The following is a 72,089-nucleotide window of genomic DNA, read 5'->3' as shown; positions in this document are numbered from 1 at the left end:
ACTCCAAACTCATGTCTATTTCCATGAGTATACACCCTATGTCTTGTTCAAAGGTTAAGTCCTGGGAGAATTGTTCAGTTCTGATCCAGTTTTGACCTCGTCCATAGCATCTCATACATGATAGCTGCTCATAGCTGATTCACTTTGTTATAAAGCAGAAGCTAGCACACCATTGTAAAGCAATTATACTCCAATAAAGATGTTAAAAAAAATTTGTTTAAAGAATGGAGAAAGGAGTAAACAATGCAAGCATATCTCAAAACGGGAGGCAGCAATATTGTGTTCATTTTACTCACTTGTTAGAAAATCTTCACAAAGTTCCATTTTGTTATCTCTATCAAATTCAAGCAGCTTTGCTTGATATTAAAAATGCACAGAAGCTAACTCCAACTTCCCAGCCGTGCCCTTCCCCCTCCTTTCTCTCAAGTTTTCTCCAGTCCAGCTGTTCCTCTTTCTCAGCATCCCCTCCGTGCTTTCACTGGAAACTCATCCCTCCCTTCCCCTTTCCTCCACTTCTATCCATCTTCCAAGCCTGGTTTCTTTTCTATCTCTCCCATTAAATTTCCTAGGAATAGCTCTTATATTTCCACGCCCTTACAATGTCTTTTTACCCACATTATCAAGCCCCTATGGTCAGAGACTATAGTATAAGCTGCTTTGTTCACTCATAGGACCTTTTTCAATACTTTGCCTTTAGTATAAATTTAATAATGTCTGTCCATGATTCAAGTTTTTGTTCTAAGTAAACAGGAATATTTGCCACTTGTCAATGTCAGCCTTCACTTGGCTTGTTTTGAAAGTGTCTGAAGCCCAGATGTCCTGAATGGAATTAATTATAGTCCCTCCATGAGCCTATATCTCTTTCTATGTTTTCTGTCCCAGTTACTAATACCATCATTAATTCAACTGTCCAAACCAAAAACCTCCCATATTTGATCCCTTATTATTTGTACCTCTCACATTTAATTGGTTGCTAAGTTTAGTTGATCTCTCCCCTGGCACACTGCCTCTTCATGTATTCCTTTCTTTCCACTGACACTGGCAATGCCATGGTTCACGTCCTTGTGCTCCCAGTTCCTATTGTACCAGCTTCTTGATACCTCTGGTTCTCACTCTCCAAACTGTCCTTCAGAGGGTCACTGGAGTTAATCTTTGCAAGTGCCATTTCACTTCTTAAAAAACCATTAAGAATAAAGAATAAGCATCAGTGTATGGCATTTAAATCCTCTTCCATTGGTTCCCCTCCTAACTCTTCTGTCTTCCCTCCCCATCCCATCCACACACACAGTATTATGAGTTTGCACATCTTCCCACCTTTCTTCCTGCTTCTCCCCCAATCTGAAATACTTTCCTCGGGAATTCCCTGGTGGTCCAATGGTTAGGACTTGGCGCTTTTACTGCGGGGCATGGTTTCAGTCCCTGGTCAGAGAACTAAGACCCCACAAGCTGTGTAGCACGGCCCAAAAAAAAAAAAAAAAAAAAAAAAAAAAAAAAAAAAAACCTTCCTCTCTTCTCTACTAACCTAAACTCTGTCTGTAACCCCTGTTAAAGAGGAAATATTATTATAACATATTAGATAGTTTTGTTATTGTTAAAGGCTGAATTCAAATGATTATTTTCTCTGTGACATTTGTCTTGATGTTACCAATGAATATCCATGGGTCTTCCCTCTGTACTCTATACTCATGAATAAGTCTCCATATAGCTTTCATTTTTTTATTATGATTAGCTATTTGCATATCTTTCTCTTCATACTTGATTGTGAGGTCTTTGAGAAGAGAGACTGTGACAAACTCACCTGCATATTCCCACAGCGTCTGGTCCATGAGTGATACATAGTAATGGCTCCTTGATTGTTTGATGAATGTATGAAAGAATGAACGGTTTCTCTCATCTAGTTGTGCTGGGGAATTGCTTATACTGAATGCTTTGCAGTGTCCCATCTACTTCCTTCAGCTGGCAATAGTAAGCACGTGTTTGTTTTCAATTCATAATTTAATTTTTTAATTTATATTTGTATCAGAGCAATATTTGGACACAGATAAAAACATTTTTTAAACGTTTAATGAAGAAAATACCAGTTCCTCACTCCTTAGTCATTTTCCTATTTTCAACTCTTTTGACTTTTCCTTCTGCTTTTTAGGTAGACATTCTTAAAAATATGCATGTACTGAAATGTGTTAGTGTATTGATTGTAGACGTTATCTATTGACTTGCAATTATACTTGGTAGATTAATAGTTAGCTCTGTCCAGTAGAGAAGACCATAATCTGAGGCCAAGCAACAGAGTTTTGCCTACACAGAACCAGGGGATTCTCAAAGGGATCAAGCCTGTGACTTTCCCTGTGTTAGCCCCTGACTCTCTATAACTCAACAAACTGATTTCTTAGCTTAACTGATATGACCATTGGCTTAAGTCTTGGGGCTGTCTGTAGAGTCCACTGTAATGCTTACTTCTCTTCAGTTGATGCCTATGTTTAAATATTAGTTTAAGATTAATATCTTATATTTGCATTTATTAGATGCAATAATCTTGCATTAAAATCTTGGCAAACACTATATGTAGTCATCATCCACGTACCTCTTATGCATTCACTCCTATGAACTTTTGGAAAATGCCAGTGCTATTTCCCGTTTGGAAATACATGGGAATACAAATTATGCAGAAATAACATCTGTAAAGCATAGTTTTTCCTTTGAAACTTCTCAAGAAAATATTGTAGCCATATCAATATTAAACAAAATTAAACATAACTTTCAGAACAATTCGGTACATTTCCAAGAGAAGACTCGTGAAGGTTAGTTTTTATCTTTTGTCATTCAGGTACAACTTCATACCTCAAGGGGAAATGGTGTCAAATGTAAGCCGTGTTTGTCCTAGACATGTTCATTTAGTCAGAAGAGGTCAAAGGCTATGAAATGTCCAACAGGTTTCCTTCTTATATCTTGGCCAAGAATGTACAACAAAGATAGAGATAAGGTTAAGAAAGCAAAAGCAGGTGTGGTCTAATCCTAGATGGTCTGTGCTTAGGAAGAATGTTTTAATTGTTAAAATGCAGAGCCTGGTAATGCTTCCTATCACTGTGTGGTCAGATTATTAACAGTGGTGCTGTCATCAGCAACATCATTATTGTGTCTGACCATGTGGGTGCATGCCTCTTAGTGACTCAGAGTGATATCATCAGTGTAGGCCAGGGGGGTACTGGCAAAGAGAAAGACTGAATCCAGTAGAGCAAGAGACAAAGAAAGTTGACTTTTGAGTCAACATTCATGTCTACAGGAGCTAAACTGGAGAAAGCCCAGAATGTCTCCATGGCCAAAGCCAAACAAATAGAATTTTTATGAAAGTAAAATCTTTATTAAATTAATGGACTTCTATGTAAATTTTAAATGGAGAAAAACAAGTTTAATGAAATGAAATATATTGCATTGCCCAACATATTGTCATAAGTCAATGTTTGGATGAAGTGATTTCTGGGTTTCTTCAGGTATGGTTTTGGAGTATGATGTTTTTCACCTGGCATGTCTTTGTCTATTACTTTCTTGGTAGGCTTTTGAATGGAATAGGGACAGACATTACTCAGAATTAGGAGAGAGATTGTCTTCCAGTAACAAATCTTTATTTTACATCTACTTTGCTCCAAATCTTTTTTTTTTTAAGAGTTTTATTAATTAATTTATTTATTTTTGCTGTGTTGGATCTTCGTTTCTGTGCGAGGGCTATCTCTTGTTGTGGCAAGCGGGGGCCACTCTTCATCGCGGTGCGCGGGCCTCTCACCACCACGGCCTCTCCCGTTGCGGAGCACAGGCTCCAGACGCACGGGCTCAGTAGTTGTGGCTCACGGGCCCAGTCGCTCCGCGGCATGCGGAATCCTCCCAGACCAGGGCCCAAACCCTTGTCCCCTGCATTAGCAGGCAGATTCCCAACCACTGCGCCACCAGGGAAGCCCTGCTCCAAATCTTGTTGTTGTTTTGTTTGTGTGTATGTGTGTGTGCATGTAACAATACAATAAAAAAAATCTTAGGATATTTATCAGCAGACTATATGGACTTACAGATCTAGAGAGAAATTCAGATTTCTTAGAGCTTGAAGGTGCCTTACAAAAAGATGGGTTGTAAACAATGGACTTGCTTTTCTGATGCGTGAAACAGCCATGGAAAGTGCATTCCTTTCAGAGTTGGAGCATTTAAACAACTTCAAATCATTGTTTTTCAGTCAAAGAAATCACATTTTATAAACAAGAGTACATTTGTTACATGTGTGTAAGTTGATTACATTCATAAAAGAGCTCATGACTCGCTATTTTATCATTATTATTTTATTTGTTTTTTTATAATACATATTTATATAACATGACCACCTTTCATTTATCCAGAACAAATTAATTGAGTAAATTTTGAATATAACTTACCATATGTTTAAATGGAAAAGAATGAAAATGCTGTACTGCAAAATAAGAGACAATTCTTCTTACACCTGGAATCTGATATGAATAAAAGAAAAAAATGTTAATTTGACTTATATGTAAGCATTTCCTCTGTATTAAATGACTTATCTCTATATCTTTTCAGTCCTATCACCATTTCAAGTATTATAGTTACTTTTCCTATATTTTTTTAAATCTAAGTGAAGTTTTAAAAATTTATTCTGATGCCCAGCATGATGTAACACTGAGTGCTGAATTATAAACTAAAAGACCAGCAGCCACTATGGAGAGCAGTATGGAGGTTCCTTAAAAAACTACAAATAGAATTACCTTATGATCCTGCAATCCCACTCCTGGGCATATATCCATAAAAGACAAAAATTCTAATTAGAAAGATACATACACCCTAATGTTCATAGCAGGACTATTTATAATAGCCAAGACATAGAAGTAACCTTAGTGTCCCTTAACAGATGAATGGATAAAGAAGATGTAGTATATATATACAATGGAATATTACTCATCCATAAAAATGAATGAAATCATGCCGTTTGCATCAACATGGATGGAACTAGAAATTATCATATTAAGTGAAGTAAATCAGAGAGAGAAAGACAAATATCATATGATATCACTTGTATGTGAAATCTAAAAAAATGATACAAATGAACTTATTTACAAAACTGAAATATACTCACAGACATGGAAAATAATTTTATGGTTACCAAAGGGGAAGGGTAGGGAGGGATAAATTAATAGGATTAATAGATAACACTACTAAATATAAAATAGATAAACAAGGACCTACTGTATGGCACAGTGAACTATATTCAATATCTTATAATAACCTATAATGGAAAAGAATCTGAAAATGAGTATATATATATACGTGTATAACTGAATCACTTTGTTGTACACCTGAAACTAACACAACACTGTAAATCAACTGTACTTCAGTTAAAAAACAAATCAAGAGACCAGCACTGGGACTCTAACTTGGCCACAGATTTGCTGTGTAGTTTTAAGTCTAATCAGGTGATCTCTTTAGGTGTCAGTACCTGCACCTGAAGGAATCTACGGGGGATTGAATATAACAGTGCCTAAGGCTCCCCTTGGTTTCTACATTAAGTAAAGGCCTTTGGTCAGACTTGGTATGCATTTTACCTTGGCCATCAGAAGTTTGCCCTGGTCTTACCTCAGAACAGTACTATGCAAGGAAAGACGCTACACTATGTTCTCCTTCCCCAGAATCAAACTGTTTTCAAATTCACTTGGAGCTGGGAATGAAGAGCTCACTCCACAGGCGCATATGTTTTCTATTTGGAAAACAGATCTGGGGAGGCCATTCTAATCAGGCTTGTGCACCTTCCTTTGAACTTGACAGCTCAGTAAACAAAACAATACCTCCAAACTATTCCAAACACCAGCATGAGCTGCCATCCTTGATAAGTTAGTGTGTGAATCTCTCTTTCCTTTTTGCTTTTATTGGAAGTGACATATAGTATTTCTGCATCAAATTAAATCTGGCCCACATGGAGCTCTTTTATACAGAAAATGCGAGAACATGGGTTTTTGGCAGATGTAAGGTAAATATAGAACCTCTGATGGTGTTTGGGTGCTATGAAGCTTATTCCCTGCCACAGACCAGCAATGACTACATCGTTCACAAGTGGTGAGGCTGTGACAAAGTTGTGCAATTCCTCCAAAAGTTGTGGTATTAAAATTTATACTAATCACCCCACTGCCAATTTTATTCATGTCTACATGTCTATCTAATTGTGTTAACTTTTATGGACTTTTTTTACTCCTTTCCATTTTCCATTCCCCCTTTTTTTTTTTCGTTGCTATGGAAAAGATTGGCTCATTAGTTTGGGTGGAGGAAGAAACGATGACAGTCAGCCTTGAGTCTGAAATGTGTTCTGGGGTCTGGGAAAGTGGGGTTTGAAAGAATTCTGAGCTAAATTAAGTATTCAGCGGTTTAAGTGAAACTATACTAACCTGAATCTCATGAAGTGACAGAACATGAATTGAAGACAAGTTAGTTCTTTATGGGGCAACAGACTTATTACCCCTGGCAGTGAAAATATGACTAGTTGTATTTTGTTCACAACTTGGTAAAAATGTTATGATATTATAAGTTGAAGCATAAAACTACTTAGCTTACATTCCCCATTCACTGGTATGTGATATTCAATCAACGGGAAATTAATGAGGGCCTACTATGTGCCAGGCACTTTGCAGATGTCAGGGAAATAAATATAGCTCAAAATTGACTGGAATTCTGGGAGTTATATAGAGTTTAGATGTTACTAAATTTCTGGTGGTTTCCAGATAACAATTAACCTCTGAGGTTATCTGTGAAGGCCATTCTGATGACTTCACTATTATATGCAGAGAGAGAACTCAATTCTTGGCATACATAGGTCCATCCCACATTTTGAAAATTAAGCGAGGTCCCCTGGAATGTTCTAGGAACCCAGTATTGATATTTGCTAATGAATCTAGCATTCAAATCTTTTCATGAGTCTTAAGAGTCATGGTTTCAAAGGCTTTTCACCTATGATTAAAGAAGAGGCAATTTTGAGGAAAACAAAAACAACAGCAAATTAGATCTAGGTGGAATCACTCAGAGTTTGCAGTTCATGGAAGGTTCTTGGATCCTGTTTGTAGGCGATCAGGAGATCAGGAACACCACACTTTAAGGAAAGCTAGGTCAAATTCTTATAAACCTAAATAATTCATTTACAAACATATTTTCTATTTTTCCTTTTGTTCATTTTAATAAGTTGTATACCTCTGGATATATATTCACTTCCCATCAATTTTAAAATTTACTAGCATGAGGGACTTCCCTGGTGGTGCAGTCGTTAATAATCTGTCTGTCAGTGCAGGGGACACGGGTTCGATCCCTGGTCTGGAAAGATCCCACATGCCACGGAGCAACTAAGCCCATGCACCACAACTACTGAGCCTGCACTCTAGAGGCCGCGAGCCACAACTACTGAAGCCCACATGCCTAGAGCCCTTACTCCACAACAACAGAAGCCACTGCAATGAGATGCCCGCACACTGCAAAAAAGAGTAGCCCCCGCTCGCCGCGACCAGAGAAAGCCACACAGCAACAAAGATCCAACGCAGCCAAAAAAAAAAAAAATTGGCTATATTAAGAATTAAAAAAAAAAATTTACTAGCATGACATTATTATACCCTTATTATTTTATTAATGTCTTAGGATCTTTAGTGAAGTTCTCTTTTCATTACTGACATTAATTGTTATTAAAATTTAATTTTAATTAAATTATTTGCCTTTTCTCGCCTTCCTTTCCTCTGTCCCTTTCTGGTTCTCTCTCTCTTGCTCTCTCTCTCTCCATCAGTCTCTTCAGGAGGATATTTTATTACTCTTTTTAAAGAGTCACCACTTAGCTTTGTATTTCCATTGTTTTAATTAATTTATATATTTATGCTTATTATTTCCTTTTTCTATTTTCTTTGTGTTCACTATGTTGTTTTTTCTTCCAACTTCTTGACATGGACACTTAGATTATTGACTTCTAGCCATTCTTCTTTTCTAATATATACATTTAAGGCTATGAATTTCCCTTTAAGCACAATTTTAGTTACAGCTTATAAGTTTTTATATACAATATTTTCATTTTAATTCAGCTCAAAATATTTTCTTTTTCTTTTCCTTTTTTTAATAGATATTTATTGGAGTATAATTGCTTCACAATACTGTGCTAGTTTCTGTTGCACAGCAAAGCAAATCAGCCATATGCATGCACATGTTCCCATATCCCTTCCCTCTTGAGCCTCCCTTCAAAATATTTTCTAATTTTCATTGTTTCTTTTTGACCTATGGGTTACTTAGAGGTGTACTGCTTACTTTCAAAATAGAGACTTTCTACTTATCTTTTTATGATCTCTAGCTTAATTCCACCGTGATTAGAGTATATCCTCTATATTATTTCAATTCTTTGAAATTTGATGAGATTTCTTATATATCCCAACATATATCATTTTGGAAATGCCTGTAAATATTTGAGAAAGATGTGATTTATGCAGTTTGGGAGTGCAGTGTTCTAAAAGTGAGGTCAGTCTTGCTAATCATGTTGTATATGTGTGCTCTCTACACTCTAATTTTTTGGTCCGCTTGTCAACTAAGTTTTTATTATAAACTTCTGCCATTTACATCAAATACTATTTGTACATCTATTGAAATGTTATATTACTTTCTCGTCTTTTCCATTAATGTGGTAAATTATATATATTGATTTTTAAATGTCAAATTAACTTTACATTTTAGTATTGATGATTTGTCTTTCTTTAAAAACTGTGTCTCTGAATTTATTTACTCGTATTTTGTGCCTCTTGAATTTATGGCTTGAGGTCTTTTGTCACTTTGGAAAACTCCTAGCTATTATCTTTCAAATACTGTTCTGTCACATTCTCTCCTTTTCTTTTGGGATTCCAAATACTTGTATGTTAGAACCTTTTAATAACTCATATGATTTTTACTTTCTTTACTCTACATTTCATTAATTTTTCAAGTGTCATTATGTGTGTTTCTTCCTGATCTATGTTCAATTTCATTAATTCTCTCTTCAACTTTTAACAATATTACTAAAAGCATTATGTTCTTAATATCTGTTATTGTATATTTTAAGTTCTATAGTTTATTTGTAGTGAGGTGGATGGACCTAGAGATTGTCATATAGAGTGAAGTAAGTCAGAAAGAGAAAAACAAATACCATATGCTAACACATATATATGGAATCTAAAAAAAAAAAAAAAAAAGTTCTGAAGAGCCTAAGGGCAGGACAGGTATAAAGACGCAGATGTAGAGAATGGATTTGAGGACACGGGGAAGGGGAAGGGGAAGCTGGGACAAAGTGAGAGAGTGGTGTGGACATATATACACTACCAAATGTAAAATAGATAGCTAGTGGGAAGCAGCCACATAGCACAGGGAGATCAGCTCGGTGCTTTGTGACCACCTAGAGGAGTGGGATAGGGAGGGTGGGAGGGAGATGCAAGAGGGTGGAGATATGTGTATATACGTACATGTATAGCTGATTCACTTTGTTACAAAGCAGAAAGTAACACACAATTGTAAAGCAGTTATACTCCAATAAAGATGTTAAAAAATAAATTAATTAATTAAAAAAAATCCTGTTCTATTCCAAAATTTTTCTTCCTGTCTTTTAAAAAAATTTCTTGAGTATTTCACTAATAATTAATTTCATGTCCGACATCTTCAGATTCAAGATATCCTGTGGGTCTGTTTCTGTTATCTATTTCCTCGCATTTTTTGGTCATCTTTTTTTTTTTTTTTTGGTCATCTTATCTTTGGTATCCTTGCTTAGCTTTTGTTTTTGTTTCTGAATGCAAGATATTGTGTTTGATAATTTTTAGAGCTGTTTTGGCGTCCTGGCTGATTTTTGTCTTTCTCTAGAGAGGATTTCTCTTTGTTTCTGGTACACAGCTAAATTAGTCACAAACAATTCCTATATCACTTTTTTTTTTTTTAACATCTTTACTGGAGTATAATTGCTTTACAATGGTGTGTTAGTTTCTGCTTTATAACAAAGTTAATTAGTTATACATATACATATGTCTCCATATCTCTTCCCTCTTGCATCTCCCTCCCTCCCACCCTCCCTACCCCACCCCTCTAGCTGGTCACAAAGCACCAAGCTGATCTCCCTGTGCTATGCGGCTGCTTCCCACTAGCTATCTATTTTACGTTTGGTAGTGTATATATGTCCATGCCACTTTCTCACTTTGTCCCAGCTTACCTTTCCCCCTCCCCGTGTCCTCAAGTCCATCCTCTAGTAGGTCTGTGTCTTTATTCCCATCTTGCCCCTAGGTTCTTCATGACAATTTTTTTTTTTTTTTAGATTCCATATATATGTGTTAGCATATGGTATTTGTTTTCCCTTTCTGATTTACTTCGCTTTGTATGACAGAATCTAGGTCCATCCACCTCACTACAAATAATTAAATTTCGTTTCTTTTTATGGCTGAGTAATATTCCATTGTATATATGTGCCACATCTTCTTTATGCATTCATCTGTTGATGGACACTTAGGTTGCTTCCATGTCCTGGCTATTGTAAATAGTGCTGCAATGAACATTGTGGTACATGTTTCTTTTTGAATTATGGTTTTCTCAGGATATATGCCCAGTAGTGGGATTGCTGGGTCATATGGTCATTCTATTTGTAGTTTTTTAAGGAATCTCCATACTGTTCTCCATAGTGGCTGTATCAATTTACATTCCCACCAACAGGGCAAAAGAGTCCCCTTTTCTCCACACCCTCTCCAGCATTTATTGTTTCTAGATTTTTTGATGATGGCCATTCTGACCAGTGTGAGATAATATCTCATTGTAGTTTTGATTTGCATTTCTCTAATGATTATTGATGTTGAGCATTCTTTCATGTGTTTGTTGGCAATCTGTATATCTTCTTTGGAGAAATATCTATTTAGGTCTTCTGCCCATTTTTTGGATTGGATTGTTTGTTTTTTTGACATTGAGCTGTAGGAGGTGCTTGTAAATTTTGGAGATTAATCCTTTGTCAGTTGCTTCATTTGCAAATATTTTCTCCCATTCTGAGGGTTGTCTTTTTGTCTTGTTTATGGTTTCCTTTTCTGTGCAAAAGCTTTTAAGTTTCATTAGGTTCCATTTGTTTATTCTTGTTTTTATTTCCATTTCTCTAGGAGGTGAGTCAAAAAGGATCTTGCTGTGATTTATGTCATAGCGTGTTCTGCCTATTTTTTCCTCTAAGAGTTTGAAAGTGTCTGGACTTACATTTAGGTCTTTAATCCATTTTGAGTTTATTTTTGTGTATGGTGTTAGGGAGTGTTCTAATTTCATTCTTTTACATGTAGCTTTCCAGTTTTCCCAGCACCACTTATTGAAGAGGCTATCTTTTCTCCAGTGTATATTCTTGCCTCCTGTATCAAAGATAAGGTGACCATATGTGTTTGGGTTTATCTCTGGGCTTTCTATCCTGTTACATTGATCTATATTTCTGTTTTTGTGCCAGTACCCTACTGTCTTGATGACCATAGCTTTGTAGTATAGTCTGAAGTCAGGGAGCCTGATTCCTCCAGCTCCGTTTTTCTTTCTCAAGATTGCTTTTGCTCTTCGGGGTCTTTTGTGTTTCCATACACATTTTTAATTTTTTGTTCTTGTTCTGTGAAAAATGCCAGTGGTAGTTTGATAGGGACAATCCTATATCACTTTAATCTAATTAGGAATTGAGATGGTTTGAATCTGGATTCAGTCTCTGTGAGGTTTGGGCTACTTCCACTTCATCTTCTCCCTTAGGTGTGGTCTTTGAGGTACCAACCAGAAGACAGGGTGTTTACCAAGGATCTTCTTCCTTGGTGTGCAAGGTACTCCCGTTTTTGTCCTCCTAACAATATAAATCTAGCAAAATCTCTGAAAGCTGTAGCTTTTCAGCTCCTCTTCTTCCACTTTCAAAATGAACAAAAGCCTTGAGGGGAAAAGTGGAAACCACATGCCTGGATCATGTCTCTGGACTGTCCTCTGTTTTATGGATTATGAACCCTCTAAATAACTCTCCAATGCCTTTAAATAGATTTGAAACTAGCTTGTTCAGCTCTTCCTGTTGTTTTCAAGGATGTAGAAATGGGTCAAAAGTACTTAATCCATTTTTGCCTGGAGCTAAATCCGAATCTGATATCTTAATTCAATGTACCTATTCTTTCTCTCACAGTCTTCTCTATTTTAGGAAGTGTACTGAATTCCTCAAGCATGAAATGTAGGAATCATCCTTAATTTGTCACTTTCTCCTAAGTCTCATGTCCAATTCATGAGTGTACCCGGCCAATTCTCCTTCCACTGTGTTCTCTGCCTCCATGGCTACCATCAAGTCCAACTCACCTTTCTCTCTCTTGTCTACTTTATTGAAATAACTTTTATACCAGTCTCCTTACTACTAGTCTTTTTTCACAAAGAAGCACAAGTTATCTTCCAGTAAATGACCTCCTCCTCTTTAATGTAAATGACCTTAGAGCATCTTGAATTTAGAACAAAATCCACTCTGTAGCATAGCTGCCAAGATCTTCCACAATCTGGCCTCTGACTATTGTCCAATCTCTTCTCACACACCCATTTCCTCCTTTAAGCTACATGTCAGCTACAATGGCCTTTTACATTTCTTAAACAAAATTTCTTAACATGTAATTTCTTTCTTTACAATTTCTCAAACACACAAAACTGTTCCTCCCCCTTTCCCCATGCACAAACCATCACAGGGTCTTGGTACAAGCTGTTTCCCCTTCACTGTCTGTGAGCTGAGTTCTTTTCATCCTTTGGGTAGTCACTTAAAGATCACATTAGTGAGGTTGCTCACATTATGTGATATAGATATCATGCCATAAAAATGTAGAGGAAAGGTAAATAAAAGTGAGGAAATAAGTAGTCAGGGAAAGATTTGGGGGAATGTAAACTGGAACATAAAATGAACATAAGCATAGCACTGATGCCAAGCTTTGAGAAGGAGCCAATACGAGCAATAATAGTAAACATGCTTGGAGAGGTAGGGTATATCATGTTATGAAGAAACTTGGGAGGAATGCAGAAGAATTTAAATTTGACATATAGGACAAATAAAAGAGGAGAAGGGGAAGGGTGATAGGATGAAGGCATAGGTTAAAGAAGATTAGGCTGCCAGTAGTGTGTAGGTGGCCTAGAGGTTAGGAGAAATCAGTAAGGTCAACATAGAGGCTGCTCTTGTAATCCAGGTGTGAGGTGATGAAGGGCTGGATGAGGGTGATAGCAATCAAGATGGAGAGGGTATGGATTTCAAAGACAATTTGGCAGGACTTGTTGACAGATGTTGGATATGAGGAATTAAGAGGACAAAGTTGTCAAAGATGTCCCCAAGACTTAGTGCCTGGAAGACTAGTAAGTGGGGAAGTGAGAGGGAGAGATAGTAAATTCATTATATTTATATGTTGATTTAACGATGAAAACAAATTATTTAAGAGAAGAATTGCCCTAGAAGAAGTGTACAATGAAGTTGTTGTGTCTTCAAAGGAGAGGATAAACCTAAAGGTGTGGTCATAGATACCAGTGTCACAGAAGCAAATAAACACCTCTCAAGGGCCCCTCTTCCACTCAAAGAATCAGCAGCCAGACAGTGTGAAACCACAGTGTCTGGCCTTAGAGAGCAGGCTGTAAGGCCAAAAAATCTCACAGTGCTCATCTGTTTCTTAACTTCCTTTTTCTGTGAGAAGATAGCACAGACTTTGCTGACCATGACAGAGATAAGGGGATGTCATATTTGGAATCCTCTTGCCATGGTTTTGTAACATATTAGGCTTATAAAGCCCTATATGTGTTTTTGCCCCAAGTCCTTTTCTTATTTTTTAAACCCATATGTATTTTGGAGTCAATTTAATCCATATGTTTCTGATTAATTTATGCTGAGCTCATCAAATTGTTGTTTTAAGAAGAAAAACTTATAAAAAAACAAAGTCATGCTTCACCAGCCACTGATGAAATCAACTCCAGAAGACTGTAGCTTAGTCAGAAAATCAGACAGGCTAGGGGTCCAAAGGGTTCCAAAATTTGGAAACTCATTGTTATGACCCCAGTGAAACCGAGCATGTTCAACACTTGGGGGAAAAAAAATCCTAGTTTCTTGTTTTCTTACATGTGCTTATTTTTGATTTCTGGATGTATTGATTTGTTCTTTGGATTAACTATGATTTTTTTACTTAGTTGTTCAGCCAGCTTCCAGTTGCTATTCATACAGCCAAGTGGGGTGGAAGCTGGGGAGATGTTATAAAATGATGTCTATTTTCACGGCGGGCATATGTGATTGTGTTTTTGTCAGTTGAAAGACATCTTTGCAGTATAGGCCATAGAAGTTTAATAGAAAAATCTATATATTTTGTCTACTTGGGTAATATTGGTGGAATTATGAGTACGTCTCTGTCATTGTATTTAAGGTTTACAAAGAAATGGTTTTAAAATTAATTCATTGTTTGAGATTACTTGTATCTCAGCAAAATCCTAAAAAAAATAATAAAAACTGAGTGCATTCCAGAGTTAGAGTTTACATAATTTTTCTGATACCAGAACATTTGCATGGAAATCATAAATAAACTTCAACAAAATACAATCTTATCTACTTTATTTGAACATCTGTGTACCATCACTAATAATTTACGATTAACTTCGCTTCTTTACATTTCCTTCTCTGTCCTCTTTGCAAATGTAATTTCATCTGCTTCCTCCCTCAGTGTTGGTTTTAGCCTTATCTTTCTTCTTATTTCATTCCTCGCACACCTTTTGGGTGATCACAGCCACTCCAAGGTTTGATGGTCATCCATGAACTAAAGACATCCAAATTTATATTGAGACTTCAACTCACTCCCTCATGTTCTAGACTGATGTATCCAAAAATTTCATTTAAATGTCCAATGGAGTAAAAGGATAGACACACCCCAAAGACAACTCAACTTTATTTCTCAATTTCCTCTTTCTTCATCTCCTCCTTGTTCTATAATCTCTATTCTGGTTTATGCAGCCAACATCTACCTTATGACCCACACTGAGAACATAGGTGTCAACCAAGATTCTTCCCTCCTGCTCACTACCAGCACCTAATCAGGCACAAACCTTCCGACTCTACCTTTTAAATGACTTACATTTTTCTCTTTTCTCCATTTCTGCTGCCACTGCTAGGAGGCAAGAGTCTCCCAGTTACTACAATTTTTTCTCATCTTGCTCCTCCCCTATAAAATCTTACTGCTGTCACTGCTGTCATTTCAAAATTAAAAATATGATCTTTTTGCTCAAGTGCTTCAAGTTTTTAATATTCCCTATTTTCTACATGATGAAATCCAGACCATCAAGCATTGTCTCTAAGATACAACATGATCTTACCCCATTAACCCCTTAAAGCTCATTTGCTTTCACTTTCACCCCCTCAAATCAAATTCAGCCATACTGGATTTCAAGTTCAAGTTCATTTTCTTATTTAGCTGCATGCTTTTACCCCATAAGGACACTTTTGCTTGAAATATTCATTCTACACTCTTTGCATGTATCACTCCTATTTGTCCTTTAGGTCTAGGTTTAAATATAACTTCTTCCAAAAAGCACTCTCTTACTTCCCTTATGCCCATATTCTGTAGGACCCTCTCCTTTTGTGTCATAATATTCAGAATACTTGATTTCATTTTAATTGCTTGTTTAATCATAAGCCCCACAAGAATATAAGCTCTTTGAAAGCAAGTTTCTTGTCATTTTTACTTACCACAGAACCTCCAACTTCTGGCATAGTCAACACCTGGCACATAATATGTTTTCAATAAATATTTGTTGAACAGATGAATGAAAAGATTTTCATATCTCTGTATTTTCACATGCATGATTTCTTCTGTCTTGAATGCCTTTCTTTGTCTTGTTTGATCAGTCAGTTCCTACCTTTGCTTTGACAATTTATTAACATCCCACAGAACTAGTTTCTACAATACACACTCTGGGAAATCCTGATGTAGTACATCTCTCTCCTTTGACAAAAAGGACACTGAAACCTAGGGAAGTAAAGTGACTTAGTGAAGGTCAGACAGCTGTCTGTAAAGAGGAACCAGGATGCAAGTGTATTCCCTAACATGACATGTTTTTCTAGCCAATGATAACTCACTTTCATTTTTAAAATAAGAGTCCTGTCATTTTTCTTGATGACATCAACTCACTTCTTCATTTGCTAATTGCCAACAAGGACACATTTTGTTAGTCCACTTCTGGTTCATTCAATAACAAAAGAAAGCTCAGATCAGAAGGGATGAGTACTTGTATACCATTGACAATGGGAGAATGAAAACATTAACAAAAGAATCAAGTGGGCTTCACTCTCTGAGTAAATTTTTCCACAGTAATAAAATGATAAGTGCTACACATCATCAGAATCTGGAGTCTCTCCTTGGGAATTTGGTGTTTATTTTAACCAACACTTTTTAAAAAATATGTTGCTCCTCCCTAAAGATGTAAAATTTCACCATTTATTAAGTCTTCTTGGCTCAGTTGAGGATTGTAGCATTCACATTCTCACATGCAAAATATTTCCTAATCACAGCAAACGTTTCACATCTGCTCTGGGTAACTGGCCAAAAACCAAGAAATACAGGCATTCTTAGAGGAGCTTTGTTGATCCCCAGCCAGTCTCCTTGACATTGGAGAAGAACTACAGCGAAAGAGACTCCTCCTCCCTCCACCCTCTTTCTTCTCCCCAAGTATTTCTTCTTTTGGTTACTTGATGACACCGTCTGCATGGAAAGCACAGTCCTCTATGCTAATATCCAGGAACTGGGCCAGAGTTCCAGTTGTGTTTTTAGTTCTGTCTACTCTTTCTACACCCATTGGAAAGCCAAGAACAGATCTGTGTCACTTCCAACTCCTTTTTGGCTACCCTGGTCTCACTTTTACCACATGGAAATTCTCTACCCATTCTAATCACGTTTAACTCAAACGCTTAATAAACACTCAAAGTGGTGATTTACAAAGCTCCAGCTAATAGCATATTCATTTTCTTGCTCTGCTCTTATTTCTTGGTAGTATATTCTATAGCAGTGTCAACTTCCTAGTCCCATTCTATTATGTTTTTGGCTAACCTATCAGAGCAAATGAGAAGAGATTCTTGTCTGTCTCCAGAGGGAAGAGGAATGGAGTTGTCCCCAAAATTATTCACATTGGAAATGATTCTGTGTGCTTTCATTTTGATCCAACTTCTCTTTATTGGAAACTGAAGTTCATAGTGGATGTCATAGTTTGTGGGCCATTTTCATTACTATCACCTGGTTTCCAAGCATAACTGTAAGCAGCAAAATGAGAACATTGCTCAGAAAGTCTTAGATGGAGGTGAAGCACTGAAGCAGAAGGGAAGAGTTTAATACAGAACATATTTGGTAGCAAGTGACAGAAAACCTAACACAGATTGGCTGAAAACCTAACTCAGAATGAAGCCAAAAAGAAGATGCACTGATTTAGAACTGAAAAGATAGAGGCAGGTTGGCTTCAGGCATGACTGGTCTAAGGACCGACAAGGCCATCAGTATTAGGTCTCCCACGATTACTTCTGTTTTCTTCTGCCTTGGCTCCATTCTCCAACAGACTGTCCCTCCAAGGCAAGTTGGCTTCCAGCACCTCCATGTGTACATTTCATCACTTCAGTTACCTCAGTAGAAAAGAAAGTTCTTCTTACAGGATTTTTTTCAGCAAAAGTGGTGAAAGGAACTTTGATTGCACTGATTTGAGTCACATGGTTTGCCTGAACCAATAATAGTGGCTGCGTGTGGAAGATGCTGATTGGCCGGACCTAGGTCATATGCCTTCTCCAAGTCACATGGAATAAGAGTAAGGTTGAGATGGTTTCACACAGGATTATCAGATTCTTGTTACCATAATAAAGGGGGAAATATGTACTTGGCAGAATAAGATAACTCATTTCCACTAAGGTATCATTACAAGGCTCTACTGAGACATATGCCCAAGATTTTGAAAAATATGAACAAACCCTAGAGGAAAAAAAAATGAATAAAATTATCTTGAGAGAAAGACTTAAAATCCTTTCGTGTAACTGTTGTCATTGAAGACAAATCTGATCACTTAATGATGATACAACTGCAAACCCAGAGACCCTTGGAAGAGACACCAGAAGTTGATCACTGCTTGGCAGTGAGATGACTGTATTCACAGGTGGGTTTTAGGGGAGTGGAGTCATGTCTGTGGACAGAGATATAGTCTGGCATCACCTGTGAGAACAAAGCAGAATAATGACTGGCCTATTTCAAAGGAAAACCACCTTTATTTCCTCTATTTATTTTTAGTTGTGCAAAAGGCACACCTGGGGATTTCCAAGGGGATATGGTGAGAGCCAAGTGACTATTAATGTGTTTCCTGAGACTATGTGACTGCCTCTGCCTAGGTCATCAGGAAATCGCATCCTCTTTCCCCCCATTAGGGAGGACAGGGTTGGGGGAAGGGCAGGGTCTAGTAGTGGGATACCTTCGGAGTGTGTTTCACCTCTCCTCCACCCTCTAGTCTTTTTTTTTTTTTTTTTTTTTTTTTTGGGGTACGCGGGCCTCTCACTGTTGTGACCTCTCCCGTTGCGGAGCACAGGCTCCGGACGCGCAGGCTCAGCGGCCATGGCTCATGGGCCCAGCTGCTCCACGGCACGTGCGATCTTCCCAGCCCGGGGCACGAACCCGTGTCCCCTGCATTGGCAGGCGGACTCTCAACCACTGCGCCACCAGGGAAGCCCCACCTTCTAGTCTTTGCGTAAGAGGGCAATGTGGATAAAATGGATTGAAAGTAAAACAGTGAGAGGCCCTGGGAAGGCACTATCCGGCATAAATGTGGGAGTGTCTTTGGAGGTCATGCTGGTTGGGTCTACAGTGGCTGCTGCCCAACTCTGGGTTCATGTGAGGAACTAACACCATGTCTGTGAATCTTGGGAACTTTAGCTACAGCTGGAAATGCAGCCTTTTCTCCACTCCCTTGTTCCCTCCCAGACTCCCCGCTCCTGGAACTTTGGGCATTTTTTTTGCCGTCTTTGGACTGAAGGGCAAACTCACTCCCAAGTAGCTAGAAAACATTTTTTTTCCTTGAGTAGTAACTGTGTTTGACATGACTAAATTTTTTCAAATCTGTAATGGAAGAAACGTCCCCAAATGCCCTCGAGGCTGTGAAGGGATGGAGGGAAGCATGAGCCCACATGTGCTAAAATGGCATCTGTTGTTATCATGGGAGACTTTCGTTGTAGGGAGGAACCCTGCACATAGACAGCACTTCACCCCAGAGGCTGCGTGACAAGGTGGCTCACTGTGTCTTTGGATGGAATGAGGAACCACTGGGTCTCTGCCAACATACCTTCCCCTTTTTCTCTGTTCCTTCCTTTGGCTGAGCCCAGGCTTGTCCCTAACTGCTTCCTTTGTTCCATTTCTTCTCTCTCATCTTCCCTCGGGCCTCTGTGTCTGGAACAAGCTCTCCCTTGCAGTCTGCCAATCCAGCAGGCTCCTTTGCAGAACTGCTCTCAATGCTTTATCTTTGAAGACATTGAGCTGCATCATTCCACTAAGGTCAGGGATGAGGGAAAAAAAGGAGGTTCAGAGCAAGCTTCAAATTAGGAGACAATACAAATAATTATTTCTTAAGCTTTGGAGCCACTCGCTTCCATACTATTTTACTCTGTTATTTAAGTGAGTTGTTTCTTTAAACTAATAACAAAAATTGTTGTTGTAGATTGGAATCTAGAAAGGTTACATAAAATCATCTTTTTTTATGTTTTAAAAAGACACCAGAGTCTGAGTCCCCAAACTCCTGGCCTGCCATTTCACATTCTATATTCCCTATCTGGAGTATAAATGACAACTCTCATATGCTCCCCAGAACAGAATATGCCTGCTACCTGTCCATCCTGCTTTCAGTGGCTCCTGGTTCTACTTAGGATCCTTTTATTCATGGGCCAACCACCCAACCTGTCCTTGCTTATTTGAGGTGAACAAACTGATTCCTAACTGATCCAGCAAATAGCTAAAATTGCTTACATATATGCTTTCTGTAAGGGCATCAGTATTGCCTTTCAGTGTTTGCTCAATTTGTCATTAATTTCCTGGACTGGCAATTAAGGATTTTATTCTTATTTTCATTCTACTTGGTCCTCATGGCAGGAAATGGTACTCAATAACACTGTGAGGGCTTTTTAAACTTTCATTTAGAAATTTGTTTCTTTTTTCTTATGTAGTGGACGAGTAATTTATGCTCAGCTTTAAGTAAACATAGTATTTTGTATAACCCTCTAACTTGCTCTATCTAGAGATATAGGGAGAAATGTGAGTCATGACATGTGAAAGAAACACTTTACATGTGTTATTTAAAATTCACAGGCTGGTGGAAAAATCGCTGAAACTTTGCAAAATTCACTGTGTTTTCCCCTAGGTCAAAACACAATTACGTGCTTCCTGAGGTTTCAAATTTGAAAGTATATGGAGCTTCATAGTTTATCCAACACTTGGAAACAAGCAAATGATTATAAAGCAAGATTGAAATTTTAGTTTTACAGGTAAACACATGGAAATGAATCTCATGCTCTTAGCAATATTTATGCACTTACATGGAATCCATGGGGCAATCCCACCAGAACTGAAATAATTAAATCCTTTGCTTGTGTTATTTCACAGCTTTTTCTAGGCTTTGCCAAGAATAAAAATTGAGAAAATCATTAATAGATCAAGATAGTGATTTGAGGAGACCTGGGGGTAGATGTGTTTTAAACATAGAGACAAATTATGTAATGTGGATTGACTGGATGTAAAAGAAAGGGTGTCTACACCTCAACATGAAATGGCAATTATCAGAAATAGTTCATTCTTTGCTTTACTGATGGTGGACAAAATTTAAGAGTTACTTGTGAAATGGAGCAAATGAAAACCTAAGATACATAGCAAGCGGTAAATAAATATTCCATAGGGCAGAGATTATTCATAATGAAATATATAGTAGAAACACTATGTTTTGACTCATTTAAAACTTGTCTGGAGAAAGAAGGATGAGGAATAACATAAGGAACACTATTTCTTTGGTGATGAGTAAAGAGCTATGTGGTTTTATGTTGTCCATAATTAAGTATTTGGGAAACAAGACTAAAAAAAAAAAAGGTTCACTAATTCAAACACTTGGAGAATGGATTAACTCTTGGGAGGTTGATGTAATGGAAACCGATACACCCATCAGCCCTTGTGTGGAAGTGGAACAATGCCAAGAATGACTTGAGCATCATGGGAGTTGTCCCTGCTCCCCTAAATAAGGTTGTCCTTTCAGCTATCCCACTTCTAGAGGTATATCCAAAGAAAATGAAACTGTTATCTCAAAGCGATATCTATGCTCCCATGTTCGTTGCAGCATTACTCACAATAGTCAAGGTATGGAAATGACATGATGTTTAGCTATAGAAGATGTGAGGTACACACACACACACACACACACACATACACACACATAAACACACAATGGACTACTATTCAGCCTTAAAAAAGAAGGAAATCCTGTTATTTGTGACAAAATGGATGAACCTGAAGGACATTATGCTAAGTTACATAAGTCAGGCACAGAAAGGCAAATACTGTATGATCTCACTTATATGTGGAATCTATAAAGCAGAACTCAGAGAAACAGAGTAGAGTGGTGGTTACCAGGGGCTGGGGGAGTAAGGGAAACAGGGCGAGGTTGATAAAGGGTATAAATTTTCAACTCTAAGATGAATAAGGTCTGAGGATCTAATGGAAAACATTGTGTCTATAGTTGATAACACTGTATTATATAATTGAAATCTGCTAAGAGAATAGAATTGGAATGTTCTCACCAAAGGGGGAAAGAAAGGGTAACTATGTGAAATGAGGTTAATTAACTAGATGGGGGAATCCTTTTACAATGTATACATATATTAAATCATCATGCTGTGCCACCATGGATATATCTGTTAACCTTTCTGTTCCTTAAGTTTCTATCTTTATTTTACCTTCCTGGCAAAGTTGCTGGGATGCTTCATGGTGCAGCTTTAACTACCTTACAATTTCATTTGTCAATTACACTTCAGTGAAGTTGGGGAAAAAATTCTATTTATCTTCACATAAGGCAGTTGGGTCTGGGAGGAAAGAAAGCAGGCATTAACTTGTGTGTCAGAAAAGCATTTTGATTCAAAGAAGAAGAAGGAGAAGGAGAAGGAGAAGGAGAAGAATAAGAAGAAGGAGAAGGAGAAGGAGAAGGAGAGGAAGGGGGAGGGGGAGGGGAGGGGGAGGGGGAGGGGGAGGGAGAAGGAGAAGAGGGAGAAGGAGAAGAAGAAGAAGAGGAAAGAAGAAGAAGAAGAAGCAGAAGAAGAAGAAGAAGGAGGAGGAGGAGGAGGAAGGGGAGGAGGAGAAGAAGGGAGAGGGGAAGGGGAAGAGGAAGAGGAAGAAGGAGAAAGAAATGAAAGAAAGAAAGAGAGGGAAAGAAAAAAAGAGCAACTGGTTATTATTATTTTATCTTTTAATGCTCATGCTTTCATCTTCAGAACTCTTATTTTGATTTTGATCTGAATTGTTCCTTCTCATCAGGACTGCAGCTCTAGAAACAGTAACAGGTATGGGGAACAAGAGTATTAGAAAAATATCCCTTCAGGCGTCTCTGAAAATTATGGTACTTTGTTTATGTAAGTAAATAAATGAGTGAATGAATAAATGTCAAATTTCCAAGGGAAAGGTACACTACATTCATTCCTGCTTTCTCTGACAATACTCAGTTTTCCCAGAGGAAAATTAGAGACTCTCATTACAGAAACCCTACATCCGGGCTCCAGCTCCCATATTGTCAGAGTTAAGTTTATTCTCTTAGCAACAATGTGTCAGCCTAGAGCTGGCAACCTTATCTTTGTCCTTCTGTTGCCATGAAAACCACATTGGAGTTGACTTTAGCAGTCCTCGCCCAGTGAGCAGCAGTTCCAGTGAGGGTCTAGGGTGGAAAAATTACCTCTCTCCACAACTGATGCAAGTGAGATCTGAACTAAGGGCTAGAAAAACATTCTTAAGACATTTTAGTAACTATAATTTAGTCCAAATGTACAGGTAGACATGTTTCTTGGATTGCTGGGGTATACCAAGGTGCTTCCAAACACATCATTTTAAAGATATGTAAAGCACCGTCAAGGTATTTCTCTTCTTCCTGAAACAGGGTTCTCACTAATGCTCTTAAAAACAACCTCATATTCCTCTTTGCCTACTGATTGCATTGTCTGCTCAATTTGACCTGGATGTATCCCTGTAATCCTAAAGGCATCTTCTTGTTATAGGTGATAATGCATGGCTCTCCTCTAGTGTACAAAGGTTGTGTTTCAGTGAGGAGGTAGTCCATCCCCTGGCTTCCCCTTTAAGTTGTGCCCAGCATCTTGGGAAGTGATAAAGAGTAGGGACCATGAAGTTGGACTGGCTAGTTCAAATTCCAGTCCTACCACTTCACTGCTGTGCCACCATGGATATATCTGTTAATCTTCCTGTGCCTTAACTTTGTATCTGTAAAATAAAGAAAATAGCTTTATTTTACCTTCTTGGCAATGAAAGTTTCTAATTTTCCTCTGGGAAATTTGAGTATTGCCATAGAAAGCTGGAATGAATGTAGTGTACCTTTCCCTTGGAAATTTGACATTCAATCATTCATTCATTAATTCATGTATTTATATAAACAAAGTTTCTGGGAGGCTTCATGGTATAGCCCAACTATGTCTATGAACTCTAGTTGTGGAAGCCCAGTATGCATGGAGTGTGTCTAGGATATTCCAAGAACAAAGCCAGGGAAACACTCCTTAGCCATTTCTCTGAATACATCTTTTATTGTCCCGGTCATTCCTGTAGCCTGTTCCATACTGGCCTCCTAGATAAAGCCAAGTGGTTCTGCTGACTGTTCATGGATATTAGTCATCCAGTTGACCTACAGAGCTCACAAGTGCTGGTGAAGACTCACTGTTGTCATAGGTATTATCCTTATTGATGGACAAAAGGTTCCAGCAGTTTCAAATAGTCCAATCCTTTTCTAACACTTATTTAAAATTAGGTCCAGAATGAGGAAGCAAAGGAGCAACAGATGCTTCAATTGCACATAATTATTTTTATTTAAAAAGCATGGAATATAGATGTCCTAATAACAAAGCATTCATCTGTTTCTAGAATATACCAGGGCACGTCTTGTAAGTATAATCTACCTGCACCAGTAATTATAAACAGGGGGAGCTTTTGAGCAAGTATCTACCAAAATGACTATTATCTTTGCAACAATGCCTCCGCTAACTTTAAGTGGCTTTGAAAAATTTATTCACTGGTCTTTCTTTCCATTAACTTATTAACTAGGACCCTTTAGCTCATGAATCATATCACTTATATTTGGAACTAGAAGGAAGTCATGCTATTTAAAATATAATTTATATCAAACAATGTAAAATAATTACTGTTCAAAAAATAACATAAATAGCATTTTCCAATACTCTAGGCTCAGAAGGCTATCAAGCTTCTTAGCAAGTGTTTATAACCTCATAATAATCTACTGCCATCTATCAGGTACGTTTTCTAGATAACATATCCTAAAATCCTAAAATATCATTGGAAGCAAACTTGGAAATCATTTAGTCTTACCTCCCTTTGATGATTAAATTTCAAACCAGATACTTTTTTAGTTGACTGATTGACATGCTTTCTGCTCTTCTTTAAAAATAAACAGTTTTTTTTTCAAGTTCCTTTAAATCATCTTCTTCCCATATTTACTAAAAGCAGGCATGAAGTCAAAGGTCACTGTTCTGGGCAGATGCCTGTGGATATCAGGTTCCTAGGAACACCAAGCTACAGCTTTGGGGCTCAGATTCCTTGAGAGAGACCACATTTATTTCCGATTTCTTCAGCTCCTTGAGCTCAAACAAAAATCTTGTACTGAAGGCCTTTCTCTTCTGCGCGTAGTCTTCTTGAGTAATCCTTGTTATAGCAGGCCATTTCCATGCTTTCTTTTCTTCCAACCTTACTTACCCTGTCTTGTGGTTTAGAAATATTCTACATGACATAGTGATTCTTGTCATATTCTTTGGAGGGCTAGTAGATCTCTACAGAATTTGGGGAATTGGGCAGAGCAGATATTTCAAAGGCAAATAACCATTGCAAATATCACTTCTTCCAGTTGCAAAGGTGTCCCTTTAATCAGATGGTGGTGGGTACCTGAGAAGTCACTGCCCCTCCTTCTGTTAAAGCAGACTTTGGACTCAGAAATCCTTCCAACCTGACTTTGAAGGTGAGTTTCTTCATTTCCTAGATGCCTGATCTTAGACAGATGGTTTTACCCTTTTGACTCTGTTTCCCTCTCTGGGAAATGGGGACCAGGTTGACAGGTTCAATGGTTTTTGTGAGATTCCCCTGAGGTGATATAAAATATTCCGGGCTGTTGCTGAGTCTGGCACATAGGAGGCATTCTGCATCCTCAATGCCTTGGGACTGGGCTCATTTTAGAAGTCTTAAGAAATTTCTAAATGAATCCTATGATATTTGGCCTTACTTGGGACACCAAATGAAAAACAGACCAGCCTCCTTCTCACCCTATGGGTGGGCTATCACTCCTCTGTCTTCTGATTCTTTGTCATAGGAAAAGGGCATCTTGAATGTGGTGGGAAAGGCAAGCCCACACAGCAGAAAGGCAGAGACCACAAGATCCTCTTTATTACGTGGCATGTTTCTGTACCGCAGATGTACACACAGATGTGGTCATCAACAGAGATAACTAGTTTACAAGCCCTCCCTGGAAACTCCTCACACTTCTTAGCAGAAAAGTGATTCTCAGCCAAGCTCTGCACTGAAGCTCAGCCTGTGATGAAAGCATTCCCAACTGTTCCACATTGCAAAGAATCAGAGAGGAGAAATGCCCCGCAGTGCCTTTCCAGCCAAGAAGCAAAACCAGGGATCACCTAAGACGCTAAAAGCCTATTAAAACAAGTACGTACCGTAGCCTCTTCTTTCTGTGTTTGCCTGTCTGCCTGTCTTTCCCTCTTCCCTCTCTTCTTCTCTCCCTTCTCTCCTCCTTTCCTCTCCCCTGTGATTTTCATTCTTTCACTCCTTTCTTTTTATTTCATTTCTTTTCCTTCTCCCTTCTTCATCTCCTTTTTTCCTAATGGAAAAGTATCACTTTATGTCAGGGAAACGCTGGGCAACATCTGTTCACTGTTGGACATGTTAATGTGGGGAGGGCACATTCATTCAAATTGTGAACCCTATAACTACTTTATTAATTTTATTGGTGATCTGTGATGAAGTTGTTACCACAAACGTCTAAGGCAGGCATTTAGCATACAAAATATAGACTATGTTTAGAAAACAGAAAAAAAAAACCCTGGGCTCAGCCCTGGTCTCTAGTCATCTCAATGATGACTTCCCTATTTGGCTTTCCAAATAGGGTAGTCCTGAGAAGTCAATGAAATAAATATGTGAAAACCATGTATCTGTAATAGATCAAGAACTATAGCTTGATTTAGGTCCTCTTCTTTAGGAGCAGAGACTGAGAAAGAGATTCAGATGCATGTGACTTGTTGGAGCAGGGCTCTCAGGAGAAGGGGTTGGAGTGAAGGAAGCAGGTACGGTCAGGGAGGGAGCCATGCTGGGATGTAGTCTCTGCTGGACTCTGGCTTTAGCCTGATCTAATAGAGGCTCTGGAGTGTGAATGACACCGTGCATCTGTTCCTCCCTTGAGGTGACGGGCTGGCATTTTGCATTCTTCATGTCAGCCAGTCATTGGCAGTGGGTATGGGAGGTGACCTCCTGGGCAAGTGGCTGCCGTTTTGCCAAGGGAAATTCTCTGGAAAAGGGGGCAATTGAGACATTAGTTATGATAGAAGAATAATTAGAATGAAATCCATTTCAGTTTCTCCAAACAATGGGTCTACACAGAAGTTTATTTTTTAAATATTTTGGCTAAAACTTTTGAGGGCACTTAACAGACATTTTTAAACATCCCACCTTAGTGGGATCATACATGGGCAGGATGAGGACTCACAGAAGACATTGTTCTGGTTTAGTTTTTAATGTGTAAGTCTTGGCCATGTCAATGTGTAAAAGGAGAAGCCAAACAACAATGACAACAGCAATCAAATCCTTAATTCAAACTACGCCCATGGCTATTTCATGAGCTCTACTGGTTTTTGCAGACCCAGGAGTTAATTCTTCTCATCAGCGCTCTTCCCTTGGGTTGTCTTGACAGCATTTCTATCTGTATGTTGTTACCTTTGCTCACATAAAATCCTAGTTTTCTTTAACTGGAAGCACATTAAAGTTTGAGAAGCATTTATATGAGCACCCTCATTCTCTTTCCCATTAAATGCTAGTTTCTTCTGTTCCTCAAAATGACGAATCAACCTTTCTCCACTTTCTAATAGAATGTATAAGATTGTATGTATTCTCCTCTTAACAAAACAGGTACCTATAGTGTAGCTTTTCTATTTATCACTCTTCCCTTCAAATTCTATTAAACAGGAAAAATATAAATTAACCTTCTTATACACAAAAAATAATATCACATATTGTTTATTTTTCATATTTTACAATCTGTACATCTCTAAGGGAGAGGTAGGAGATTAGCCTTATAAAAACTGAAATTGATCCTATGGTTAATTAATATCCAATGTTAGCATAAGTGTATCATCCCAATAATTTCAGATGTGCCTCCTTCCTATATAAAATAATTCATTTCCTTTGTCTTATTAAAATGTTGTCCAAAAGACTGTTCTGATTTGGCTTGCTGCATAGTACAGTTTACAGAATAAATAAATTACATTGTCCTGTGATTCAGAATTCTACCATGGCAAAATAGCCATTGTCTTCTGTACATTAGGCAATAGCAATGCTGTAATTGTTTGGTTTTTTTTTTCCTTTGGTTCCAGAACAATCAGAGGCACTCCTTAACTATCTCTGGCTTATTCTCCCTACATAAGTTAAATGAGTTAATGACAAAGTAATGTTTAAAAAATTAAAATGATGACAAAAGCAAGAGCCAAGAGTATGCAATGGCTAAGGCTTTGTTTCTGTGGCTTGAGTGGGTGGGAGGCACCACCCTCTGAGGTGTCCCATGTGGGTCACCCAACGGACTTGCCAAGGACTAGGAGGGAAAAATAAGTTGGACAACTCTCCTCTTGGGACAAGACCCAGAGTTCCATTATTTGTAGTGATAAAAATATGGGTGGGGATTAGGCTATGAGATTGAAAGGAAAAGGAAGAAAAAAGAATGGATCGGTGTGGAACAGAAGTAGAGTAGAGGGTGTTTTAAGTGTGATGACTCTTTGGCTTCCACTCCAGTTCATATTTCTTATCTTTATAAAGATCCAAGATCCACTTTTCTATTGGATAGTCCTACAAAATGCCTGCATACTAATAGAAAACTGAAATGTTTGAATAATACCTACACTTTTCTTCTTTGGCACAAAATATATTCGTATAAACAAAATTGTCACAAGTCATCTCAATGTCTGATGTGGCCTTAAAAACCTGAACTATTTTCTTTTTCTTTCTTCAGTGTTATGCTGAGATATAGAAGGAAAATATAAGTTCCTATGTCAGATCACAGGTCAATCTAGTTTTGGTTCTTTCCTCCAGCATTATAAACTATGTCATGCTAAAAATGTAGCCATTATATAACTATGAAAACTGACCCCAGAGCAGTGAAGTTCATACTACTGGCACTCAGTGGGATAGAGCTTTGATCCTGGGCAATGCTAATAGAGAAACTACACTCATGGACATTGCTGTAAGCATTATAATAGGCCCCTAGCTCCCACCAGGCCTATCTTGCCCCCTCCAATCTTTTCTTCACCCTAAAGCGATCATGATCTATCCACAATGTGGATCTAGTTGTTTATCAACCCTGCTGCTGAAAATTCTTAGATACTGTCATAACTGTATGCTACAGATGTTAAAGTCCTAACCCCCAGTACCTGAAAATGTGATCTTGTTTGGAAATAAGATCATTGCAGATGTAATTTGTTAAGATGAGGTCATGAAGGTGGATCCTACTCCAATATGACTGGTATTTTTATAAAAAAGGGAAATTTGGACACAGATACACATATATAGTAAGAACACCATGTGAATACGAAGATAGCCTCTATAAGCCAAGGAGAGAGGCCTAGAACAGATCCTTCTCTTACAGCCCTTAGAAGGAACAGAACTTGCTGACACCTTGATTTCAGACTTCTAGCCTCCAGAACTGTGAGACAACAAATTTCTGTTGTTTAAGCCACCCCGTTTGTATACTTTGTTTTAGCAGCCCCAGCAAACTAATACATATGTGTTTCTATTATTCTTAGGATGATGTTCAATATCCTATAAATGGAAGAAGAGGAGTAGCATATAAAACCAAAGAGCAAATGTAACTCAAGCTTGGCACAGTTAAACTTTTTGAATTGTCAACAGGCTTAGTAAAATTTCATTGAGTAATTAGCATTGTTCAAGGTGCGGGATATTTGGCTGTAAATTAAACTGACATAGTACCTATTCTTCGGGAGCTTACACTGAGGCAGGCAATTAATTCCACAAATAATTAATTATAATTATAATGAGTCAAGGGTTTCATTGGAATGTCCTAAAGAATGGAATAATGAGGGAACCGACCCTTTTCCTAGAGGAATCAGGAAAAACAGGAAAGGCTTCTTTGAGGCAGTCATGGTTAAGCTTATATCTGAAGGATGTGTAGGCATTAGTTAATGGAAAGAGATGCTGGGAGAAATGGCTTCAAGGTCAAGGGGGGTAGCAGTTATGAAGATCCCCAGGCCAGAGGCAGTATGGCACTTTCTAAATCAAAAAGAGGTAAGCACTGGTGGAACAGGAAAGCCTAGGTAGAAAGTAGTGCTGGATGGCACAGGAGCAGCAGACAAGAGTCAGATCCAAGGGCAGTAAAACAGAGCTGTATTGTTAAACACTCCCTCAGGCTGCAGTGTGAAGAAAAGATCTGAGAAAGCCATGTGCTAGGCTATGGTAAGAGGTAAGGATGGATTAGGAAATGAACAGGATTGGAAGGATTTTAGAAATAATCCATTGATATAAAGAAGATATGGAACATATATACAATGGGATATTACTCAGCCATAAAAAAGAATGAGATAATGCCATTTGCAGCAACATGGATGCAACTAGAGATTATCCTACTAAGTGAACTAAGTCAGAAAGAGAAAGACAAATATCATATGATATCACTTATATATGGAATCTAAAATATGACACAAATGAATTTATCTACTGAACAGAGACAGATTCACAAACATAGAGAGACTTGTGGTTGCCAAAGGTGAGGGGGATAGAGGGATGGGATTGGGAGTTTGGGATTGACAGATGCAAACTAGTATACATAGGATGGATAAACAACAAGGTCCTACTGTATAGCACAGGGAACTACATTCAATATCCTGTGATAAACCATAATGGAAAAGAATATGAAAAAGAATGTATATATGTATAACTGAATCATTTTGCTGTACAGCAGAAATTAACACATTGTAAATCAACTATACTTTAATAAAATAAATTTAAAAAGAGAAATAATCCATTGATGGAACCCAGTAGATGAGATCCAATAATGAAATGCATGTTGTGGAGGCAGGAAACAGGGAAACATGTGTCGTGGCTGCTGGTTTTCCAGTTTGTCCAACTGAGTGGAAGGTGGTATTATTCACTGAGTTAAGAAATATTAGATGAGGGCCATTTTTTTTCTTCCAGGGGAAGCAAGAGACAGAAGATAGCTTTTGTGCCTAATCGTTGCATTTGAAGCGATTGTGGGATGTCTGATGTTGCATGGGCCATCAGCCTCATTGGTCAGGAGGTCTGAGCCACCAGAGATATAAATTTGTAAGTCATTTTTTTAGGTGGTAACTGAAACCATAGGAGGAGATGCGCTCACCCAGCAAGCCAGGATAGGAGGAGAAGAGGAAAGTCCTTAGCACAATTGAGCAACCTGGCACTTCCAGTTTGGGTAGAGGAAGATGAGTCATCAAGGATGTTAAGAATGGCAGGAGAGAAAGGAGAATGTCCAGAAGGCTGGGGTGTCACGTAGCTTCAAAAACGAAGCAGTGGCTGTGAGTCTTTAAACTATGAACCAATACATCAAGCAGCGCAATTGCTGGAAAAAGTCTAAGCGTTTTAGCCAATTAGTGCTTAGCAAGAGCTCTTGCAGGGGTCGAATAAAGAGGGTGGAGGAGATGTTGTGTGTGTCTTGTCCAGATCCCTTTGGCAGTCACTTCTGTATTCCAAAGGCTGCTTTGCTTGAGGTATGTGTATATATATATACGTATCTATGTATTTAGGCTGGAGAGCACCCTTAGCCTAAGCACAGAGCAAGCCAAAATGATAGAGTTAATGTCCCCGGGAACAGCCCTCCAACATGACAGACAGGGATTTGATAACTGAATATCCCAGTCCTTTGCCCTTCATTTGCGATAACTCTAAAGAATATTCTACACTCTCTCTGAGCACTGGTTGCCCACAATGGTAACTGGTTTGATAATATCCTCTTCGTGAACTTTCTGCCCTTTCCTGGCATAGTCTTCTACTCTCTACTGCTGTTTCTGGGATCACATCCTAGAATCCCCCTCTCAGAGGCTGGGGCATGGAGACCACACAGTGGCAGAGGAGATGGACCTGTAAATGAAACTTAACAAGCTAGCTCAAGAGGGGGTAGCAGGAGGAGAACCAGAGTCACAGATGCTTTATTATAATTGTGAAAGAATCCTGAGCTTGTCTGCATGTTAGTGGAAAGGATATAGGAGAGAGAAGGTTTAGAGGAATCCATGACAAATACTTTTTTTCCCCTCACGCTGTTGGTTAAAATATGAAAGAAGAAAATGAAAGGAAAGAAAAACATGATACGGTTTTTGCATCACAAAACTTAGGAGTCCTCTTTGTAGGTGTGACCGAGGCACAAAATTTCCTCCTCAGAAGAACAAAACCAGCTCTGATGTTCATGGATTTTTGTTTGTTTAGGAATTCCCAGCATCTCTAGAATCCACTGTAACCACCCGTGACACATTCCTCACTCCAGATGTGAACGCTAAAGACTCAGTTGTCAGTTGAATTCTCTTGTACTATTTCCTCAGCCATTATTTTAAGGAATGCATTTGAATAAAATGCACTTTTGGCACCATTTTTAAGAATGGATGATGATTTATGCTTTTCTTGCAGGGACAAGATGGCTCTGGGCATGAGTCATGGCTGTACGCTGGGAAGATTCCGATGGGAACCTTGCTCTTGCTGGTTGATCCAGACCTTACATGGACTTGAGGCCGTGCGTGGCTTTTATTAACATGTACATTTTGCTTGTTAAGGCTCGAACTTCATCTTTTCCCTCCCAACTCGAGCCCTGTTTGTATTTCACATACACCTGATTCAGAATCTATGCTTGGGACTCAGAGTGGCTGGGGAATAGTCATTTGGAAAAACTTTGATTATTCATCAGCTAAAATAGGATGATGTGTTCCCAGCTGCGGCTGGGAAATGGGCTATTTTTCTGCAGGGGAGCAGATTCAAATGGCAGACAAAGTTCTAATTCTTTTCACATCTCTGTCTCCATGGGGCAGCTTTGGTGCAAATCAGAATCGTCCCTGGGTCAAGAAAGCTATGAACCACAGCACAGCCTTGTACTTTTCTCATTTGCAGAAAGAGTCGCTTTACATGCAGCCTTCAGATGTCATTTTCCCAGTGAAAAATCCCTGCGCCAGAGCAGATGTTCCCTGGAAGCAACACCGGAGTCTTTCAGGAGCCACGGTGAATGAACTGTAAGACTGATTCTTGAAGTTTTCCACATTAAAACCATTTCTGTCATTGTCCTTGGCACTGGTTCTAAAAAAGTGTTCTATAGCCTTGCTTCTCAGGCTTGACCTGTGTACAGATCTCCTGGAGACTTTGTTAAACCTCAGACTCTGTTTCAGTAGTTCTGGGGTAGGGGGCTCGAGTTTGTGCATTTCTGACAAGTTCCCAGAAGAGGCTGATGCAGATCCATGTTGATTTCTGAATCCTACTCGGAGTAGCAGGGGGATACAGAAAGTGGGTCTTGCAAGATGCTGTCCAACACAAAGGGTCTCTGGCTTGATAAGTTCAAGAAAAAAATAGGTTGCATTTTTACCTTCCTCTTCAAAACCCTGCAAATGAATAAATTAAAGACTCTGAGAAGATCTTCCTGAGGAAGTCTGATACAAAACTAACAGACCATAGAACCATATTATGGTATGCCATGCTATCTCTTAAGAACCTAGGGAACTTGATTTTTGTGAAAGGAAATAAACGTCTGTTGTGTGGTCTCCATTCAAATATTTGTCCAGGCACTTAAGCAGATTGAAGGGGGGGTTAGAAAATGTTTGACCTTCTTTGTAGTGACCCTGGTAACCCTTCTCAGGTGAGTGTCACTTGTTCTCCAAATGAGCAAGGTTACAAGTCAGGCTCCCGATATCCATGGTAGAACAGTACATTTTCCACCTAGAGTTCTGGTATTTGAAGTGTATGGTGCTCCCTTCAACCAGCTCAAAAAATTGTTAGAGGTTTAGCTGCCACCGTGCTCTTGTCAAAAGATGAGCTGAGAAAGTGATACACGAGAAAGCTAGATGAGGGGAATTTAAATCCCTTCAACCATCTTAAATTGTTTGCAAACTTCCATGTGTTTATGTATCAATCCTCTAATAAGTTCCCAGGAAGATTCCTGAGCCTTTGCTCCAGAAATGGTCATCTTTTGGGTCTTAGGTATATTCTAAAAATCTTCATTTTAGTAAGCATTCCAAGAATTTTCTGATGCAGGTTCTTTGAGGACCACATTTGTAGATTAAGTCCTGTTTCCTTAGAGGCAGAGCACAAGAAACTGGCCCAAAACAAGCTTCCTTGTTTTGGCTCTCTAAACATGCACCTTTGTGAGTCATGTTTTCATGCTCTGCCCTGGATTTTTGTGGAGGATATCTATAACTGCATGGGAAAACATTAGCATTTTCTCTAAAACTGTTATTAAAGATATTGTCATTATATCAGAAAATCAGAAAATTCTGCAAAAAGACTCTACTGACAGAGAATTACAGCGTTGCTCCTGCAGTTTGGGGTGTAAGCTCAGCAGAAGAGCACACTTCTGGATGTGTTTTATTGTAAAAGCAAATGAAAAGTTTGCTCCTATGTCATGACACGTATTTGCATTAACATAAACATATAAACATGTTAATTTTACCCCAAATTGTTAAGTTGGTGTTCTAAGTCATCTGTGCCTTTATGTTTACCCTTGACATGTCACCATACTCCTGGGATATTCCACAGCTTGAGAATTGTAGCAGTATATCTTGATTAGGGTCCCAGAAATAATGAATAAATGGGTGAAGATTGTCAAAAGGTGCAATTGCCAGTTATGAGATCAATCAGTCCTGGGAATGTAGTATACTGCATGGTGACTGTAGTTAACAATGCTGTATTGTATATTCCAAGGTTGCTAAGAAAGTAGCTCTTAGAAGTCTCATCAAGAAAGAAATGTGAAAAAAAAAAAAAAAAAAAAAAAAAAGAAAGAAATGTGTAACTGTGTGGTGACAGATTTAACTAAACTAATTGTGGCAATCATCCTGTAACATATACATACATCAAATCATTGTGTTGTACAACTAAAACTAATACAATGTTATATGTCAATTGTATCTCAATAAAAAAAGAATAGTGTATCTCCTTTATAATTTGTTCCCAGAAGTAAAGGTTGTCTTACATTCATATTCTGTGATGAGAATTACATTATTTCCTTTTCAAAATTTAAGCTTGGTCGGTAGGATGTTCAGGGTAGAATTACTAAACAACAGTGATTTTTTATTAGTTTTGTTGCTGAGTATATTTGCTGAAAATTTGCAACTTTTCTGTATACATTTAATTCCAGTAGTTCTGAATTCTGTTAATTCTCTTATTTGGCAAGTGATTTTAAATCTAAGGCACTTTAGATTTTTAAGCTGATAAAGAATAAATTATTAAGGAACTTTTACTGTTGACTTAAATTCTCTCAACCACCGATGTCTTCTTACCATTGATTTTTCAATAAGAAATACTCTTCAAGGGAGGGAGTGGAGGAGGTTCAATTACACAGGAGTGACACCAGGGAATGTTTTCGGAATGATGGAGTTGTTATATATCTTGCTTGTGGTGGTGGTCACACAAATCCACATATATGTTAAAACTCAGAATTTTACCCACCCCCAAAAGTCAATTTTATTGTGTTAATTAAAAAATAAAATCAAGAGTAAGGATAACCACAAAGAAAGAAATACTCTTCAGTTTTATTGTGGTTGATTCAGGTTCTTCCTGAGGGCTTGGAAACAAAAACCCAGAATGGTTCTGTTATCAGGATGACTAAAATGCAAGTGGAAGACAGAGATCAGGAGGTCACGAGAGAACAAAGATCATTCTGTTTGAAGACTTCTGGGTGGTTCTGCCCCCTTTTTATGGAGCTTCAGAAGCCATATTACGGCATTCTTCCAACCTCATTTAGTGGTATTAATATGAAGCATTTTTGCATCTCTTCTCTCACTCAACCCTCCCCATAACACTACCAGCCCTGTATCATCTTTATCTTAAAGACTGAAGATTGATGCCCAGAAGTCATTCAAGGACCTACCCAATGTCAATCAAACAAGAAGCAGAACTGACATTGGAATTTGATCTTCAATTACCAAACCCACAATTGTTCCTCATGGACCTCAGCTGCCAACACTTGCTCACTTGATGCCATATAGTAGGCGTGAATAGTCTCATTTGTCACAGCCTCTTGGCTCTGCCATCTGTCCAAATGGAAAAGTACTGGGCTGGATAATAACTAAGTAAAAGGTATGTGTAAGAAAATAAAGGGAAAACATATCAGTTTTAAGAAATCAACGTTCTACAGTTTGATAAAATGTCGATTGAATGCTTCTCTTTGGACCTAAGATATTTGGGTTTGTTTTAAAATGAGATACAGAGATGACTTTAGCACAAAGGAATTTTTTTAAAAATTCCAGCTCATTGGCTAAATAAAGCATATTATTTTAATAGAAATGAAGTCCACATGAGTATTGCACACAGATAAGTTTTTCATCAGCAAACCACATTCTCCCCGTGCCTAAGTGACGTCCTCGCCTGGGAATTAAATGACACCAACAGAATATCATGGCAACCAGTTAACATTGGAAAACAAAATGGAGCAAAACAACAACAACAAACAGTCAATTAACCTGTTGATTCTTCCATGTTATATCAAACCTCCACTCTGATTCTTAATCCCTTAATTGCCCCTTCCTTTAGTAGACACCCAGCGGTGGATCATATGGGTGCTGAATTGACCCTTTCAGGTTACGGTTATTAAGTTTCATGTTGAAGCTATTTAAATGAAGTTTCTTCCTCTCTCTTTCTTACACACACACACACTGAAGTTCAAACAAATACTGAAGGGACATGATGAGTACTTAATAAATAATTATTGAAAATAGATGGATGGAGTTGCCCTGTATCTCAGTGGTTCTCACCATAGCCACCCAATGGGCTCCATATTGACCGTTGGTCACTGGATGGCCAGTAGGAGAAGGTTGTTATACAAATAACAAAAAACCCAGGGCAGAGCTATCATGGGGACATTATAGATGGACCACAAGCTTCTGGAGACCAGGAACATTTCTTACATTTTTTCTTTACCCTCCACTCTATCTAGCACAGTGCAGAGCACCTAGAAGATACCTAATAAAGATTTCCTGGTTGGTGGAGTGAAAAAAACAACATCTGCTTCTCTCATTGGGAGAGAAGTTGTGTGGGAAATATTTATGGACTGAATAGAAGCCAGGAGAAGAGAATGAATATTCTCCCTCTTACCTTTCCCTTCAACTTTTTATTTAGCATATATTATTAATTATGACAATCAATATTTGTAATAGAATATTACATAATTTATACTACTGTTTTGATTTACCACTATTTTTATCTTTATTTTGTATATAATCATAGCACACATTGCAAGTAATATCCAATATATCCATAAGGCACTATGTGTCCATAAGCTGTACATATTCAATATTTAACTTGTAATATGAGAAATTTTATTAAATGTGACATCCAGTGCAACGACCATAAAGCATATAACACAGAGTTGATTCTCCTTCAGTGGCAACTTCCTCTCTCTCCCTAGAGGAAGTGAAAACCTTGACCTAATGAAAGTGGTGAAACAAACTCTGCTCACATTGATTTGCCAACAAGAAGACCCACAGTCTAAATACAGAAACTGGACACAGGAAGTTCAGTATTTGTTTTGCATTATAAGGATATTGGAGCCATGGAGGGTTTTTTTTTTAAATTTGTTTTGATTATTAGAGATTCAAACAATGTTTACATACAAGACACTAGTCTGTATGATACTATATACTGGCAGAGAGCCAGCCTGTACACAGGCTGTATTGTGTGCAGCAGACAGCCACCATTGGGCTTTGCCTTTTATAAATTAAATTAACAAACATTTAATGGAAACCAGCTTTAACAGATAGCTTGGCCAGATTTCGGAGAAAGTGTTTTTGATTTTGTTTTTTTCAGTTACTTCCCACTGACAGCTGTTGATAGAACCAGACTGTTACTAACTCTTCATCTTGTCTACCGATTTATATTGACACAACTTTTTTACATTTATTTTATGTTTTAATTTTAATTTTTTACTTTACTTTTTTAAAAAACAATTTTGGATTCTCCCAGCTACTTAATTACTTCTTCCCTTCAAACACTGGGCTCTGATATGAGGTCACAGGCATTGTGGCTGGAGTCCCTAGAGAGAGGGTGCCTGGAGTAGAGTCCACTGGGGATGGTCCCCTTGCCAGGGGAGCACCAAAAAGTACTGAGAAGAAATTATTCCATATCCTCTTATCACATCCACTGTGTGGGGCAGCATTTTCCTCTCTTGTTTGTGGAATCCAGAGAGTTCTTTCTCTTTGTTTTCACTTTTCTAGTCCATTAAAGGTGCATTTAAGGCCCTAGAACCTTAGCGAATTCATTATGCATTTATGAAGTTCAATTCCTATGCACTCAAACCCTATCATGGAATTAACTGCCACATATGCATATGAAATCCTATTGTATTTTCTTATTTCATTTTATGGAAAAGTTTGTTTTTTGAAGATGCTTATTAATTTGCCAATATGACAATACTTTTCATTATAAAATTTTATTTTGAATACTTACAGTAATTCTCCTCTGAAAATAATTTTTAAGAATGAATTATTACTAATATTATCTATAGGCATGTATATCACACACTGTTAGTTATGATTTGTATGTATCTTAAATCTCCTAGTAAATATAAGGTTGCCAGATATAATAGAGTGTACTCAGTTAAATGTGAATTTCTGGTAAATCATGAATATTTTTTAGTGTAAGTGTATTCCAAAACATGCACAAGACACTAAAATATTAGTCATTTTTTTTATGAAATTCTAATTTAACCTGGCATCTTGTATTTTTAGTTGCTAAATCTGCCAACTCTAAGTAGATCCTAAGTGTCTCCCGTCATCATAGTTTATGCTTCCCTTTTTCTAATACTTGCCTGGCCTGCATTGTGCTCTCTAATAGCATAAAATCTTAACTGTTAAAATATCAGACAGGAAATAGTTTTCCATGTTTGGTTCAAAGCTATTCACACATATTTTATAGCTAGGGTATTTCTTAGGCACTATTTTAGGGAGTACGGGTTATAATTGATAATACTAAAATTGATTATGACTTATCTTTATCACTCATGTCATTGCTCTTTAGTAAAATAAAGGCAGCAGGTGCCATAAAAAGAGGAGCAAACCATAAGTCTAGAGACCTGGGTTCTAGTTTCATCTCCGACACATTTTCTGGGTCTCTATATTATCATCTGTGACTGTGAGCACATCTATGGTGTCATAGATTCACTGCGTTCATGACTCAATTCCTTTCTCCTCCTTGTAACCACACCTTTTGACATAGGAGGTGGTGGAGTCTATTTCTGTGCCTCTTGATTCTGACTGTGGCCACATGACTAATTTGGGCCAATTAAATGTCAGCAGATGGGATACATGCAGAAGCTTGAAAACCAACTGTATATGTGTGTTTCTGCTTCCGTTAGTGCACAGCTGCCTTTGCCATGAGGACAAGCCCTGGCTAGCCTGTTCGAGGGATGGGAGAGTGAGGTAGAGAAGAACATTTAGCCTCTATGCATTCCTGACTCTCATCCAGTACAGGAAATAATCAGATTGAAAGATTGTACTTTTCTTCAAGAATCATTACTCATCATTTGTATGTAGATATCAGCAAGGTTTCAGGAAAACATATTCATACATGCATATTGGAGTCTTAAGAAAAATCTGATCTGGTCCTGAGCTTAAAAAGGACCTACGGACAAACTTTATTTTTTATACTGCATCACCCTTTCTAAGTTTAAAGAAAATAAAGCAAGAAAGGATTATAGGATAAAAAGCAAATAAAAATGAAGTGTGAGTACCAAAGGCTGGTTGGTCCATGTAGTAAGTTTGGTGGGCAACTTAAGTTGAACGTGTGAAGGTAAAGTTTGGGTGCTCATTTGTGTGGGCATAGCCGTGGCAAAGGCTGGAAATTGATACTGCATGGAACTGACTTCATCCAGCTGCTCGCATGAGTTTCTCTGACCATCTGACTTGTTCTTTATGTCTGTTGTTGAAGAGAGTAGGGAGATACGAGCACTTTTCTGTTAGTGCCCTACTCAGCAGAATGTTGAATTGTCTCATCTCCGTGCGTTATTGAACTAAACTTTTTTTCAAACTTTTTACATTTGTTTTCCATTTTTAATGGATTAAGAAGGAAGGATCAGACAGGGCCAGAGGTCTGATGCCTCCGTTTTTTTCCGCTGTGTCAAATAACAAAAATGTTACAATTTAGTAATGAGTTTGATGTCCTTTACTTAAGAGAAAACAATACATGGATTAGGGGAGTACAGAGCTTCACAAACAGTGAGGAACACTTCCCAAGGGATTTTGGGCAAGAGCATTAGAAGCAGCAACTCAAAAACAAGGCATGGTTGTCTAGGAAGCCGGGGACTTCCTGGTAAGGAGAGCAGGTCCTGTTTTCTAGGGTAAGGTGAGCCAGCTAAAGGTGAGCTGGAGGGTAGATGTTAGCTTTCCTAGACAGTGAGGCATTTCCCATAAGTTTGGGCTGACTTAGGTTGAGATTTGTGATGTGGGCCAGGCCACTGGGGCAACCTCTCTTTTGAAGGTCCCAATACATACAAATTTCGTTTATCAGCCAGTAGGTTTCTGTTTCAAAGGGCTGTGAGGGAGGGGAAGGAGGGGAAGGATTTAGGGTGACTTATTCCAGAACTAAGCCTTTATCATGTCTCCATATACTCCTTTCCTAGTAAGTAAACTGAATCCTTAAGGAGGGTTACCTGTGTTTAACCTGGGCTTAAATAAAACACGGAAAGTACCACGGATCAAAATTCTCACCAGACTGTGACAGGGGTATCACAGGGTCTACTTAGAAACTCGTACAAATACCACAATTAGTCCTCCTCTTCCTAGTAATTTCACATTGCTAAGCAACCCTAATCTAACACCAGTAGGACTCAGAATAATGAAAGTAGATGAAAGCAGTGGGCATTTTCTTCAGTTTCTAACTTGGGAAGGAATTCCTAGATATAATAGGTATGTGAGGGGAAAATCTTGTTGACAGAACAACAATTCATTCACTTCCCTAACTAGACTAGTCATGTACTGTACTTCAGGGCAAACAATAAGGTTATTGTTTGGATGGGAAAACAAGCAATTCGTTGGAAGGCGAAAAGGTGAAAATGTTCTATAAGCTGGTTCTGTTTGGGAAGGCTGCACGTCATTTTCCAGGTAGTCTTAAAAGATGCATGTAACTGACAAATGTTTGAAGATTTGCCTGCCCACTCCTGAAAGCGAGGATTTCTTTTAATTTTCTTACTGATTTGGGGGGTGGGGGGTTTCTTTTTGTTTTGATGTATTTAGATCCAATCTCCCAACACGCTCCTTAAGTAAGGGCAGTAGGGTCCAAGATAACACTGTCTGTTCTGTTTCTCTCTAGCATACAAGCATTGGAGGTTTGTGCCTGGAAATCCTTCAAAAGTAACAACACATTAGTGAATTAATAAGACCCCGGACTGGGATGAACGAAGCTGCTGGTGAGTTCAGTTTATGCTCCAATTAGAGGACTTTGCCAGGGCAGCCTCATGGTTTGGGTTCCCTCTTTTCCTTATTTTGCATTAATTTCTTAGCTAATGGTGGTCCAATTAGGATGGGTTGGGAAGGAAAGGGAAAAAAGCCTGATGACTTGGGGGAAAAGAATAGAAATTTGGAAGGCCCTGTACCACATCTAGTACCGCATTTCTGAATTCTATAGAATCAAGAGAGTTTTGTTGTCGTGAATCGTATTTAGATATTTATAGGCGGGGTTTGGGGTTAGATACTTACAAGCTGGGTTGAGGTTACCTATTGATCCTCAAAAAAGTATTATTCATACAATATTTAGAAACTATTTTAATCATTTTCATTTCTTAATGAAAACACACCCTTAACTTGGCCTGATGTTTTTCTGTAAGTTTCTGTACCTAGGGACCTGTTTTTGTTAGATCGACTTTTATTAAAATAAACAAATAAATATAGCCCAATTTGTATTTTCTCTGTAAGCACCAAATGGCAGGCATGCAGACCCCCCCAAGGGAAATCTTTGAATATACATATACACACACACACATACTGAATAAGCTCTCCCCAACCTGCTCTTCTGAATTTCCATCCTTCCATCGCTGTGAAGTAGCTAAGTCTCTAAGAAAGATTTAGGCAAATTTTCAAGTAGTAGGTGTTGGGAATCTGGCCCCTTATATTCTGTCTACAGAAACTTCTGTGGGCGCCATGGTCAGACTGGATGCTTCTTCCTACATTTGTTTATGGGTTCCTCCCAAGTATTTGGATCTCTCTGGTTTCCATTTGAATGTCTGTGGCTGAGAGCAACCATGTGAGCAAAAATAGTCCAGGGGCAAAACAACCTCAGACAGACTGTAGTGAACAGGGAACTGCAGCCTGAAATATCTGCATTGTCATCATTCGGTGCTAAAAGGAGGTCAGTGGATGTTTCTGGATTTGAGGCATAGGCAGGATACGGAATCTTGGAAGATTTTTCCTCTATTGATATCCGTGTGATGTGGGGGTTTTTGCTAATAGTTCTTGCTGCTAACTTTGAGTGCCAGAGCAAATAATAGTGGCCAGGGAAATAAAGCCCTCTGGAGCTCATTTAAAGAAAACTAAAAGGAGATTTTTCCTGCCAACCTGGGCTTCATCTTTCAACCCACAACTGAGAGAGCTGGAGACAGAGACATACACTGGAGTCTGGCGGACAGTTCGTAAAAGAGGAGTTGCCATTAATTTCTGTGTATTGCTTTGACTACTGATCTGATGATTGTCATATTATCTGCTGTTGCGTTTACTATGTGCTCCTCATGAATCGTCATTTTGTTCCCTCCAACAATACTTCAAAGTAAGTATGATCACTGCCTCCCAATTTACAGATAGGGAAACTGATGCACAGACAGTGATTTGCTCGTGGATATATGGCTAGAAAGTAGGGAGAAGAAAGATGAAACTGAACTCAGGAAGGCTGGTCCCATGCCTTGTAGTTACCCAGTGTTTTTATTACCCTGGCCTTTGTTTCTTTATCCTTCTTTGTTTTCCCTTTTTCATACAGACTACCTTTGAAAATATCCAGGATCTGGGTTAGAGGGTCATAAAAGATCAATCATGGACCTGACTGATGAGAGTAAAGTTTGTGGGATACTGAAGGATTTCATTGCCCCTGCAAACATTGTCATAATTAACCCACGTCATCAGGAATTGGTTTTCTCTCAACTTGTACAGCTGTCTTATTATTTCTAAGAAATATTTCCCTTTAATGTTTTTCAATTCATAAAAATAATTCCCTGAATTTAGAACTGAAAAATCTTGTCTAACACTTTTTTGGGGCCATAGCAAGTAAAAATTGGATACCTGTTTGAACCTGGAAGTACCTTGCAGGTTAGACCACAAGATAAGGGTATGTGGGAGGGAGGAATTGTAGCCTAGCACCATGATGCTGATTTTAAGCTGTGACATCATGAACCAGGTCCAAATCTTGGCCTTGACACTGATTTTTGCCCGGGCAAGTTAAATAACTTTTACATGCCTCTGTTTCCTCATCTGTAAAATGGGAATAATAACAGAGCCTACTTCATGGGGTTGTTACGATGTTCATAATGGGCATTTTAAGCATTGAAAACCACATTTTGTATGAGAAAGTGCTTAATAAACATTAAATATTTTTACTCATTCTTAAAGGCTCCCACACAAAGTTACCTGGTGCAAATTGTGTGCACATTCCAAACAAAACATTCTAGAGGTTTCTTTCATCAGTGATATAAGATTGTCTAAATGTCAGTATTTTATATCACCTTCCTGAAATCCAGCAGGTTGGAAACGTGTCATCTTCAGCAACTCTTTCTCACTCCATACATAAAATTTGTCACTCAAACTTATAGATCATCCCTTCATTATGACACTGAAATTGCCCACTCCCTGTTCCTCAAATTAGAACTACTTGGCACCCTGTGCGTACAAGTTCCCCCCACTTCCCCGGGGCCCACCCCTCACTCACAGTCCCCTGGGGAGCTCTTCCATAGCAGGATCTTTTCCCCACCACCCGTTGCCTTTTGGAGTCGCTCCAGATATCCTAACTCCTGTCATAACCTGGTCTTGTCTGCCCACTTTCGCGGCCCTTTCATTTCTGAGCAAGTATTTATATTCTACCTACGCTTGGGAGACTTGAATCTTTAAATTATCCTCCTCTTACCCCTGACCAGGATACTAACTTCAGATTTCCTCTGCTCCTCACTCAAAGCTCAGGGCCAGTCCCAACTCTTTGGTATCCAGCCTTGTCAAACTGGGGATATGCAATATTTTCAGTGCTTTTCACACTGGAGATCTCACTAAAACAAGAGATTCTAAGTTAGTGGGTCTGGGATGGAGCCTGAACCTCTGTATTTCTAACAAACTCCCTGGTGAGAGAGACACTGCTGTGAGTAGCAAGGCTGTAGATTTCCTAAAGAACCTCTTAACTTTTCCCTCTGCTTTTCATCCTGGCTTCTCCAATTGTCCCTACTGCCAGAGCTGTTCCCTCAAACAGTCCTGCTTATTTATCTTTAATGGCTCCCCTCAGTTTATAGAAAAAAAAAATCCAAACACGTTTGCAGAGCATTCAAGTTACTCGACTTGAAATGCTATTAACTAGTCAAAGACCAGTTAAGTAATAACTCCTCCTCCCCAAATATTCACCTATGATCAGCCTTAATCACCTGTTTGCACCTCTGATAAACCCTTTCATTACTTTTCATTCATGGATAGTAGGAACTTGTTCTTGCCTCCACTCTAAAGAGCTCTTTGAGAGTCCAGCTTTGCAGTCCCAATCCAAGCTCAGAGCTGGAGAGATGGCTAGTGCTACGTGCCCAGTCGCGTGAATTGTGTTAGACTCTGAGTTACCAGCGCGTGGTCACAGTGGTGGAGGCAGCTGAATGACTGTGAGGGATGCTTTTGTTGTAAATGACTTCAAATAAAAAAAAAAAAAATTTGTGTGGGGGTAGTTGTAAATTCCAAACTGAGAGGAAAAAAGAGCTAATCTTCAACACTGAGAATTTTAAAACACCAATTGAAGATTGCTATTGGCTTTCCTCTTTTGCAGACAGCTACTGCTTTTAAAAAGTGTTGTTTGTATAACTCCATGAGTCTGAGAGAAATAGATCATGAATGTCTGGGTGTTCATGTTTAAATGTTGATAGCTTCTTACTGATTTTTTCTTCATGGTTCTGTGAGGATGCTTACACATGATTTTGAATTCCTTTCATTTTCTCTCTTTGATACCGTCCTTAGACCTCAATGCACAATGATTCACCACTTTACAGGTGTAACTCGGTCCATTTTTTCCCCATTACAATCTGATTAAATTGCTTATTTAATTATGCTTATAAAAACTTAACGTTAAAATTTTATTAAAGCATCACTTATTTGCATAATAATGTCAGTGGCCAACTTTTAAAGATGGGTTTAGTTACGAATAATATTCTCGAATCACTGGTTCAGACCCATTCTCTGTCATAAATTCATAATACCAGCAGCTAACACCTCCTTTAAGAGCTCAAGATGCAAATTAGTTTTCCATTCCCAACGTTCTTTGGATGTATTCACAGAAAATTGGAGAGAGTCCTGTAATTCAGCACTTGAATGGCGGCTTTTGTGGCAGAGTTAGACACAAAATCCCAAGATTTTGTTTTAATATCTGGTTCAGCCACTAAACAGTCTGTGATTTTAGACTGGCCACTGTAGCTCCCTGGACCTCAGTTTCCTCAATTACAATAGGATAGAGCTGGGAAAAAATTCTTTCATTCAGAAGTATGCATTGAGAACCTACCACATAGTGGTAGGCCATGGGATATATTTGCAAACCAGGTGGACATGGCCCCTGTCTCAAGGAACTCATAAGACACATGTGTCCAAGGTAGATGAGAGACAGCATGAGATGGAAACTTGTAAGCTAAGGAGATGGGAGTTGCCTAGATTCATGAGCTCTGCGTTCCTTATCACATTGAACTTTCTGACATTGTATAAACGCAGCACCATTTTTCTCATCCTCTGCTTTAGGGTCTCAGCCTATGCACAAGTGGGACTCTTCTCCTTGTTTCTCCTTTTCCTGTTTATCTTTTGTTACTTACCTCAAGAATTATTTCCCATAACCAGATCTGTCTGGGGCAGAAGCTGTCCCCTGCAAGTTCATGGCCTTTGTCCTTGAATTTTATCTTAGTCTCATGTTATGGTATCCATTTAGGTATCTGCCACTCCAGTAGATATAAACTGTTAGGATAGGGTCATTTTTAAAATCTGCTATACTTAAAACTACTGCATAGCGCATACAATACATACGAATTAATTAGTTAATGAACTAACTAATGAGGGTCAATAATTAGTTAATTATTGGTAATGTTAGTACTGTGTATCTCTTAGGGCCTTGTTAACAGAGTTCAAATTATCCTATAGCAATGCGGTCAGTAACACTCATTTAGTTATATAAGGTAAATTTTTGCAATAGAAGTATCTCTACTTTGTAACAAAAACTAAAATATGTTGCATTTCAGTTTGACAATCCAATTTTATTTCATCCATGCAGCTTTCCCTAATACCCCACCTGCTCCTCTGACTTTGGACTCAGAGTCCTGGGTGAATCTCTTATTTGACCCTTCCACATCCTACTTTGATTTTTCTTTCCTTTTAATTTGTGTATGATCTTTACCACTGCTATTGTGACCTCCCCCTGCCACCACCCCAAGGAATATAGTTTAACGGATCTTTAAGAAATTTGCAGCACCCATCCATGAAAAACTAATTGGTCTATTGGCTGGATGTAGCAAATCAGGGAGGCAATATACCAACCTGTGGTGTATAAACAATGAACCTTTGGGAAAGAGTAGACACTCAAGCTTGGTGTAGCTGAGATAACCACTGGCCAGTTACTGCATTATTAGTTAAATATTTACATATCTGAATGATCATGGAGAGCAGGGGTCCCCAAGCTCTGGGCCACAGACCGGTAGCGGTCTGTGGCCTGTTAGGAACCGGGCCGCACAGCAGGGGGTGAGCAGTGGGCGAGTGAGCGAAGCTCCATCTGTATTTACAGACACTCCCCATCGCTGGCGTTACTGCCTGAGCTCCGCCTCCTGTCACATCGGTGGTGGCATTAGATTCTCATAGGAGCGCGAACCTTACGGTGAACTGCGCATGCGAGGGATCTAGGTTGCTCACTCCTTATGAGAATCTAATGCCTGATGGCCTGAGGTGGAGCTGAGGCAGTGATGCTAGCACTGGGGGGCGGCTGCAAATACAGATTATCATTAGCAGAGAGGTGTGACTGCACAGAGACCATAATAAATCAATTGCTTGCAGACTCATATCAAAACCCTATCAGTGAGTGGCAAGTGACAATTAAGCTGCATCTTACGGAGTAGACTGGACATAAGCCACACACTTCGGGTGTCACTGTCTCCCATCACCCACAGATGGGACCACCTAGTTGCAGGAAAACAAGCTCAGGGCTCCCACTGATTCTGTGTTATGGTGAGTTGTATAATTCTTTTATTATATGTTACAATGTAATAATAATAGAAGTAAAGTACACAATAAATGTAATGTGCTTTAATCATCCCCAAACCAACCCCCCCAACCCCAGTCCGCAGAAAAATTGTCTTCCACGAAACTGGTCCCTGTTGCCAAAAAGGTTGGGGACCGCTGATGGAGAGGATGGGGAGAGCTGTGCCATAGAGGAGCAACGGACCAGACTCTTCCAACCACGACTGCACCAGAATCACCAGCGATTTTAAAACCTCCAGATGCCCAGACCCTGTTCCTAGAGAATCCGACGTGGGAGGTCTGGGGTGGAGCCACAGCATCACAGTGCTTAAAACTCTCTAAAGATTGCACTGGAAAGAAGTCAGGGCTGGGAATCTCTACAGTAAACTTCAGAGAATTAGGAGATATTTATCCCGAGGACTTTGTGATTCCCTTAAGAGATGTGCAAATGTTATTGCTTTTGGAAAAGTGACCCTAAGGGCCTTGTCTTAGTTGTTGAGAATATTTCTTGATTTTAAGCCTGTTCATGTGAGCTAAATTAAAGGGTTTTAGTGAGCACAGGAACCATGAGTTAATTAAAATCAACCATTAGGTTGAAGCAGAAATGCCAGCAGTCTACTGACTTGTTGATTGTTGACAGATTGGAGTGGAGGAAGTTGAGCCAGTTCACATCCTACATGTTGTACCATTAGGGCGTAAATGAGTTGAGTTTTAAAAATTGTGAACAGACATTTTAAATGTATTCATGAACTTTTCAGAAGGTCTGGAAAACAAGGAGGCTGTGTGGTCTAGAGAAAAAGGACCTCAGACCTTGGACCTCCTCCCAGGGCTGCTGCTAACCGCACATGTGACCTTGGGCTCCTTATTTAACCTCTTGGTCAGTTTTCTTATCTGTAAAATGTGTAGGCTGTATTCGTTATTCTCCAAGTCCCTCCCAACTTAAAATTCTGTCATTTATTTTTAGAATTTCTTTATAATTCTAAAATACCTAACAAGTTAATGTTCTCTCTGAAACAGGAACAGAAAAGCTCTTATATTTCCCCTAAATCTTTTGAAACAAGATAATTTGTATTGTTTCACCAGTGCTTCCTAATGTAGACTAAAGACTACAAGAGTCGTGTAACCATCCCACATTTTGGTTAACCAATTGGCATTTATAGAAGAAAGATAAATCTGAATGACCCCAAATAATGGAGCATTTAATTCAGTTGGGGAAATTTATTCCTTAAAAAAATGTTTTTGGACAAATAACATGCAAAGAGGTGCAAAAATTGTGCCTATACAGTTTGATGAGTTTTTCCAAAGTGAACACAACTGTGTAACCAGCACTCAATTGATCAACAGAACATCACTGGTGTCCAGGTGCCACCCCACCCTGCTTGTCACTAGGTCCCATCCTCTCAAGGGTAGACCACTATCCTGGCATGTAAGACTACACATTCGTTTTTGCCTATTTGTATGCTTATTTGTATGTCTTCTTTCAATCGATGTGTTTTTAAAATTCATTCAAATGGTAATATATATGGTAATATATCAAGATTGTTCATTCTTGACTCTGTCTAGTAAACCATTATATGTAAATATCATAATTTAATGTTGACTAGCATCTGGATAGTTTCCAGTTTGGGTCCTTTACCAAAAATGCTGCTAGGAACACTCTGACATATGTCTTTTAATAACATATATTTACCTTTCTGTCAGGTGTATTCCTAAGAGGAGAATTGTTGGGTCATATTGTATAGCACACTGATCTCTGGGTGCTTCATACATAACCGGCCAATTGCTTCGTGCTGGGGTCCCAAATATATCCTGGCCCTCATGGGGCCAAACCATTGCTCTCGAATTAGAAATGCAGTCAGGAGCCCTGCATGTATACCTGAGTTACAGATAAACTTTCTATTTAAGCCTACTTAGACTAATGTTGAAGCACATTTTTGTTCATTGAGCAAAAACCACATAGTAGCAGGGAAATTGAGACCCCACATAGTAGCAACAGGCACTACAGTGTCACAATGAGTTTGAAGAATGCCCCTTTAAAAGAAAACATAAAAACATGAAAGAAAGAAAATGAGTCTCTGTGTATTCATTTAAAGTCATCTGGGGAGTATTAGGCGTGGAAAGACCATGCTTTGTTTTACTTTGTTTTTAGTTTAACAGAGGGTTCAGGCAAGGCACTTCGGACCTGGAACAAGGGCCTCCCACACATCAGTCCCTTCCATTGATCCTGAGATTTGGTGTATAAAAAGTTTTATGGTACTTTTCTTCCCAAGCCTTCCTGCAGATCCATTTTTAGGCCCCTCAGAACTTCACCTGCTCATTATTTCCACTGTGTATGGGTGGGACATTTTGACTCAAAGGATGGTTCTGATGTCTTTATGCTACTATTATTGGAGATGTGTTTCTGCCAGAGGTCGTGTCCACCTTAGCAGTCAGTGGCCTACTGGCCCTCAAATGGATGGGGCCAGTTTAGGCAGCATGTTATACTTAGGTCAGTAGCACATTGTGAGAAAGTCTGTGGATGACTAAGTGTGTGGCTTTCAGGAAGGTGGAGAGTCCTTATTCATTTTCCCCATAGAATCAGTAGAGGTCTGAGAAGGACCAAGTGAGCCATAATGCCTTTACCTGTGAGCTAATGAAGAAGATCTACTCATGCCATACATGTGGGATCTTGGGTCAAGTTCTCTGGAAGTAGAGCCTGGGACAGGGATTTGGGTGAATGTGATTTATGGAGGGTGTGCTTTCATGAGATGGGGGGGGTGGTGAAAGAAACAGGGTCAGGCAGTGGATCATGTAAAGCAGGTGTATCATCTTGCTTGATCCTACAGGAGCATCACCTAGAAGCTCTGTGGCCCAGCATTTTGTACATCCTTGCCGTTCATGTCAGTCAGTCACCTGTTGCAGGCTGACTGAGATGAGCAGTGAGCAATCTCACTGACAGGAGGCTCCCATTCAACCAAGGGTTTGTCTTCAGGGAAGGTGGAAGCTGGGAGCCATCAGTAGCCAACAGGAGCTGGGGAATGGATCCACCACCCAGTAACAGGGATCCAGGAGAGGACACCAATAGCATCCACTACACACAGTGATTCCTGGAGATTTACCAGAAGGGATGGTAACAGAGGGATCATTCCTTTCTACACTCTAAACCTTTTGTTGACCACACAGGAAATAACAGAAGACGCTTTATGGTGGTGCCTTCTGCTTGCCAGTAGGTATCTAGCCAACTTTCGACAGACTTGTTCTTGAAACAACTGCTCCCCCTTCAATTCCACAAACACTCCAGGCTCTTTTCCTGACTCCTAATGAGACAGGCTGGGACCTGGAACCTGGGATCTGGGATCTTTACTGGAGTACTTGCACCTGAACATACATCTCCTCAAGCAACAGATACAGAGAAACCATAAGGGACTAAAAATAACTGTGTGCATGCCCAGTTGGGGAAAAAGTATGAACAATAAGGTACAAAAAGACCAAAACCCAACTGCCACTTCTGAGGTGCCGGGGCAAAATCAAGGTACCATGCATGATCCTGCACACAGCACCACAAAGGGGGTGGGGAGACCACCTAAGCCACCCCTCCAGCCCCACCCACAGGTCTGCCCCCATCCTCACCACATATAAGGGACCAGCTTGGAGTGAGCAAGGGCATGGTTATTTGTTCTTGCTCCCTCATGCTGCAGCACAAGTCCCAACAAAGTGTTGCCTGAATTTCTCATCTGGCCTCTTGTCAATTTCTATTGAATGAAGAGTCCAAGAACCTGGGTCAGTAACACTAACATCTCTCACCTCTCACATCCAACTGAAAAGCCACTGTATCCCTCAGAGTCCAGCAAAATATCCAACTTCCTTTCCAAAATACAAAGCATATCTGTCATCTTCAGCCTAATGCATCCCCTTCTCCTTTATACTTAAACTCCTGTCACATAGTCTAACATATAATGACTGGTGATGTTTGCTTTGGAGACATATTGTCTTATTTTCACAAAGTAATGATAAGTTTGTCTTAGGTTGGAATTCCCCAGAGGCAGACCCTGAGATGAGGATTTGAGTGTAAGGATGGGATTCCAGGGAGCACTGCCAGAGGAACTGGGAGGTGAGACAGGTAATGGGAGGCGGGCATTGAAGGCACATTACCAAGGTGACCACCATCAGCAGCTGAAGCGTAATTCCACTGAGGACCTCTGGGAAAATCTGCAGAGCACATCTCGGAATTGTTCCACCCAAAGGGTGAGGAAATGGGGCATTTATCCACCCACTCTTATCCATCATTAGGTGGGGCCTACATGAAATGTACAAGAGTGGTTCAACGTATAGAAGATTTATCCTGTCTATAAATAATTCTTTTACAAATTAATATTCAATTTTGTTTTGGGAAAGTTTTAAAAACTGTTTTCTTCATTTAGTCTGACTTCCAATCAGGTAGCCTGGGACTCAGATGAGACCACCAATAAAAATATTTCCATTTTTGACATAGTTACGAGAAATACACAGTGAATTAATGAATTTAAATTACACAAAGAATTAACCAAAATGTATAGCGCTGACATAGTTTCTTCATATGGTCTTTATCCTTTAATTGTCCAGTGAATATTATGATCTGGTCTGGTGGTGTCAGTGAGATGAGGTGGGTGCCATTGAGGTGACCCAAACCACATAAAGAATGTACATTAATGCAAACTGGCAGGATATTGACTCCATCTTGAACTCTGTGAAATATTAGATAAACCAGCTTAATTTGCTTGGGCTGTCTCTCACCTTGGGAATTCCAGCACAGCTGGAAGGATTAACAACAACAACAAAAAAACCAATAAAGCTTTTTTGTTGTTGATATTTGGCCTTGAAAGCAGAACACATTGGGAGGCTTTGTCTCCTTTTTCTTTTTATAGAAAGACTTACCAGGTACATTCCATAAACTCTCTGTTACTCACCTTTCCCCAAAGCAACAGAATTCTGAAGGAACAAGAAAGGCCTCAATCCCATTTTAGATCATTGACATTTTTGTTATATCAAAGTTGGTGATCTGTTTTCTTGTCTCTGGGTTCTAGAAGCCAAGACTCATCATGTGGTCATTAATTGATGTTATTCAGTTACATTTTTGTCTACTAAGGGATGTGGACTAGAAAAGGACCTGGGACAATAATAAAGATTTATTTACTTAATTTAAATCAGAGAAGCTCCTAGAATTCTGCATAGGGAATTATTCCTTATCTGAATCTCTAAGGTTTATAATGCTAGTATTATAGGAACTTCTTTTCTTTAGCTGTGTTGAAGAAATTATGAGCCCAAACAAAGGTAGAGAAATGTGAATTTATAAGATTATGGCAATGATTATTATTCCATCCTGATAAACATGGCTGCCTCTGCTCCCTGTTTCCTGAGCACTTCTATTTTAGTAGACAGAATTTAAGAAATTAATCAATTTGTTAGTGTTCCCCTGAGTTTCTCTCACTGTCCAACTCATCATAAAAAAAAATGGAATACTCTTAAATTCCTCCCTGGCTTATCTTCATCTGTGAAACAGGAACAATATAATTTAATCTGGTCTCTAAAACAATGATCCAACAAAATGAAAACTGAAAGGGTTATTGTACAAAGAATCTCTATGGTGTAAAGTGTCTTCATTTACAGAGCTGTATTGAGGGTAAAGAGAAGCTTCATGAGGCTGAGAAATCTAACATCCTTGGTTCAAATCGCAGATCCATTGACTCGCTTATAGTTCGTTCTGATCACCTGGGCAAGTCCCTTATTTTCTCAGCACTTCCATCACCTCGATTATGCACTGAAGAGACTAAACTCTACTTTTACCTCACAGTTGTTAGAATCAGGTCAAAACACATGAATGAAAGGCATGTTGTGAAGGTCAGTGAGCTCAGTGACTTAAACCACTGTTGCCACTGTTGTTGTTGTTGTCATATTATCATTGCTGAGAAATAAAATAGTGAAATCATCCTGGCCCTGGAGGTTTGGGAGACACTTAGTATCTATCCGAGAATGACATAGAAACAGAGTGTTCAGGAAAAACATAATACATCTGCATGAAAATTTCTCTTTAAATCTTTTTCTCGAAATTTTCACTTCCTAGTTGTTCGTCTTTTGTAACACCTCCCTGGAATATTTGTACTTATTAAATGAGTGAATAAGTGAATAAGTGAATTCTACATCCTGCTTAAGTGCTTTTACTCCATTATTTTGATCAATGTTTTGCCTATGTTCATTGAACTTATATACATCTTATCTATATAAAATACATAGCTAGATGACATACCCAAGAGATAAAATTAAAAAGACAAACAATATCAAGTATTGATGAAGATGTCGAACAATCAGAACTCTTAGACACTGCTCATGGAATGTAAATTGATACAAGTATTTTGAAGATTGTTTGGAGAATGTCTACTATATGTAAACATATGCATTCCCTAAGAACTAGACATTCTATCACTAGGAATAAATATCCCCTCTGAAAAGCATGTATATGTACACCATAAAAGAATGTTCATAAAAGCTTTATTCACAATATCCAAAAACCTGATATTACCCTGATGCCCTTCAATAGTTTCATGGATAAATAAATTGTGGTGTCTTCACACAATGGAAAACCACATAGTGGTGAGACAGCGAACTCTATACACAACAACATCAATGAATTACACAAACATTATGTTGACCAGAAACACCCACTCACAAACATATATAACATATGATCAATCTCATTTGCATAAAGTTCAAAAGCAAGCAAAACAAATCCATGATGTTAGAAGTTAGGACAGTGTTTCCTCTAGGGGACATGGGCTGTGGTAATTACCAGGAACCATCACAAACACAGGTTTTAAGATGTTGGCTGGCGATGCTCCATGTCTTGATTTAGGTGTCAATTATGAGGGTGAACTCAGTGTGTGAAAGTTTGCCAAGCTGTACACTTACAATACATGGCTTTCCCTGGACCCCTGATCTCCATACTCAAAGAATGGCTCTGACTAGTTAACCAGTTTGATGGACTGTTTTGAACATAAAGAAGTTTTACTTCCTTTCCTTTCAACATTGGGCTGGAGTTCAAGTGACTCACCACCAAAAGGACTACTCTAGTCTTAGTCTATTTGTCTTCAGGACCAACTGGAGTTAGAAGCCTCTAGACAAGTGGTGATTCTACATCCAAACTTCAGAGGTAGCCCTGGTTAGGCCAAGTAGCTGACATAACTCCGTGAGCTGATTCAAGACCAGTTCTCTGGCTATGCAGGGCCTCTCGTGTTCCCGTGACAGGAAGTGCTCTGGATAAAGAAGCCGGGGTGAAGATTCTTGCTCAGGTACTTATGTGGGGATGAGGAGCCGAGAGGTAGGCAGCCTCTGGGCCAAATCTTCCAGGAACATGCATGATGAAAATTCTCTGACACATCCATATTGCTCCAAAACAGATTCTGCCACCTCCAAAGGAAAATGGATGGAAGCATCATGCTGCTTCAGGTCCAAAGCAGAGTGATATGCACCAGTGCCCCAATCTGCCTCGGGGGTGGGAAGCAAAAGGCAGAGATGATCCTGCAACTGCAGTGACATCAGTTCTGGACATGAAGTACCTGACTGGTGGCTAGCGTTTGTTATTTCCATGGGGGAACCTCTGCTCCACAAGATCCCACTCATCCGTTAAACTGTGTGTGGTGCTCCAGCAAACTCGACCTGGAGATTGATTGCCCACATGTAGGGGATGCCTGCTCTTCTGAGCTCAGTGACGGGATTGGCTGGCATCAAGGCCCATGCAGCTCCTCATACAAAGAGCTCTCAAGTAACCAGGTTGACCTGGAGCCTATTTCTGCCACTTGGCAATTTTGCTCAAGTCCTTTCAGAACCTTGAATGGACTGATAATTTGATCTTTGTGTGTAAAGAATCCAAAAAAGCCGGAAGACAATTTGATCTCACAACCTATTTTGTAAGGAACTACCTTCTCCAACAATATGAGAGATAGTCATTCTGAGATGTTTTGTTGGCTGGTGGCTAAAATCAGATTCTCACTTTAAAACAAAGAAATGAAGCACTTTAGAATTATTTGAATCCTTAGAGACAATCCTCATCAACACCAGCATTTCATAGATGAGGGAACTAAGACCAGGGAGGTTGCATCTCTGTGACTATGAACCCTCCAGTGATGCCTGTCTTTCTTGTTTTATCCTCCTATCCTTCTTCACCCCTTTCTTGCTCCTCTCTGTATTTCCCTTATCATTCTCCACTTCTGTAGCCAAAGGGACACACGTTTGAGAGAGGTAACTTCAGTGCAGAGGGTGTACTGTAATTGTATATTTTCTTCTATCGTGTCTCTTAATCAACACCTCTCTCAACTCATTCTATCCACACTTAGCTTTTCATCTCATTCCGTTAATTTGGACACTTTTAATGTGGCTTTATCGTTCAAGAGGCATATAGATTTCAATAGGCAGTGGTGATTTGGGGGATTTCACAGCTGAATTTTTTGGCTTTTCTGTCTCAACAGTAAAACAATACTGAAAACACCCAAATCAGCAGAATAAGTCCAAGTTGCAAAATTATACCCATATTCAAGTTACAATATTGGTAGTTGGATCCTTTCTCTCTTAGAAAAGATGTTTTTGACAATAGTTTACAATGGCAGCAAAGAGTCCTTGTGTGTAACAGAGACCACAACATAAGAAAACTGAGAAACTGACACTCCATTTAGGATATCTTTTGACATTAATTGTCCCAGTGCCAAGCTGGTAGCTTTAAGCTAAGTTACTTTGGAAAGCAGTCCCAGGCACAGTTGTAGCCAGGAAATCCTCCTATAATTTGTAAATGTTGCTGGAGGGCAAAAAATGGAAGTGGGAATAAATTGAATTTAAAAACAATTAAACAATCATACCTGTGTGTATGTCGGTGTGTGTCAAACTTAAAAGTAGCTTGCTTGAATCCATAGAGCACACAAGAGGAAGCCTTCTGAATTTCAGAACTGACCAGAGGCAGAATGAAATCTGAATCTGGCATGCTTCTTTCTACTGCGTCTCCATCTGATGAGGTTGCAAATCTCCAGTGGGGGAAAAAAATCACTCCATGATTCATTCATATAGCTTTATGGCTTCATGTCCACAAGCACTATAATTTTTCGACATTCGTGAACAAGGGGGTATTTTTAATTCTTTGCAAAGCAGTAGTTTGTGCAGCTGTGGACACTAGAGTACTAGAGTATCTTGGGGAAAAGGTACTGAGCATATTTAAAATAATACCAAATTCATATTCACTTTCTCTGTCAACCAAATTTGATGGTTTCCTAAAGGACTATAAGGAAGCCATGTGAGATTTCTCCTGATGAGCTAAAAACTTGGTGTTCTTTCAGTATGACATTCTTTACATATTCAATTATTATGTACTTTGTGGAGTCAGAGGGAAATGTTTTCAATTAATAGAAAATAATTTTCCTTCTTTACATTGAAAATGAGAAATTCATAATTTTACATTCATTTTTTGAACTTAACAACTTAATAGGAAGCATAAAAATCCATTTACATATACAGACAAATGACTAATTCTAGATGAACGGCATTTTTCCATGTGTCATTCAGTTTTAGAATCTCTGCTTACTTTTAATCTGTCCCTGATGACACTCAGCTTCCTGAGACTGTACCATGAAACCTGCACTTAGATGAGGCAAAAACCTGCAACATGCAAGCTAGGACATGTAAGCAAGTGGTGATTTAAAATGTCCACTGAAGACATTCTCTACTTTTGCAGGATAAGAAAATTTTTACATTTTACCAGTTACAGAAGGACTCTCAAGTTGAAATCCAAGTAAACTGGTACCAGAGATCCAATTCATCACTGTGACAAGTTAAGATCACTCATGGGTTGGTAATCAGGGCAACTGACCCATGCCCTGCCCTTTAACCTGGCTTGGTGTTTTCACAGAAGAGGCATATTAAATATAACGAGGCTTGGTGCTTGCCTGGCAAGTCCTTTTTTCCATCATCCTTTTACTAGAATGAGGAGCTGGCTTCAAAGACATAATTTTTCCAAATCCCTCTCTCTGATGCTTTCAGTACACATTTGCCTGAATCCTAACTGCCAGAGCCTGTACTTCTGCCTGACAACTTGCTCTGGCCCCTGAAGCCTGATTGGTCCATGCAGGAGGTAGGCCGGAAGTACCAGGGAACGAATGTTCACCTGAGCAGCCTTCAGCCAATGACTGATGGGAGTCAATGTTCAACTACTCGAGCTCCCGCTGCCCTGAGCATGTGTTCTGCACCAGCGGTCCACAACCTTTTTGGCACCAGGTACCAGTTTCATGGAAGACAATTTTTCCATGGATGATGGATGACTCAAGTGAATTACATTTATTGTGCACTTTATTTCTATTATTATTACATTGTAATATATAATGAAATAATTATACAACTCACCATAATGCAGAATCAGTGGGAACCCTGAGCTTGTTATCACTTGCCACTCACTGATAGGGTTTTGATATGAGTCTGCAAGCAATTGACTTATTATGGTCTCTGTGCAGTCAAACCTCTCTGCTAATGATAATCTGTATTTGCAGCTGCTCTCCAGTGCTAGCATCACTGCCTCAGCTCCACCTCAGATCATCAGGCATTAGATTCTCATATGGAGCACACAACCTAGTTCCCTTGCATGCGCAGTTCACAGTAGGGTTCATGCTCCTATGAGAAGCTAATGCCGCTGCTCACCTGACAGGAAGCGCAGCTCAGGTGGTAATGTGAGCAGTGGGGAGCAGCTGTAAATACAGGTGAAGCTTCACTTGCTCACCTCCTGCTGTGCAACCCGGTTCCTAACGGGGGTTGGGGACCCCTGTTCTACACCCTCTCCCAGAGTTCCCAGACTGGGAACAAGGCCCCGCTGTCTACAATGATAACTTACTTGATAAATATCCTTATTGGCTGCTTTCCACCACCAGTCTCACTACTCCCCCACTCCTCCACCAGCGTTACTTAAATCACCTCCCCAACAACTTACTTTTAAATCTTTGTCTCAGGGTCTACTTCTGGTTCTATATCTGGGGGAGTTACGGAGAACTCTTAATAGAAATACCTGCAGCCTGACTGTTCTCCTACCCAATCAAATAACTAAATAAAATAAACCACGTCTGTCCCCCAAATATTCAGAGGCTAAGTCTTCACTTTTTCTAGGTTTTTTGTTTGGAGCATATCATTACTTTGAAAAAATCTGCTGAATATATATATATAAAATTTACACACCGGTCACTTCCATTCTGCTTAATAAGCACTTGTTCCAGACAGGAGCTCTGGTCAGCAGTCAGTCCTCAAGAGCTGAGAGGCTCAGCAGCTCTGGTCAATGAAATTCAATCTTGAAATAGAAATGTTGCAGAGACAATTTCTGACATTCAGCTTTTCTGACATTCAGCTTTTCAAATAATCGGCCTGAATAGAATAAAAAGAACACTCAGCTTCCATCTTCTTTCCTTTTCCTCTAAGCGATTTAAGAGCAAGTTTAATGCAGTTTACAGGGGCCCAAGGCAATATTCACCTATTTCAAAATGACTTGTGAAGCTTTCTTAAATTACATTTTTTTTTTCTGAATTCCATCTTGAGTCTACAGAATCAGAACTTCTGGAATTGAGGAATTCATACTTCACAATCCCTCTTCCCCCCCCCCCCCATATAATTTCTATACACTCTCAAGTTACATTGGCTCAGTGCTGGATAGGTATTTTCCCCACTTTTCCTTTCTTCTAATCTCATAGTTAAGTTGAATCAGATTGCCCATTCTTTTGACAATCTAAAGGAAACATATTTTCATGTACACCCTGTAGAACAGTATTTACTTGAGCCTGGGCTTAACAGAAAATAATAAGCTGTATAAGATGCCCAAATTCCTATAACAAAAATGAAACAATAAACGCATAGAAATATGAGGAAGAAATTACACCCATTAAATGCATCCAGGCTGATGAGTGATAGGATGGCTGCCTATTCAAGTTGGAAATTTTACACATGATCGAAGCTTTATTTAGTCTAATGGAATGTGCTTCCTGAATTTGGCTCTGACTAAGCCTGAGAGCACAATAGCGAGTATTATGTGATTGGCCTGAGCTTATTCCCATCTCTAAGCCATTGTGATTCAGTCTTGACTGCTTTTTCTCTCAGGTAGCCCATCACCTTGCTATTCTTCTCTGGTTTAGAAATTCATTCAGGATGTTACAGAAATGAACTTGAACATGGGTTCCTCCTCACAGTCTCTCTCTTAAAACTTCTGAAATCGTTCGGAAGATTAACTTCATTCTAAAGTTTAGGAAGTATAAACTCAGTGATACAGCAAATGTTACAAGTGGCCAAGATTACTGAGTCTGTCTCACTGCTAGATGATTACATAGGTGGACGAGTGCCATGTTTATTGTACCAGCAAAGCACAGATGACCCCAAAATGCTTTGTTGGAAGAATTTAATATTTGCAGTTTCCAAGAACAATATTAAAGACATCATTCTTAGAAGTTTCAGAACACTCAAATATGTCCTTACATTTATATGTCTTTATTTTGACATATACTAAGATAGGTAGGGGGTGTACCCAAATCTAATTGGAACTTGTGGCTTAAGAATCTTCCTAATCTAAACTTTTCCTGTTCTCATATGTTGCAAAAAATATATTTAAAAATCAAAATACCAATTAATGTGCCAAGAGACCCAAGATGGCATAGAAATACTTGGGAACACTGCTCTGTTTCTTAAGGTTTTTCCCCTCTTATTCCTGCTCCCACCTTTCCCAGTCCTTGATGGCAAAATTTGGAAAAATTGAAAAGTACAATAAAATGTTTACTTAATCCCTAACCCCTCTTATCTCCCCTTAGCTGATATAACAGTAATAACTTATATTAGTGTATAGATTTATTTCTGGAAGTCTACATGAGAAATTAGAGACTCTGGGGAAGGGAACTGTATGACTAGAAACAGATCTTTAGTCTTCAGGTATACCTTTGGTATCGTTTGGGTATTTTTTCTGCATGCTTAAAAAACAAATATCCTACATGTTTTTCATGCTTCTCATTGTTCAAGCCTGGAAATACACACTTCTGTGCTAAGTTCATTTCACCATTGTACCAACATGCACAGCTGACTTGAATGCTTTTATTGAAGTGAATCATTCATTTGCCCCAGAAGCCACTATTAAACTTGATTAAGAAATCAGTCATTTTCAATCATCTATTTCAATAATTGCCCATTGTAAAATAAGAGTTTGAACCAGCTTGGTCTAATTTAACTGCATTGTCCACACAAGTAGAGGTATTTTAAACAAACAAACAAGCAATAAATTATCAATAACAAAATAGTTTGTGAAGATAGACTCTCCAAGGAAAAATTATTTTGAGATAGACTCTCTAAGGGAAAATTAAAATCTGTTAATTTTTCATAATGAAATTGTTTAAGTTTCCACCACTACGGAATTCCATGGAAACGTAAACCCCAAGCTACGCTGGTGCACTGGTTTTCTTGAAGAATCCAAGGTGCCTTTCTTGTCTTTCCCTTACCAGCTCAGGTTCAGAGGACAACACTCACTCCCTGAATGTCGGTTTCTCAATTTAAAAATGAAAACCAGAGGACCTGTTTCACTTCTTTCTAAATGAGATAAAATTGGACTCGGATATTAATCAATGAATGAAACAGGTATCACTCGGAGAGTTGAGATATGTTGTTTAATTTTTATTGTGGCAAAACAAGTAATAGGAGGAGAAAAGGACATTTCCTTGGCTTACTGATGATTGAGTGCACAGGCAGCATATTCAATCTGATGGCTATTAACACAGACAACTCCAGGTAGCCTGAATCGGATAAACTCTGGGCAAATTTTTAATCAATATATTGTGGTTTGACTAAAGGAGACTGTAAATCCTTTAGCCTGGGGCTCAATGGAATCATGCTCACCACAGTTCTGAGAGCAGGCCTGCTGTCTGAGGAGAATGATGATCGGTGTTTCCCAGACACATCAGTCTAGCACTAAATCCACCTATTCGACCAGCCCTACGAAAACCATATAAATCACTGGAAACTGTATGCCCAGAGTGTGCTATTTAATTTGCTACTTTAAAAGTCAGAATTTTCCATTATGCTAAATGTCTCAACCCATTGGTTCCACAAAGCAATGTTTTGTTGTTAAACATTGGTTTATTTCAGGTGGAGGAATTAGTTCACATAAGTTTGGAGGACACTCATCTTTTTCATCTAAATTTAGAAAAATATATTGAGGTTTATGTTGTCTATTGTCTATTATACCCAATATTCTGGCCTTTCTTATGTAAGAATTATAAATCTCTACCTGCTGCCATGTGAATTGCAGTGACTTTCCTTGGAATCTGACTTCTCTAGATCGATGACACCACCCTGCTTGAGTGACTTGCCTTCACCAATCGAATGTGAACAAAGTAACACATGCCTTGTCTGAAGTTTAAAGAGACTTATTTGATTCAGCCATCTCCGTTTTTCTTCTGCTATGAGAAGGGTGTGTCCCAAAGAAAAGCTGCTGCTTCTCTTTGGATGCTGGTAAGAAGAATGTATGTAAGCAGATTCATAGTCTATTTGCAGCTTCCACAGACCAACTATAAAGCAAATGAGAAACAAACCTTTATAAACCTTTGTAGCCATAAGCCGCTGGGTTTCAGAAGCCGTTGGTCATTGCAGTAAAATGTAGTAAATACTGGCTTACACATTTAGCAAGGATTCTGAACACAGTGAGAAAAATTATCTTAGGAACTTATGCTAGCCAAAATCTTTCTCTAGCCAGATTTCTTTTTCTTTTTTATTAGAAACATACAAGATATTTCCACCTTGTGGAACTTACTCCTTTAAAAACTAATATTTATGACACATAAACTGATGTTTTATTTTTATAGATACCCAGTCTGTGTCATATACTATACCAAGTCCTCATAAATATCCTCCAAGTCTTCAGAATGGTCTAATGAGAAATTACTTTGGGGCTCTATGTTACAGAGAAGGAAATCAGAGGTCAGAGGTCAACATTACATGTCACAACACAATCAGGATTTTAACTCATGCTGCAGCCCTCATTCATGCCATTTTTTTTATCACCTCTGTTGCTTTATCATCCTTCAAATTAAATAGTCGTTTTGAAAAAGCAGAAAGGATGGGATAGAAAGATATGCAGCTCAACAGAGAAGACACAGTTATTCAACCAAAACTCCTACATGCCTTCCCCAGAGCTTCTCTTGAGGGATAAATTGACCTTTAACAGGTTTTCTCAACCCCAGCATCCAGGTGGTATACTACCTTTCCTCTCTTTACTTTAGACATTAAGGCATTTCCATGTTCCAACGTAACCATGAAGATTTCAAGGATACCATTTAGAAAACTGTAGACAAACGTTTTTAGCAGAATGGGGTTTCCTTTTCTTTTTTGTTTCTTTTACATGAAAGAAATTTTATTTATTTATGTAATTTGTGTTTTTATTGAAGTATAGTCGCTGTACAGTATTATATAAGTTACAGGTGTTCATTATAGTGAGTCACAATTTTTAAAGGCTATACTCTATAGTTATTAAAAAATATTGGCTATATTTCCATGCTGTACAATATATCCTTGTAGTTTTTTTTATACCTAATAGTTTGTACTTCTTACTCCCCTACCCATGTAATGCCCCTTCCATTTGCATTTGTCTTACTGCTAATAACAAAGTGATTTGTGGGTCGTTTCTTTTTTGTGTGTGTATGTTGTAGATTATTTGAAAAATGCACAAAGACTTTAAGAATAAAATGGGAACTGTACCATGACACATTTTTCCAAGTGTAATTTATATTTCCATTAAAATTTTTCATACACTTTAAAAAATATACTGAAGGATTGGTCTACATTTTAAACCGATAGATTTATTTATTAGGTCATTTATTCAATACTTATGTAGCTGTTGTATGTTAGACTGAGCCTTAGGATATGGTGACTCTTACAGATAAGGGTCTATGCTTACGTCATTTATATTTTCTATGAAGGACAGATAATGAACTGGTTTAAAAAGGGCAATCAAAACTGTTAAATATCGGGATATTGCCTATAAAGGAAATCATCAAGGCAAAGGAGATGGAGGTGCTGACTTTGGATAAAGGGGTCACTTGGAGAAGTAATAATTAAGTTGAAGCTTGAAAGATAAGAATGAGTCAGCCATGCAAGGAATTGGGAAAATACCACAAAAGTCAGAGAGGAAAATGAGGAAAAGGCATGGAGCTGAGAAAGGAGGAAGTATAGAGCAGGAACAGAAAGGAAACCAGTTGTGTTGAAGTGTAATGAACAAGGATGAGAGCGGGCAGAGGTGGTGAAGAGATGGAGATGAACATGAAATTTGTCTCCGGTAGAACCTTGAAGTATTTAATAAGAATCTTGGATTACTTTTCAGGGCAAAAGAAAGCCATCAGAGTGATTTTATGACTAATGCTTTAGCAAGTTCACTTCTGATGCTACATGCAAAATGCACTGAGAGGGTAGGAAGGGAAACTTCTGCTTTACCTGTGCATATTGTCAATATAATCCCATAATTCCTACACATCTCAGAAGCAATGACGATATCTTGGTTTGCAAAGATTTAGCAAGTAAAAATGACAGAAAAGGGGAGATCAATGAGGAAGTTATTATAGGAATCCAGTTAGTTAATGGATAAGGCTAGCTTGGACCAGATGGAGAGAATTAAGCAGATTTGAGATATGTTTTGGAAGTACAATCTCTAGAATACAGTAATGGATTGGATATGGAGTATAATAAAAGAGCACTCAATAGTGGTCAACAATTCTCTAGCTGTAGTAACTACACATGTAGAAAATGTAAAAGTATTTTCCTCAGATGGAGAAACACTGACAAAAAAGCAATAGGAGTAGAGAATCACAACTTCCATTTTAAACACTGAAGGTGTTTGAGGGACAAACAACTGGAGATATTAGTCATCACTTGTGGGATCCAAAAGGTAAATATTGGCTGGAGACGTACCTTTGAAGCCCTGATCATTGAGATCAGGGGTTAGCACACTACTGCATGTGGGCCAAATCCAGTCACTGTCTGTTTGAATATGGCCCCACAAGCTACGAATGCTTTTTCATGTCTAAATTGTTGGAAAAAATTCAAAACAAGAAGAATATTTTATGACACATGAAAATTACAGGAAACTCAAATTTATCCATAAATAAAGCTTTATTGGAACCCAGCCACATTCATTCACTTCCATATTATCTATGGCTATTTTCATGCTACAAAGGCAGAGTTGAGTAATTGTGACAGAGACCATATGGCCTGCAAAAACATTTACTATCTGGCTATTTACAGAAAACGTTTGCCTACCACTACTTTAGATGATATTAAAGCTATGGGATTGGATGGTAGAAACTCTAGAAAATTTTGCTTTGCTGTTGCACAGCTGCTCAGATGTCCTGGAAGGATGTGGGAACCTGGAGAGAGGACCATCCATTCACTCGCCTGCTATGAGCTCCACTTGTGGACTCGCTAAGGAAGGAAGAACATCACAAGAGATGATGAATTGGAAAAGCCAGACAGCGTTCTTGCATGGCAAGCTCCACATTAAGTGTACAGTGAACAGATTTGCAAAGTTTAAAGAAAACCACATGGGAAAAGGGCCTTCTGTTTATTTTTTCTCCTTATTAATTTACCACAACCACCATCAAGGGTCCCACTTTCTGTCTGGGAAGAGATACTGGCAGGGCCAGGGATCAAAAAGCAGCTGCAAAACCCCAAGAAATTATGGAACCCTCATAAAAGAATCAAAGGACAATGTGTTTCAAACCACTTGAGAAACTGAGAAGTCCATTCTGGTCACGTTATTGTGTTTTTCGTGATGTGTTAACAACTGTAATGAAGGACCCCAGCAGTTGTGGACTGGGGTGGAATGTTTCTGTGAAATTCCAGGCTCCAAAAGGATAGGATTCATGGGATCTTTCAGGGAAGTCTGTGCTTTAGCATGAAAATAATGCCCATGATGTATCTGAACTAAGAACCCAGGCAAGTAATTCTTTTTTTCTTAATCGAAATATAGTTAATTTACAATGTTGTGTTAGTTTCAATTGTACAGCAAAGTGATTCAGTATATATACGTATATATACTTTTTCAGATTCTTTTCTACTATAGGTTATTACAAGATATTAAATATAGTTCCCTGTACTATACAGTAGGTCCTTGTTCTTTATCTATTTTATATATAGTAGTGTGTATCTGTTAATCCCAAACTCCTAATTTATCCCTCCACGCACCCCCTGCCCCAGGCAAGAAATTCATTAGTCGAATTTCAAACAAATGAATGTCTGTAATAGAAAATAAAACATACTCCTTCTTAAATACACTTATCTTTTACTGGATCTACAAAAGTGTCAGTACTGATCATGTAGTTTCTGTGTATCTCAGAAGCAGTGATAATAACTCTTTGGGGAAAGGTTTAGCTAACAGAAGAGAGAAAAGAGGTTTCAATTATTTACCTCAAGATTGCAACTTAAGAGGAAATGGCAACGAAAGCACTGAATCTTAAAAAACAATTAAAACCTCTTTATTTAAATCTATCCCCCAGGCATTTGAGCATAGGTGGTATTTTATTAGTGTTTTGAAATATTGACTCTGATGCAAGGAAGGCTAGAAGATGTCATATCCATTCATATATTTTTCTAGAATCCTTACTGCTTCTAATTGTGGTGAACCAACCTCATTCCACCAGTCATGGTTGCTTGTGATGATTTGTCAGCTTTTCCATTTCCTGGTCACTTAAGTGTATCCATCTATTTACTTACCTCCAATATTGCCAAATACTGCAGTGAGGAAAAACATTATCCACGCCATTATCTGTTGAACTATTATTATAAAATATTTGGCATTTATGTATAAATAGTTCCAGGTGTAGTACTAAGTGTATATATTAAAATTTCTGGAATCTCCCTTCCAGAATTTATCATTAAATAGGCTTGTAAAATTATTTTGTTATAATATGTATCACAATGTAATATATTCTAGTAAATTATATTTAATTCTGTAAATTTCTTAAGGCAGTGGCTCTTCAATAAATGTCGGAAGAAAGGAATACAGACATATTCATACATATTTGGTAGATTTGACCTTGACCAACGTAACCTTCCAGTGATCATGACCATGTCATTCCATTTAGAGGACATCAGTGTTGTTAGCAGAGCCCCTTGCATATACTAAGTACCCAATAAATAGAGGCTGAATGAAGAATAAAATCAATACTGTCGTTTTCTTTTTCAATCCCTAAGGGCCTGGCACAACTTCCAATAAATACTAGGTTGTTTTCAGATGAAAATAATAACACTTTATAGTTTACAAAGTGTTCTCACATCCAGTTTCTCATTTAACCCTTAATACAGCCCCACAAGCTAAATATTCTTATTCACATATTAAGATGAGAAAATTAAGCACAGTTAAATGACTTGCTGAGGGTCATCAAGAAATAAGTCAACCCACTGGGCATCAGATCAAATCTTGATCTCTTTGCATCATCAATTTTCTGTGCAGCATGGATGAGTCAAAAGCCTGTGTCTCATTTATAAGTGAGGGGTGCCGGGGAGACACTCTTGAAAGTTGAATTTCAGGCACTTAATGGACAATTTGTACTGTCACCAGTTTATATCAGCAATGATGGCATCTACAGCTACGAAACAGCCTCCTTTTCTCTCTATAAGCTTAAAGACTATTTTCCTTGTGAAAATTCACTAACTGATAAACATCCCATATATTGTGTCCATATGATCTTAAGTTTAGATCCTTGGCTTTGCTACCTGCTTAAATATTAGGCCATCGAACTCAAAGAACTTCCCAAGCCCCCAAGTATTTCAAATCACACCTTTACCCTTCCCATTTTGTGTGGAGTTTGTCTAAAAGTCCAAATTATTCCATTGAAAACTTTACTAAATGATCATTTAAGGTGATAAATTCATGCTGCCAGGCACTTACCCTTCTTTTATTTATTTATTTTCCCCATTAATTCCTTTAAAAACCAATCAAGTTGGATTAGTAAGAGGATTATTTTTCCCTTTTGGTTTTGGTGTTTTGTCTTGTTTTGAGTATCAAGTTTCAGGGATGGTTCTGTAAGCTACAATTAACAAAAACACTTTTGGAGAAGAAGAAGGTGGAGAACATCTTGGTAAAGTGAAGAACACATGTTCTGAGGTCTTTGAAGCCTTGGGTTTGAGACCCAAGCCAAATCACCTCGCCAGGCTCCATCTTGGTTTCTTTCTAAACTATGGGCCTGGTGATGGCCATTCCTTTGAGTAGCTTTGAGGCTCTTGAGAGGGTGGATATAAGCACAGTTTAAACTCTGGAGCACTTTCTAATTGCATTATTCACCCAAACATAAAAATAGGTCATTACCCATCATCAAAGAGAAAAGCAAATATTCAGGGTTCATCTCGGTTCCACTGTTGCTGGAGAAAGAGGCTCCTTGTCTCTTTAAGAGCTTTCAGACAAATCTCTGATCACATCCTAAAAGCCTTCCTGGTTGTGTCGTTTAGGTGCATCAGGGAGCATGGCCGTGTTCCGATCTTCCTGGCGGATGTCAGGATTTACTGTCACCCTCACACAGGAATGCGGTGCAAGGGGCCCCCACTCTGGCTCTGTGATCCATTGCCTGACAAGTCCTGGTGTCAACCTCAGGCAGACCCAGCGGAGGTGGGACGCCATTTACCTGATAGTGCCTGTGATAAAGTGGGCAATTAGATGCACTTGGAAAATCCTGGCTGGAAACCGGCTGGCATTTGAGAAACATTACAGCCAAGTCAGGCTTCATAAAAGTTAACGGGGAAAAATCAAGTGTTTCAAGGTCCACCTTGGTCTCTGAGGAAGTCTGGGACACAGGACTCTATAGCTTTATCTCTTTGTGTGTCTCTCCCACCTTCTCACTCTATTTCCCCCAGACAGGGGTAATATATTCTTACTGGAGATGGGAGTAGAGGGGAGAGATTTGAGAGTTACTGTTTCAAGTTTTTGATCTCAGAGCCGTGTTATTTCCTTACACCTCTCTCTCTTTCCCCCTCTCTCATATGCAGACACACGCAGGCACAGTGCTGGCATTTAATTTGACACACTAGCTTACATTTTGTCTGTCACTGGAGTTTCTGGAGTTTGGTGCCGGCTCCAGAGTGTGATTTACTCGACATGTCTTCTTCGATGGGCCTCTTCACTTCCTTCTAACTGGATAGTATCAGCTTGTCAATGAGTCTGGAAAGTGAGTGACAGTTATCCTAAGGGCTCTCAAAAGTTTGTTTCAAGGGACTAGCCAAAATCTCCCGCTGCATGAAATGCACTTAGATTTCCTGTTGATAACAGCCCGTGGAAAATAACTGCTTGCCCCCCAGGCTGCTCCGAGCCAAGTGCTATGCATCAGTCAACCATGTGCCTGCTCTCCGCGCGGCCCTGTACCTTTGCCATTTCCCTTCAGGCTGATAAACATTTCACCAATGAGCAGTAGGAAGTACGTCGTGAGGCTGGTCCAACACGGGGCCTCATTTGGATGTGGAGGCTCTCTGAAATTGAAAAGTCAGGACTGATCTGGAAAATGTGCTTACAGACAGTGGAACAGGAAAATGATTTCCTCCCCAAGGCTGGTTCCACCTCCGCTGTTGGGTGGAGAAGGTGAGAGGAAGGGACAGGCCGTTCTCTGTGCGACTGGAATTCCCCTCCAGAGTCGGAGGGGATGAGCAAGCCTTTGGCTTTTATTTTTATATTTTATTTTTCACCTAAAATAATACACTTGCAGAGAGGAAACAGAGGTGCCCACAGGAGGACTTTTTTCACCTTTAAATAATGAAGAGGTCTACAATAGGCTGAGGGCTTCTAAGGGATGCTGGTGGCTGGATGATGGGGACTAATTGGGTTTGGGCCTGATTACAAGGAGGTCAAGGGACATCCAGGTGCCCCAGGGTGTGCCCTGATGCCGGCCACTTGATTGGAATCAGTGGGGGAGAACAATGGGGGCTGCTCCCCAAAGTTTTGAGAGGATGTCTGGGATTCTGGGTCAGTGTAGTCATCGTCCCTTTCATGAATAAATAGGCTTGTTTTCATTGTTGAAAGTTAAGGAGGGGGAAAGAGAGGAAAGCAAATGCTTGTACGTAGCAAGTTGTTGAAGTGCTCTTCACCCATGTGTACATTGCTTCCTCGTGTCATCCTGTGATGGTGCCGAAGCAGACCCATTACATTTTCCTTATGATGCCTTTTCACTGGGCTTGAAATCCACCTCACTCCTCATCTTTGAAGAGTACACTCAAATGAGCTGTGGACAAGACAATGGTAAAAGAAGAAACAGATTTTATATATATATATATATATATATATATATATATATATATATATATATATATAATGCCATACATCATTGCATCTGTGTATGTGAAAAGTTTCCAAAAATCCAGGTCCCCTTGGGAGCATTCCCACCTTCAAGAAGAGGCACTGTCGAGAGATAGAGCTTCTCCCACTTGTGCCATAAGACCTCCAGAGCTGCTGCAGCAAATTGCAGTTATGACCTCAATTCTTTACCCTGCGCTCTAGTCTGACCTCTTTGAAGTCTCTCGCATCAGGAGGTGGGGTCTATTTCCCTACCATTTGAATCTGTCTCTGTGACTTGCCTGGGCCAACAGCGGAGGTCATGTGGTGTTTGTTCTAAGCCCTGAGATACCCTGTGTGCTTCCTCCTACTCATGCAGTGCTCCTCTGTCACCACCATGACAACATGCCTGAATACCTTACTGGAGGATGAGACAAAAGGGACAGAGCCACGCCATTCCAGTTGTCCTAACTGAGACCACCTTAAATTGATCAATAGCTAACAAATCTCCAGAAATGTGAATGGGCCCATCTGAGCCCAGCCTCAATGAAACATTGTTTTTGAACCCGAGTTTGGGAGTGGATTGTTATGCAGCATTATTACAGCAATAAATAGCTGACACAGTTGATTTCTGTCTAATGTTGTGTTTCCAGGTCTCAGTTCTCACCCAGTCACATTGTTGCTAGTGAGCCAGTCTGTGGCTTCTTTTACCTGATATTTTATTCCTCTCTTTCACTTTACCTTAATTCTTTCTTCCTTTCCCCACATCTACCTCTTCTCACCAGTACTCTTTTTCTACAGTGTTTTAAATCAACACCAGACAACCTTAGTATTAGTAGGGAAGTTTTCTCAGTTCTTTACAAGCATCGTCTTTATTTTGGATTCTTTCTGACATTTGAGAGAAAGAAACAAAAAATAAGCAAATCTGTGACACATCAGATGATACTTAGTACTGTGGAGAAAAAGTCAGCAGGAGAAGACAATTATTGAGTGTCGCGGGGAAGAGGGTGGCAAGGGAGGAACATACTGTTTCATAAAGGAGCATCAGACAAGGCTTCTCTGAGAAGGAGACTCATACTGGGTGAATTTAGTTGTTCTAGACCACACTGAAGTGGGCAGAGAGACACATAGGCATCACCTTCCCAATCACCCACTTCGAGGACTGAAATGGAGATGTAAGGGTCACCATCGCTCACCCAGGAAAGTGCTATTCATCCGTGGTCACCGTGGGAAGGTAACAGCACTGCAGGGCCTGCATCCCTTCACATGCTTAATCCTTCTAGTATCAGGGCTGTAACAAGCACCTGTTGGGCCAGGAGTCCAGAGAGCCAGCTTCTCACATCTGTACTGCCGTGAGGAAATCATGTGACCTTGGCAAAGTCATTTATTTTCTCTGGGCTGGATTTTTCTCATTTGTCAAGTAGGGGATTGAATTAGATGCACTGTAAGGAAATTCTCAGATCTGACATTTTGTGCTTTCATGAGATTGTGCAGCTGGTGCTGCATTGGGCTTTGCAGGAGAACAAAAGAGAAGAAATATGATAATAATATTGCCCTCCCCACAGTCACTTATACAGTAATCATCTTGAATTCTTCATAAAGATGAAAGAGAGAGAAATAATAATGCAAGGTGGTAGAAAACCATGCATGCTGTAGGAATCTGAACAAAATCATTTCAAGTCCTCCTACCCTCTGCCTCAAATCCAGAAGTAGCTAGTCTGCTTTTTCATGAGTTATCCTAAACCTATAGAGCTTTGATCCTTGGTATACCAGATTCCAACTTCAAAGGATGGTGTAGACTTGGACATCAAAGTTTCTACACTATCTCCAGTTTGGGCTCAGGAGCGTCCCTGGGTGATAGGGTCATTGCTGGTGGTAATTTTGGATGACAGGGCCCCCACAGTGACCTTCTATTCATTCTCTGCCCAACCAGGGCCTCACTGGAACGTGCTTATGGTCAAGAAAAAATACGGCAAACCTTGGCTTGTACATGTGCAATAAAATGGTCCTCTGATGTCTGTAGAGAGGGGCGAAGCTGCCACCTCTTAACCTTCTCAGAGTGGCAGAACCCTTGATGTGGATGATGACCACGTGGGTGACAAGAACATTCCAAGCTTAATAAAGATTCACATGATTCATGAGCTGAGGGGAGGGCTGGCTGGCCAGGAGGAACGAGGCCAGGATGGGGAAAAATGCTTAAGCCAGAAAGAGGCCAGCTTCTAGAGGAAGTGCTGGTAGCCAAAGCCCGCCTGCTTGGGTCTGGCTCAGCATACTCCCTCAATTCTTGACGTCAGTGCTGTCAAGGTTAGAGCGTGCAGAAGGGCTGGAACTGCACGGAAAACGTCATGTGTGAGACAGGGAGGGGGAGGAAGTGGAGCTGGCGCGGCCAGGGATGGGCAGGTCTTCCTGCAGGGCTATTTTCACAGCATGGTGAGGACAAGGGAATGAGGAAATATAATTTTGCAAGAAAAATTGTTAAAAGAAAAGAGACAAAGCATCACCATCACGTACGCACACAAACACAGACACACGCACACAAACGCACACAGAACGGAATATTGACTGCAAAGAAAAAATAATTCTGTTTTCATCCTGTTACCAAAAAGGGCTGGTTCTCTCCAACTGTTG

General features: G+C 39.1%; 1 long non-coding RNA gene across 1 annotated transcript; it reads left to right on the top strand.

Moving 5' to 3' along the window:
- The first annotated feature begins 25,690 nt into the window (after positions 1-25,690).
- On the top strand, positions 25,691-35,122 carry LOC141276519 (uncharacterized). The gene is made up of 3 exons (XR_012326214.1): positions 25,691-25,964; positions 32,184-32,286; positions 32,658-35,122. It is a non-coding gene; the product is annotated as an uncharacterized lncRNA (long non-coding RNA).
- Positions 35,123-72,089: the final 36,967 nt, after the last annotated feature.

This window comes from Tursiops truncatus, chromosome 15 (genome assembly GCF_011762595.2).
Source record: "Tursiops truncatus isolate mTurTru1 chromosome 15, mTurTru1.mat.Y, whole genome shotgun sequence".
Lineage (NCBI taxonomy): Eukaryota > Metazoa > Chordata > Mammalia > Artiodactyla > Delphinidae > Tursiops > Tursiops truncatus.
Note: the sequence above shows the minus strand (reverse complement) of the source record. Positions and strands in the feature narration are given on the sequence as shown.